Raw genomic sequence first — 60,948 nt, forward strand, 5'->3', positions numbered from 1 at the left:
CTTTACCAAGTTAATATTATCATACACCAGTAGCAAAGTGTTCGTCAAATATATCTACTATAATGTTCAGAGAAGCCTGTTTAGAACACCCAAAGAATTAGAAACTACCCAGTGCCCCTGATGGTTTTCTAGAGAAAATGACACCAGATCTGAGATGTCATAGATGAAGAGTATGTTGAAGTATGAGGCAGAGAGATTAGAAAGGGGATTTTGTCATTGGGAGCTGAATGGGGTCGGCATGATGTTGGTGGCAGGAGGATATCCAAGAATTTGAAGCAGGGGATGGAAATAAATGAGATTAAATGGGAATATGTGGGCCAAATCGGAGCAAATACAGGATGTGCCTTCCGAAGAGGGAAAGGTATATTTTAATCTGAATATGAGGAGAGAATTTGGAGCCTAACCATTAATTCTTGGAGTACAGATGTCATCAGTGAAGCCTTCTTTAAAAAAAAAAATCAAAGTGTAATCTACATAATTAAAATGCACTAATCTTAAGGACACATCTCAATGGGAAAAAAAGTCACATCAACTTATTGATTCAATAAACTCAGCAAAGGACACCCAGGATAACCATAAAGAAAATTGCAGCTACCCAAATTATACTGAAATGCTTGAAAATCAAAATTTAAAAAATCTTAAAAGGAGCTGGAGGGGAATGACCTACATTTTAGGCCACAGGTTAAATGGAATAATAAATAAGTAAATCAAAGAGAGGCAGGGAAAAAAAACCCCAAAACAAAAAACAAGTGGGACAAATGGAAAACAATTAACTTGATGATGGGCTTAAATCCAAATATAAATAATTGCATTTAATGTAATGAGATAAACACATAATTAAAAGGCAGTGAATGGCATGTTAAATAGTGAAATAAAACAAAGAAAAACAGGAGCCAACTGTACCCTGGTTACAAGAGACACATAAGATGAATAAAGATGACAGGCTGAAAGAGTGGTGAGGGAAGATATACCTTGAAAACACAAAACGTTATATCAATATCAGATATATACCAATATCAGACAGAGTAGACTCCAAGGTAAAAAGTAAGATCAAACATAAAGAGATACATCCAATAACAATAAAATGATCAATTCACCAAGAAGATTTATCCTTAAATGAAGCAAAACTGAGAAAATGAAAACAAGAAATAGAACAACCACAACTATGATTGGTGACTTTAAGGACTCCTTTGAGTAGCTGATGAGAAGCTGAAAGAAAAGCGGAAATAACTAAGATATAGAGGATTTGAACCATAGCTAGTAACTGATCAACTTGACCTAGTCAGCACTTATAAGATACTACTCCTAACTATTGTAGAATACATGTGTCGAGAATGGCTTTGATGACCAATCTTGAAGACAGGGCAAGAGGAGGCTATTATAGCTTATGGTCAAGAAGAGATATTGAAGACCCAAATAGGGACCAACAGAAGGAAAAGAAGGGAAAGACATCTTACACATGTTGAAGGCAAAGTCAGCAGGACTTTGTGATGACTGGATGGTGGGAGGAATCAAGGTTAACCACAGGTTTCCAATGGGATTGATGTCAGTTGAGTTTATGGTGCCCTGTGCCGGTAGTACCTATATGAAATCCAAGTGGAGATGGAAATATGACTTTGAAGCTAGGGAGAGATCTGTCTTAGATGTGGATATTTGGGGAGATCCACTCCAGGCAGGCAGCCAAGATTTACAGTTGATAAAGAAATTCTGAAGGAGAAAAGATCAACTCCAGAAATTCTGCAATGAGTCAAGATGTGGACATCAGCACTGGAAAGCACCAAATGCTTGAGATTCTTCCAGCTGCAGTCACGGCGTAGGTACAAGACTCAAGAACTTAAAACTTAACCATCTAAGAGTGCTTGGCAGTCCTAAGTTTGATGTGCTGTGTATGTGGAATTGTAGACATAGACTCAGCATTAAACAATCCCAACACAGAGAAGAAAGCGTGACAACAGGTAACAGGGACAGACGAATTCAGAAGATTTCAGCTGAGTCTGAAGAGTCATGATTTCTGGAAGTGGTGATCCCCAGTATGGTCATCACCACATTTGTTTCACACCTAAAATTTCCTGGTTAGACACCGAGTGGACATACTTCCCAACCATTTCTCCTTCTCTGCCATTTCTCATCATGACCATGCTTTATCTTTCATCTTTTAATGGACATTTCATTCAAGTGAATTCACCAAACTATCCAGTGCCCAACGTTACCAATGAATAGCTAGACACGAAGAAGAAAGAACCACATAGCTGACCTAAAACAGTAGCATGTCTACTTTAATAGCACAAAAGAGGAGAGCTGTCTGCCTGAGGATCCCAAGCCAGGGAACATTTAATAGGGGAGGTGGTTTGAATAAAGAATAACTTATGTAGGAAAGAAATAGTATTTCCATGAGAGAGAACTCCCTTCAGCAAAGACACAGTTGTGAATGTCCAGGATATGGTTAAAACTGTCTTCCAGAGTAGCTACCTTTTATCATTTAGTACTCTTGGCCACTCAGTCCTTCCCGAGTTACATGATGTCATCCATTAGATTCAAATCCACTTTAAGGAACTTTACAAATAGTCTTCTAACATCTATGCATTTCCAGATGCTCAGCAATCCTCAAGAAAGTAATCCTTTCTTAGTAGTCAGTAATTTCTTAGTAATACAAAAAATGTCTGAAAGGGCATGTTTTTAAAGTGGTTGAGTCTCTGTCACTTGATCTCAAATGGTAGGACAAAAGAGGGAAACCTCAGCTAGGCTACTCACCTCCTGCAAATATCATGACTAGCACAAATATTCTGAGTCCTTTAATAACTCTTGGTACAGGTATTGGGAATTCTTCTCCAACCCTGAGTATTACAAGAGTCATCCTGTGTAAATTCAAGTTCGTTCCTACTCACCTGCCGAAAACATAGGAGGATAAATCATAAAAACCAGGAATAAAGCAACATAGCAGGCCCTGCTGGGATTTGAACCCAGGATCTCCTGTTTACTAGACAGGCGCTTTAACCAGCTAAGCCACAGAGCCAGGTGTGCCACCCTTTTCACTTACATCTTATTTAAGTATGATTTCACACACCTTAACTATAACAAAATTTGTAGCTAGTCTACCAGATGTTTCAGAAACAGAGAAAGAATAGACATTGTTTCAGTCAAAACCAAAGAAGAATGAACATAGGGACTGGACTGAGATGACTGTCTCTTCTTGGATCATTGTTTCAGTGTGGAAACCACTAGTCTCACTAGACTCTAAACTCTGGCGGCAAAGACAGGCCTTGGTTGAATTCAAAAGGAAAAATGAATTGACTTTCTGCTAACCACCATTTTGTTTTAACCACACCTGCGCTCTCCTCTATTGGTGTTGAAAAGGACATGTTACTGTTCAAAGACCAGCACGTGTCCGACTCCCGGTTGTCAAAAGAACTGTGAGGACACGTTTGCACCTGTGAGGTTGTGCTCAAGGATGGTGGTACTCTTTTCTCAACTTCAGAAATGTTGACAGCCGGTGGCTCACCACTGGGTTGGTCTCTGGGAACTGTCCTCAACAGAAGAGGCACCTTGCTCAAATTTACACCCACCATTGGGGGTGCTCAAATCCAAGACTGGTTGATGGAAGAGTATAAAGCCCTCCCCTCCTCCTATGGACATTTCTGAAGGGCCGTTCCAGGCTCAAATATCCCTGAGAGACCCGCTGGTGGCCTCTGTTAAACTACACCATGCTCCTCTTCTGCCTGTTCCCAATCCCACTTCCCTTACCCTCCCTTATTTGCTGATTCTTATGAGCATTCCCAATAAAACTGCACACAACCTCCATCTTCGCCTCTGTTTCCCAGGGAACCGACCACGACCAAAGGCAAGTGACTGATGCCTACTTCAATCTCTAGAGGTCAAAGTAAGTCTGAACGTGGCCCGGACTCAGAAATCATTTACCACAGCAAGTACCCTAGTAAAATAAAAGTGATCGTAATATTAATATTCTACCCTACAAACTTACAGACTTGTCGCCACAGAACAACAATAACAACAAAAATAGGAAGATAACTACCAGTTGGTTCAAACGATGTATATAGTTAAAACGTGCTCAAGGACCAGAGGAATAATTTACGACAGCAAAAGCAAGTACCTGAAATGGGAGGTTAGAAACTAAATGGGTCATGTAGCTAGTCAAAGAACATGATTCTCATTTCTAGGGAAATTTCTAGGGAAATCCGGAAGACCATACAGACGGGCACGTACGTACTTACAAATGGAGCGTGAGGGCCTTTAGACTGCGCGTAGACCGATCAGCTTCTGAAAATGCCAGTAGCCAGCTCAGAAGGAGCCGTGGTGGGAAGAGGAGACGCCGCAGGAGAGCAGGGGACCAGAGGACCCGGCGGCTCCCGCGGCCCCCGTGGACGCGCACCTGGCGGCAGGTGGGTCCGGCGCCGGCCGGGGAGGGCGCCCCTCCTCGGACCTTTCCCGCGGTGCTCCTCAGCCTCGCGACCCGGTCAGTCCCGGCGTTTCTCCCGGGCCGGGTGACGGCCCTGACGCTGGACACGCCCTGCCTCCCACAGACCCCGCCCGGGTTTGCGGGGTCCTGGCTCTGCGCTCCGGGTCCCGGCGGGGTCAGAAGCTCCCGGAGACCACCGCGGCTCCGGTGCCCGCGCCGACGCCAGCCCCGCACTCGGGCGCCACCGCGCGTCCGGTGCGCCGCACTGCAGCTCCACGTCGGCGACGCTCCCGGGCGGACTCGGGGTGGGCGGCCGGACCTGCGGGGTCCCGGGTCCCCAGGGTCCGGGCGGAGCTGAGCTGCCGAGAACAGGCCCCGGGAGCGGGGAGGCACCGGGGCCCGCTGCCGAGCGTTGGCCTGAATCTTCTCAGGTTTTCCTGGAAGAAGCATGATCCGTTGAGCCCGAATCTGGGACTTTCCCCCTCCCTTCTCCCCCATCTGCCCCTCCAGAGAGGAAGAACGCAGGGAACCAGAACGATCCTTTTTCCCAAGAGAAACCTCAGGATAAGAATGTTGTTTCTGTGTCCTTTCGGAAAAACGACGCTCGCGGTGGCCGGTTAGCTCAGTTGGTTAGAGCGTGGTGCTAATAACGCCAAGGTCGCGGGTTCGATCCCCGTACGGGCCAAGCTGCGGGCGTTTTTTGCACTACACCGGGAGCAACGGCAGACCTCGGGCTTTGCGGAGGAACCAATCTCTGAGCCCGTTTGCTGGGAGTCCGGGCCCCCAGACGGACAGAGTCGAGGGCCAGCCTGGGTTCCTAGCCGGACCCGCTCGGCCCCAGAGACGAGGGACAACATACAGCGCTTGTCTTGCTTGCTTTTCCCGTGAAGAGATGGTTTTTGGGAGGGGGAAATTGTCTTATTTGACAGTTACCTCTGAAAACCAGTTGTGGAATCACCCTTTATATCACTCCTTCTGGGGCATTCCGCATTTCCCAGTTCAGTCTAAAAAAAAAAAAAAAAAAAAGACTAAAAAACGAGAAAAAAAACTTGCAAAACTTTAATTGTAAGAACGGCCAAGATCTTTGTTTTATACGCTCTCACACTTTATCTGAAGTAAAAGGGTTAAGTAACTCGAAACACAATTTTGTTTATTTTTTGCATAAGTAATGCCTCCATTGTTGTGTTTCAAAAAGAAACTTTAAAAAGATAAATGGAGATGTTTCCCTTTCACCTTTATTCTTCATCAGCCCACTTTTCACCATCACGTCCCAGGTAAGCTCTGTCCATAATTTCTCATTTAGCCTTACTGGTGTTCCTTAGGCGTGGATACATAAGTATTTATATTGATTGTTTTTTCTTATTTCTCACACAAAAGATTTACGCATTGTTTTGCATTTGCACTTTTTTCTTAGTATATCTTGAGTATTGGTGATTGCACTTTGTACCTGGTACACTGTGAAAGTTAAAGCTTATTTTCGAATGACTTGGTCCCGCCCCTGGTGGAGCACGGATGTCGCGAACCACAGAGGCGCAGAAGCCTCCAGGGTCCTAGAGCGGACCGGAAATGACGCCCGCGGTGGGCAGCCGAGCGTCGGGTTGGGGACCCGAGCGGTCCGTGTGCTCGCCGGCTTTCTGCGGCTGTGGGCTCCCGCGGAGTGGGAAACCGGCTCCCCGAGGCCGGAGGCGCCGCAGGACCGCCAGGGGCTTTGAGGCGGCTCGAGAAGGGCCAGGCTTTGGAGCCTGCCACCGGACGAAGGCGGGACGTGGGGAGACGCGTCCAGAACGTAGGTCTGCGGCGAGAGCTGCCCCCGCGGCGCTAAGGCTGGCTCAGGAGGCGCCCGGCTGCGGGGGAAGCGGTAGTCGCTTCTCCTGGCCTTCGGGAGGGAACGGAGGGGATGACTGTGCGGAGACAGCCCTCGGGCCCGGCTGCAGATGGCCCTGGCCTGGCCGCTCCCCACCCGGCGAGGTCCACCCGGAGCAGCCTGGCCTTGCGGACGGCAGGACGTCCCTATTGGTGCGTGTGGTTGGGGGCGGAGGGAGCACCGAGGGGTTCAGGTGCTGGCGCGGCGGGTGCTGGAGTTCACTGCTCAGGAGGACAGCATCTTCTGCAGAACCATCCTCTGGAAGGCAGACGCGATGTGACTGTGTGGAGTGCACTGATGATTCTGGGCATCCGAAGTGTGAGATGTGTATTGTCACAGGGCGAGCCGGGGGACAGCTGTCCTCAGATGGTAGCAGTCCCTCGACCAAAACAGCCTGCCTCTACCCTGAGGTCATTAGAGATGAAAGTTCTTGAGCAGTGTTGCTGTGCAGAGAGTGCTCCTGCCAGTTCCCGGGTCCGTCTGGCTCTTCCTTCTGGGCGGGCGCTGTTCTGGGACCCTACCTTGTTCCTGATCTTAAAGGGAAAGCTCTCATTTCTTCACCTTCCAGAACGATGTTAGCTGTGGGCTCGTATTCGATCTTAAATTATGTTTAGGTACATCCTAGTAAATCTAGTTTGTCAAGAGTTTTGTTTTTTTTTTTTAACCATAAAAGGTGGTTGAAACTTGTCAGATGCTTTTTCTGCATCTATTAAGATGGTCATGTGATTTTTCCCCTTTGTTCAGTTGATGTGGTGTATCCCATTAATCCAGTCATCTCTGAGGTGTGTTGATGATGATGAATATCCCAGCAAACCTGGCAAGACTATGTCCCAGATCTACCAGTTACGGTGAGTCAAATTTTGTGTTCAAGTAGGCTGCAGAAGCTTTTCAGTTTTTGATTTCTCAAAAAGGGAGTCTGTCCACGAATTGATGCTAAATTGGTGTTTTTGTGGGAATAAGGAGGTCCTCCGCTTCCTACACCACGTCTTGCTCTAGAAATAGCACTGGTCCGTTGTTCTTAGCGCCCCTCAGCCAATCCACCCACTCTTGGACTACGGCCTGAGCGCTCGTGGTGGGCTCTCACACCCGCTAGCACCATAGTTCCAGTGACTGCTCCCTGAGAGTGTGGAGACCATCCTGGAAGTTTAACTAGTTCTGTGGTAAAGGAGCTCGAGCTCTTGACCATTCCAGTGTTGGAATGATTTATCATTTTCTGAGCACTGGGGCCATCATTCTGTGATGCGTTCGTCGTTCAACAAATAGCATGGCGATGACATGCCAGGCTGTCCTAGGCAGCGGGGAGACAGACCAAGTCGTCAGGCCATTCCTGACTCCTGTTTCTCTCCTCCCACACGCCTCACCTCATCACTAAGTCCAATGGCTCTACCTGCAAAGTAAGCCCAGTTTGAGACTTCTGATGCCCTCCTCAACCACGAACTGCCCCAGACCACCATCATCTCATATGGCCTCACTATCCCAGTAACTCCTGAGTTCCTTGCTTTAACTCGGGCCCCATAGTCTAATCATAACACAGCAACTGAGCGAATGCATAGAATTGTGAGTCCGATCTCCCGTTCCTCTGCTCCAGTGGCTTCTCAGAATAAACACCAGATTCTTTAATGTTACCTGATGGATCTTACACAATCTGGCCTCCATCTCTTTTCTGACACCTAGTGCTCTCCCCTCTCACTCCACCATGCTGGCCTCCTCGCTTGAAGCGATACATGATTGACTATGAAGTAGGGAAGTCAGTCATTGTCATATGTATCCACACAAGGTGAATACGGTTTGGACAGTGCACTTGGCTAAGCTTGCAACCCAAGCTTGGGCCTTGAAGGAGAGATTTATACTGGCTGATGAGAAGAGGGAAGCAAGAGGACCTAGTATAGATGGGATCGAGCAAAGGCAGAGGGTTGTAGCACTCTAGGGATATCTCCGTATGGTAGCCATGTTTGTTTGCAAACCATATTAGGCACCTGGAACAGTACAGGCACCACAGTAGGGGTTGAGACTTATTTACTGAATGAACGAGAGATATTTGGATGGTACTTAGTGGGCAATGGGACAGAAGGTTGAGGGCGCCCATTCAAGGAACACTTGCCTGTATAGGATTTGAGAAACAATATGGCGAATTTTTTTGGCAGAGGGGTTGAATTTTTGGAGGGAGTAGACAGAAATAAAGCTGGAAAGATAGGTTGAAGTGAGATTAAGGAAGGGCTTGGATGTCATTCAGAGGTTTACATTAGGTGTGCTCAGGTAGATGTTGGGGGGCTTCCAAGCAGGGGGAAACCAGATGAAGTGACTGTCAGTCTGGAGTCTGGAATGATGGCAATAATGGCTGGAGCCCGGGAGAGACGTGTTCCAGAACCTCCGGCTTAACACACTGTGGGCCACAGTACTGGGTGAATAAGGAATTGAATTGCAGAGGGGATATTGGGGCTAGAACGGGAGATTTAAGAAAGTTTCAGGAATAAGGGATCATTAAGAATTGTCTTTGAAGGATGAGGAGGAAATTTGGAGGGTCTGGAGACACACCTCTTCCCTTTCCATCGGGGCTTTAGGATGAAGAACCTGAACAGAGACGTGACCCTCCCCTGTCATGTCCTGGCCACCATCCTGGTGTAGCTCTTCCTTTGTCTCCTCCCGGGTGGAAAGAGAACTGCCTGGAGAGGCCAGCATCCTTGTCAGTGCGCCCTTCAAAGCCCACAGTAGTCACACGTGCTGGGAGCCCAAACACAAGCCCAGTGAGTCCCGGGGTAAGCTGCAGCCTCGGGTACCTGCCGCCCCGGCCACTCTTCCCGCTCCCTGGACACCTGGGCACCGGGAAAACAGGGGAGTGGACCCCTAAAAAGGACGAACTTCTCAGACTCTCTTGTCCTTCTTCCCTGATTCTAGCCTACTTCCTCCTGGGTAGAGCTTTCGCGATCTGCGCCCTTCTCCTCTCACTCGGCTTCACGTTTGTGTTGCTGACCTTCCCGCAGTTACTCCCTGACACCCAGAAACACTATGTTTCCTGTGCTGGTATCTTTATCGTCACAGGCAAGGAGAGGTAGGAATGAACTCGGAAGGTCTTGGCTTTGGGTTAGGGTGGGATTTTCGCTTGATCCGCTTTTTAATCACTGTTCAGGAAAGTAGAGAGGAAGAGGAAAGTCTAGGAGAAGCACAACGTCTCAGAGGAGGCAGAAGGAAAGTGAGGGGCAGTCACAGTGGCACGATTCTGGTTCATCCATCACGACCCTGCTGTGAAACCTTGGAGGACTGGCGGAGGCTAATCAGGAGACCCGCATCTCCCCTTCCTTGAGTCCACAGGTAATTTTGTGTTCCTCTCATTATTAATGCACTACATGCAAATTTTGGAAGTGTCTCAGGGACCCAGTCCACCAAAAGTCCCCTGTAAGTTTCCTTGCTTCATGAACGTGTCCAGTTCTGCCCTGTTTCTAGTGTCTGGTCAGTGATCACTGGATTCTGCTGGAGGAAGGTGAGTTAACCTCCCAGGCAGTGGGTAAAGCTCATTTCTTTGATCTCCCTTTTCTTTTGTCTTAGAGCCTCAGACATGTGGAAGTTACATCTGCAGCCGATTATCTAACTTTCTCCAATTCCTCTGTGGTTTCTGGGCATTGGTGGCCCATACGATGTCTGTTACGACTTCTTATTGTCCAGTGATCTGTATTAGAAACTTTGTTCCTTCGTGATTTCTTCCCACAATTCAGTTTTGCAATATAAATCCTCAAATTGGGATTGAGAAGCAATCTCTCTGCACCAACTTGAACAAGGGGTCGAATGCAGAATATGGGAAAGAATTGTTTCCCTTTCTTGACAACGGGAAACGGAAGACCACATGTAGGACTGGATACATAATTTGGGAGGCCCGGTGCGAAATGAAGGTGTGCAGTCTCTTGGCCGAAAATTATTAGCAATTTCAAGATGCTGACAGCAGAGCTTTAAAGCAAGCGCGAGCTCCGAGTGCAGGGCCCCGTGTGTCTGCCCAAGTCACCCGTCCGGGAAGTGAGCTCGGACAGTGTGTTATGTGGTGATAACAACAACGTGTGCGGGTAACCCACGCTGTAGTCTCTGGGCCCATTACACTCTTTAAAATGAGAGATTGTCCTAGAATCATGAGTGTAGTTATTTTGTGAGGAGCCCTCTGCCTTCGCAGTTCCCAGCGTTTGGAAGCTGTTGGCGTTTTAAAATCTCGACCTCGCCACGTGGATGCCGTCTCCTCAGAAGACACAGAGCTGGGCCTGAAACGACGCAGAAGGCGTGAGTGTGGTGCGGCAGACTCGGCGCCCCTAACTGGGGGTTTCTCGGCCATTCACCCCAAAGACAGCGTCACTGATTCAAGAAAGCCCTGACTTCTTCCCCTTGTTCTGTTCATTTCTCTTTCTGGAGCCTCGGGCCACAGGTCTGTTTCCAGGCAGAGGAAGGGAAGGGGTAGCGTTGTGTGCGCGGGGCGCGGGGAGGCGGCCTTGCCTTTCAGCTCCTGGATTACACAAGTGCCTGTAAGCTGTTATCTCGCTTCTCTGAGCTCCCTGGGGGCCTGCCTCACGGGGGTGTCTCCTTGTCCTAAACAAAGCCCTTTCCCCATCCGTGAAGTTTAGGTTTTAATAAAAACTCTTCCCTCTGGAAGTGTGACAGGTCGTTTATTCCCACGGTGTCATTTCCACAACTGTTGCTGGCGGGCACAGTGTTTGTGTTTGGGGGCGGGCCTGCCTCACTCTGGGAGCTGGTCATCTGGTGTCACCAGAAGGGCGGCATCTGGGGGGACCTACTGCTAGCAAACCGCTGCTGTGGGAGGGGACAGCAGAGGGGGCCTCGAGAGCAAAGGGACACTGCCAAGCTGGAGACGGTCTTGGGAGACACGTTGCCTGTTGCACGGAGCATATCCCACACAGGTGTTTGACTGATAAAGGTGTTGATGAGATGATACAGTTTTTAGAGAAGTGAGGAATGAATTCTAGACTATTTTAAAAGCTACAGAAATGAATCAGAAGCATTTTCACTAAGGTCAGCTTATAAAGGAAAAGAATGGTTTTCTTTCAAGGGGCAAAGGACGAATATTTACTGAGTACTTACCACTTACCAGGTGCTACGCTACACACAGTGTGTGTGCGTTGTCTGTGCATGTACATGTCTGTGTGCGTGGATGTGTGTGTGCATCTGTGTCCTTGTGTGCGTGTGTAATAAAGTTTTAAGTATTTCATCTTTTCTCTGTTGTTCGCATGTATCTTCAGTGTAAAGAGCCAGAGGATTGAGATCTTGCCATTTGCAATGGTGTGGATGGAACTAGAGGGTGTTATACTAAGTGAAATAAGTCAGTCGGAGCAAGACAGTTATCATTTAATCTCACTCATACGTGGAATTTAAGAAACAAAACAGGGTCATGGGGGAAGGGAGGGGAAAATAAAATAAGATGGAATCAGGGAGACAAACCATAAGAGACTCTTAATCATAGGAAACAAACAGGGTTGCTGGAGGGGATGGCAGTGGGGGGATGGGGTAACTGGGTGGTGGGCATTAAGGAGGGCACGTGATGTGATTATGTGATGAGCACTGGGTGTTATATGAGACCGATGAATCACTGACCTCTGCCTCGGAAACTAATTTTAAAAAATCCAAAGGATTGGTTTTTTTCACTATTTCTGAATTTACTTTTCTCCTCTTTTTAATTATACAAGTATTATAAATGGTTGTTGTCAAAACACATAAAATACATCAATTTCCTGTTGAAAACAAAAGCAAACTGTCGGTCTCCCCCTCTATCCAGAAAGTCTTGGGGTAAGGGAGAAACTTAGTTTTTTTTTTTTTCCCTCAGTGTTGCATTCCCAATATCAAGATGTATGTTTAAAAAAAAAGTTTAAGGGATAAATTGGTAGCTATTGTTAATTATATATTAGATGAAAAATTAATATCTGTAAAGGATTTTACAGGGCTTATACACCATGGGAAGGCATCTTGGGGGCCGTCAGAGAATTCTGCCTACCTCAAGATACAACAACAGAGGTTGGAGTTGAGTGGAAATTGCCAGTATCACTGACGATTGGAGGAATTTAATAAAATCAAGTGCCTCATACAATAGGTTCAGATCTTCCCGGTGGCAGAGATAGGTGTGGGATCATGGTTTTAGATCAGTTGGCTCTCTGGTGAGGAAAAGGGACATAAGGAAACTTCTATAGGGATGGAACCTGGACATGGGTGCCTTTGGCATGACAGTCTGAACAATGTCACTTACTGACCACCAGGAGACTGCTGTATTTTCTCATTAGCAAGTGTCAATTTGGTAAAATCTTTGCCACCTGGAGTCTCATTTCAGAAAAAAATAAGCCCTCCACTTCCACTCATCCTCTCTCTCTCCTTAATCCACGAGAAAGAAAAAAGACGACAACACCCACCTTTGGTAGGGATGAGTCTTACCTCTCTGTGGAGCTTGCATCTCTCTCAAACCAACTTATTTCTGACTGTGAAGACACAGATGGACTCCTTGGGAGGAGCTCCCTTCCTTCTGCCCAGGAAATCCCGGAAGGCGGGAGCAAACATGAAGCTGAAATTCGAGACAGCTCATGAAAACGACCCACTGAGCTGCCCCCAGGATCAGAGAACTTTCAAATGTGGAATCCCCATGTTTGATCTCAAAATATAGATGCAATTTAACTATCGGGACAAATTTTATCTAATTTTTAATCTGATTTTGGAGTTTCTGTTAAGGACTGCTATAAAAGAAATGTGGGAGTTTCTTCTAAGGGCCAAGGGGACTAATCTATACGGTGGCCAAGAGACTTCTTAATTCACCAGGCACTACTGCTGTTCATGACATAAGGATTATTACCTCCACTTAACAAAGATATCGAGGCTCAGAGAGTCAATGGGAAAGCCAGGATTAGAACATTGGTTGTCGAGTTCCAAACTTCATAGTCTTTCAAATCATCTTGCCCCATACATTTTAGAGAGAACAGGATTTAGCCGTCTGGCTTTTCAATCAATGGGGAGAATACGGATATTCAATAATACGGTGCTGGCATGCAGAAGAATGAAACTGGACCACTTTCTAACACCATACACAGAAACAGACTCCAGACAGATGGAAGACCTAAGTGTGAAACAGGAACCCGTCAAAATCCTAGAGGAGGACACAGACAGTGAGCCCTTTGACCTTGGCTGTAACAACTTGCTAGCACGTCTCCAACGGCAAGGGAAACAAAGGCAAAAATGAACTACTGGGACATCATCAAGATAAAAGGCTTCTGCACAACAAAGGAAACCGTTGACAAAACTAAAAGGTTACCTATGCAATGGGAGAAGATATTTGCAAATGACATATTAGATGAAGGGCTAGTATCCAGAATCTGTAAAGAACTTACCAAACTCAACATCCCAAAAAACAAAATGTCCAGTTAAGAAATGGGCAGAAGACATGAACAGACATTTCTCCAAAGGAGACATCCAAATAGCTAACAGATGTGAAAAAAATGCTCAGTATCAGTCCTCACCAGGGACATACAAATCAAAACCACAATGAGATACCACCTCACACCAGTCAGAATGGCCAAAATTAACAACTCAGGAAACAGAGGTTGGCAAGGATGTGGAGAAAGGGTAACCCTTTTATGCTGTTGGTGGGAATGCAAGCTGGTGCAGCCGCTCTGGAAAACATATGGGTATTGCTCAAAAAGTCAAAAACTACCCTATCACCCAGCAATTGCACAACTAGGTATTTATCCAGAGGATACAAAGGGGCACATGCAGCCCAGTGTTTATAGTAACAATTTCCACAATAGCCGAACTGTGGACAGAGCCCAGATGTCCATTGACAGATAAATGGAGAGAGAAGCTGTGGTCCATATAGGCTATGAACTACTACTCAGCCATCACAAAGAATAAAATCTTGCCATTTGCAAAATGCAACTAGAGGGTAAGTAATAAGTAAGTGAGTAAGTTAGTCAGAGAAAGACAAATACCATATGATTTCACTCATATGTGGGATTTAAGAAACAAAATAGATGAACATAAGGGAAGGGAGGGAAAAATAAAATAAGAATCAAGAGGGAGGCAAACCATAAGAGATGCTGAACTCTAGGAAAAAAACGGTTGCTGGAGAGGAAGAGGGTGGGAGGATGCGATAACTGGGTGATGGGCGTTAAGGAGGACGCACGATGTAACAATAACCAGTACTGGGTGTTATATACAACTGATGAATCACCGAACTCTATCTCTGAAATGAATACTGTGTATGTTAATTAAATTGAATTTAAGTGAAAAAAATGTGTTGGGATCACTGGCAGTTCTCTGGAAATAAGGTGGAGTTGGATCTGTATCTCACATATTAAAACACAGGAAAAATTTGGATAAATCAAAGACCTAAATACAAAAAAGAAATCCTGTACGTTCTAGAAGAAAGCGCAGCATTACTCTGTCACTCTTTTTGATCTCCTGGGGGGGGTGGGGGGGGGAAGGCACATCTAAGTCAGGCATTGAACCAGAATACCCCTCACTTTGGCCGCAGACCCAAATCACTGCAAAGTTCTAAGGCCAATAACAAACTGGATCATTGGGGATATATCAGAACACATTGGCTTGATTGATTCATATTTAAAGAGCCCCTATAAATCCTAAGAGAAAGACATAACAACCGATAGACAATGGGTACGCAGAAAAGAAAATGCAGGTGGCTCATGAACTTAAACCTGAGAAAGGCAAAATCCAGTCCACTGAGGGGCCGACTTCAGGTTTCAAAGCCCTCCCGCTCTGTGGGTGAGGTTCACCTCTGCTCTCCGGGGCGAGCTGGAGGGGCAGCGCCCGCAGAGCTCTGACGCCCTTTGGAAACGGTAAGACCCCCGCGGCAGGCGGTTCTCGCCTCGCAGGGGCGGCAGAGAAGAGGGCTTCCTCCCGGCGGCCTCAAGGGCAAAGCCCCCAGGCTGCCCCCCCCTGCAACCGCGGGGCCCGGAGGAAAGTCTCACCGGGAGGACCGGGGACGCGCGAGGGTTCTCCTCAGGTTGGCGGTTCGACGCGGTCGGGGCAGAAAACAGTTGGCGCAGGTACCACCTCCTGGTCCTCCTTACCGCCCGGAGGCGGCGCAGGGTGACGTTTTCTCCCGCGTTCGCGGGGCGGGGGACGGAAAAGCAGACGCGGGATCCGACCCCTCCGGGAAGGGCTGCAGAGACGGAAACCTGCTCTACCGGGAGTGGGGTTCGAACCCACGCGGGCACACGCCCATTGGATCTTAAGTCCAACGCCTTAACCACTCGGCCATCCCGGTGGCTGGGCTCCTGCCCTCAGCAATTATTTTTTTATCGGAACCAGCGCAGCCGCGCGGCGCCCGGAGGAAACCCTTTCTCTGCCGCCGGAGAACCGCACGAGGCGGCTGTGACAGAGACGACGGCGCGCTGTCCCCTGAGCTCCGCTCGCGAGGTCACCGCCTGTGTCGCGGGGAAGTTGCTGTCTTTTGTGTCTTCTGATACGAAAAGAAAAACGCGTGGGGGAGGGGCGGAGAGTGAGGAAGGTGCACCTGCTCCCTCTGTCTCCTGCGGACGCCGCCCGGATTTGGGGATTTTGCCGGAAGAGACCAGGCCTCCTGCTCTCGTCCACCCCCCGGAAGACGCCCCCCAGCGCTGGAGGCTGCAGGGCTGGGCCTCAGGGGACAGAAGGTGAACACGAGCTCGCCCTGGGGAGACATTTGGAAATCCCTAGCGGACACAGACACAGCTGGATTTCCTGACTTTGATTTTAACGCCAAGACACTTTCAGCGACACCCAGTATGTCCACAAAGGAGCACACTGAGCTCAGTGTGGGCTGCAAAGACAGTAAACCCCCCTACCCCCAACTCTGATATGCGGGGGACCCCAAGAATCTGAATTCCATTCAGCACCCTCAACTAACCAACGTCATCTGTCTGCTGACTACCTTCAGTCAAGGGTGCTCAAAGTGGTCATGGGGAATTTAAGGACACGAAAGCAGCTCCCAGATGGGACATTTGGGGTCGCTGGAATGCTATCCTGGCGCACAGGCTGCAAGATCATTAATTTATATAATAATACGGAACACCTCGTGTGTTGACAGGGGCTCTCCAGTCGCCGAGGGAAGGCACCCCGGTATGAGGGGGTTATGTCAGGGGTACAAGACAAGCAGAGGGTCTGAAGATAGCTCTTCCCAGAATGTCGGTTGATGCAGAAGCCCATCTCCTTCATGCTGCATGTTCCGACCGACTGGGTCCCCATCCAGATCTTTCTCTCTGCCTCATAAATTCCCGGGCAAGGAATGGCCTGAGCCAGGGCTGCGGTGATCCCGCTCTGGGTTCTGTCTCTGGCCAGATGAAGGTTCAACTCCTAGAAAGGAGACATCGCCTAAAAGAGTCCTGTACCTCCCAAGCCCTGAAGGAAACCCAGATCCCTCAGTGCTGGGGTGAGAACTGGGCTGGGGACGGGGCTGGATGTGACTGCAGGCTTCCACACGAGACGGATCAGAGATAGACTCCAGCAGGTATGGACACACACAGAGCTGTCCGAAATAGCCCAATCCTGCTGTTCCACACATGGGCTACACAGCAGAATCAGCGATTCGGTCTAATTCTTAGGTGTGAGAGTAAAAAATAAAGCTACTTGAAGTATATGTGGGAGAATATCATCATGTGCTGTGAGCAGAGAAGAACTTTTATTTTTTATTATTTATTTATTTGAGGAGAACCTTTAAAAACCTCAAAAGCACAAACAACAAAGAAATATATTCTAGCATTTGCTTCCATTAAAATGAAGAATATGTAAAATAAAGGATATAATAGAAACATAAATAGATAAATGTGATCATGGGAGAGTATATTTAAATTGTCCCCAAATAGGTGGGGCGAGATGGAGAGAGAGAAGATATAGCAAGAAGCCATGACAAGCATCGAGATCAAAAGGACACGGGCCAAGGATAGGACAAGTAATTTAGGGGAGAGAGATCTAGGAAGACTAACAAATATTGTGCAAAAAATCTCCCAAATCATTTATCACCACAGAAATAATAGGTAAAAAGAGATGATACTCTACCACCATTTGATTGGCAAGAGTAAAAAGCTGAGTAAAACCCATTGTCGTAGGACTGGGAAGGAAAGAACGCCCATAGCCTACTGGAGGGGTTTGACATTGAGGATGTCGTCCTGGAGAACTTACACAAGCGAAAGATGTCCCCGTGAAGCACGGAGCCATTCTGCTCCTGCTTCTGGAACTTTTCCCGCCAAGCACTGGGTGCGGCCTTACGAAATTGGAGGAAACTTTGATTGTCGTTATTGGGCAGGGGACGCGCGCACTTTAGAAGAGCATGCACATTTATGCTGTGGTGATAGTTTGCGACCTCGGAGCAACACGGACGGAACTGAAAATCCTAGCGCCGTTGCAGGGCAGCTCCGCATGCAGACGACACCTCCTTCCACCTGTGAAGCACCGGCCGGGGTCAGAGCTGCCCTGCCCGGGACACAACAAGGATGGTAGACACCCATCTGTGAATAACCGTTTTCCGACCCTCGCTGTCACCACAGGACCTTGGTGCCTGACAGAAAGGAAAGAGAAGTGATGGGCCTGACAGGTTTTAGCTTGGTGCCCAGTGGCAGTTTTTAGGCTCCGGTCCCCCCTCCTTGTGATTTAGGGCACATGGTGGGGTTGGGGGCTTCTGAACAAATGCAGAACCTTAGGTTTGGACCCATCCTAACCAGGTCTGTGGGTCAGCCACAGATGGGACACAGGGCCCCCAGGGAAAATGTTACCTGAACTTGGAAGAAAAAGGCTTCTTAATGGAGCAGCAGAGAAGTCACCGACACCGTTGCCTGCGCTGTCGTGGAACCGACACCTCTGCGCGGGTTCGTGTCGCTAAAGAGATTTCCGGCCAGAGTGGTGACGGCCGGCTCAGCCTTTCTCGCCGTTTATAGTAAAATGTGAGATGGGAGCTTTAAGCTAAGGGAAGAACAGTTAAATACCAATGAGCCCGAGCTGACAGGGCTTGAAAGAAAGTTGTTCCTTATTCCCCGCCGCCGCAGGTGAAAACCAACACCGAAACTGAGAGATGCCTTCCAGGAAAATATTAAGCCCAGAGCCCCGCCGGCAGCCAAAGGTGTGACTGAAAAATCTTTTGTTGGCACTGCCAGGTGAGCTAAGGTGGTCTCTCAGCAGAAAAGCAAACCTCTAAGGGTCTTCAGGACGTGTCCTACGTGTCCCATTCACAAACCCACAAATCTGGGCGTGCAGCCGGCCAGCAGCTGTATTGGAAGTCAAGGTAAACAAGGGCTTCTGTTCCCAGGTTTGCGAACGCAGTTTTTGTTTAATACGGAGGTTGGAACACTTTTTCTTCAGAGGGCCGGACAGTAAATATTTTAGGCTTGTCTGTCGACATGACTCACATCTGCTGTTGCATCAGGAAAGCAGACACAGATAATATGAGGAAAGTAAGTGTAGCTGTGTTCCCAGAAAACTTTATAAAAACAGGCGACTGGCCAGATGTGGCCTGCGGGTCCTCGACTGCCGAGTCCAGGTCTAAAGGAATCCACTCCAGCAATGTTCGTGACATCGCAGGGGTGTCAGGAGCATGGTGGCTGAACACCGATGGCGGGGACTCAAAGAGCCAGAGGACAGCACGAAATGAACAAAGTCTGGAACAGAGACTCAGTAAGAGAAATGTCGTATGAACAGGATGGATGAGTGGGACGGAGCAGCCAGGGGTCCAGGAGGACAATTCCCAGCCACCACGACTGAGTCCCAGTCAAGTGGCATCCTGTGCCCACTAGCCTCTGGAGCTGCTGGGCTCGGTGTGTCCCCTGGTTTGTTCTCTTTGCACGGGAGTGTCGATGGCGTTTAGCCTCTGCCTCCGATGCCGGTCTGTGAAGACGGGGGACTTGTACCTTCCGTCCACAGATGTTCCACTTACGAAGAATCTGGCTTGAACTTTCCCACCCGAGGAACTTCACCTGAGCCTTCCCCTGATTTGGATGACGCCATCCTGGATTTCACCATGACGTCACAAAGGAATCCGACTGGGAGGGAGGGAGTATATTTTCACATGTGGGAGAGACAGCATCATCGGAGGTCAAAAGTTAGGGGGACATAGGGGTCAAATCTAGGGCCTTGTTTCTAACATCAGTCACCCACAGAGTTGGAAGGGCAGGCTCCTTGCTGGTCCTAAGGGACCTGACGGGTCTCAGCACCAAGCAAGTTGGGCTTCTCAGTGCGGTTCTTGTTCCACAGAGGGAGTGTTCTTCTTTGGTTCTGACTGGAGTCCAGGTTCACTTTCTTGATAAATCCTAAAGAAATTGCAGAAATAAGGACACAGATGAAAGTGTAAAATTTTTAAAACAGTAAGTGAGATGAAGGGACAGACTGTGAGGCTCCGTGGCTTAGTTGGTTAAAGCGCCTGTCTAGTAAACAGGAGATCCTGGGTTCAAATCCCAGCGGGGCCTTTCCCTTTGTGGTTTTATGCAAACTTGGGTTTACAGCTTACTGAAGCCTCAGACCGCCAGTCTACCTGTCTGAGGCACTTTGTAGAGGAGCTGGAGAATTAGTCCCATGAATTAGCAAAGTCTATGCTAAGAACTAGACTTGAGCTATAGTTTCCTAATTTTAAACTTTTGTAGCTACTCTCCACATTTCCTAAGAAACGTGCAGTCTCCCTTCACATTTTGTTTTGAATATAATTCAAAGAGAAGGCAAAAAAGAGAGAAAATGTGCATATTGTATAAATTGAGTGCGGTGATAACAATCCCTCCTTCTCCCATGATTCTGCATTCTCTAAGACGTCGTTGAATATTTTGAAAAATAGAGCAACATGTTGGAATCTAGAAAGAGTAAGAACGGTTAGTGCTGAAACATCGGGAAAGGAAACTCAGGGGAAAACAAGCTGTAACAAGAGACGGGAGGCAAGTGAGTCCCGAAGGACTCAGACAAAGAGAAAAGGCTGGGAAAAAATCGTCAAACCCTAGAATAAAGTGTTACTGCTTTAGTGGATCTTTATCTTTTGATATTCTAGGGTGTGTCTTAAGTGTTACCATAGTCCACAAACGCACCCCTCACCCTCAGCGACCTGCACGTTTCTTGGCAAGTAGAGGCTGGCCGCCTTCTCAGCTTCCCCCTCCTCCCTGTAAAAAACGCTGAACTTGGACGATTGTTCCTTTTGTGATCTTCTTGGAGAAGAACTTGTTACAGTACTTGTGGTCCCAGTGCAAAATGAGAACGCAGGACTTTTTGTTCATAAGTTCCGAGATTTCCAACCAGCCCTCGCAGAGCATTGAATCAAGGGTCTGGCCTGGGGCAAACGCCCAGGTTGGGAACCACGAAGCCAGTCGTCTCTGGGAGTGCAATATTTTTTTGCCCAAAGATTGGATTTTAAAGGACACCTGAAAGTGGAATGGAATCCCAGGCGATGGTCCATGATACCGAGTACTTTCAGAGAGAGCTTGAAGAAGGTACTGATGCGGGAATGTTACACTCTACAAACAAAACCTGTGAAAATAAACTTGGTTGAAGATTTTTCTTTCCAACAATATATTTCTGGCTCATGTTCTTTTCTCAAATAACTCCTCCTCCCAGGTCCCAGTAAATGTCACCCGGCCTTGGCTCTAGGGCACACACCTTGTCCCTGTTCCCGGGACTGTAACTTGGGCTGATTCCACACAGCAAGGCTGTGCGCTGGGAGCCATGGGGAGGTTTGACTGGGATGCTGGCTCTGGAAGGGTGCAAGGTGTCCAGGAAACGCGCGATCTAATTCTGAAAGGGAAGGAAAAACGAACCCGCCGCGGGGCGCGTGTGTTTCCGCCCGGTTTCGAACCGGGGACCTTTCGCGTGTGAGGCGAACGTGATGACCACTACACTACGGAAACCCCTCCGCGCGCCCGTGCGCCCTGGACGCGCGCTCCTTCCGCAGGCCCCGGCGCCGGTTCTACAGCCCCGGGGGCTCGTACCCACCCGACCGCGGCTGCGGCTGCAAACGGACCCCGGAGGAGCAGCGCGCCCGGGCTCGGAGCTCCCCGGCTGCCAGGTGTGTTAAGGGCGGACGCTCGGCGCGCCGTCTGCTCAAGCCGCGGCCGGCACCAGAAGGCTCGCAAACACCCGGCGCTCGCCACGCTTGCAGCGGCCGCCTGCATCCCCCGGAAGTCCTGCCCGGCCGCTCGCCCAGCGTGGAAATGCCGGCCGCGCTCCGCGGGGTTTGCCTTCGGACTCCGGCGTGGCCTCCGCTCTCCAGCCCTCCCGGCGCGCTAGTCAAGGCCCCCTCTCTCCGCCCGTCTCCCAGGCCTGCCTCTCATCTCTTCCCTGCCCAGCCGGAAATTCGAAACGGCCCGCTCCTTTCTCAAAATCCCACAAACAGACACCACTTTCTTTCCTAACATAGGTATTTATTATGTTTTAATAGAGTTTTGTTTTGAAGAGCTGCTTCCGATTCACAGCAAAACGGCGCACAAAGTACAGACATTTGCTGGGAGTTCTTATCACGAAAGGCAGTTGCATTTTGCCGAATGCTTTTTCTACATCTTTTGCTCTGGTCATGTACTTTTTCTCGCTTAGCCTGTTGGTTTGATTTTCGGTGTTGAACCAGCCTTGCACACCTGGAATCAATTCCACTGGGCCATGGGATATTTTTTTATACGCGGTTGGATTAGATTTGCTCTTATATTGCTGAGGATTTTTACATCTGTGTTCGTAAGAGATGATGGTCTGTAGTCATCTTTTCCTGTAATGTCTTTGCTTGATATCGGCATTGGGGTAACGCTGGCCCCATAGAGTGAGGTTTGAAGCATCCCCTCTGCTTCTGCCTTTTGAAAGAGATCATAGAGAATTGGTGTAATTTCTTCCTTAAATGTTTGGCAGAATTCACCGTGGACTTATCTGCACCTGAAATTTCTGTTTTGGAATGTTATTAATTTTTGATTCAATTATTTAAATACACATAGGCCTGTTCAGATTATTTCTTTCTTCTTGTGTGAGTTTCGGCAAATTTTGTCTTCACAACGTCAGCTGGTCCATCTCATCTAGGTTATCCATAATGTGGGCATAAAGGTTGTTCATAACAGTCATTAATTATCCTTTTAATATGCATGGGATCTGTAGTGCTGTCCCCTCTTCCAATTCTGATATCACTAATTCGTGTCCTCTCCTTTTTTTTCCTTAGTTAGCCTGGTGAGAGGTTGATTGATTTTATTGATCTTTTCAAAGAACCGACTTTTGGTTTCAATGATTTCCTGTTTCTAATTTCTGCTCTGATTTTTCTTTTCTTTTCTGCTTACTTTGGATATCTAGGTCTTCTTTTTCAACTTTCCTAGGATGGAAGCTTAGATTATTCATTTCAGATCTTTCTTCTTTTCAAATATATGCATTCAGTGCTCTATATTTCCCTGTAAGCATTTCTTTCACTGTATCAGAAAAGTTTTGATAAGTTGTATTTTCAATGTCACTTAATTCAAAATATTTTAAAATTTCTCCTGAGAATTTTTCTTTGATCCATGTGTTACTTACAAGTACGTTTTTTCAGTCTCCAGGCATTTGGGGATTTTCCAGCTCTCTCCCTGGTATTGATAGCTACTAGAATTCCATTGCGGTCTGAGAGCAGACATTGTATGATCTTAATTCTTTTAAGTGTGTTAAGTTGTGTCTCATGGCCCAGCATGTGGTCTATCTTGGTGAATGTTCCACGTGAGTTTAAGAATGTGTGTTCTGCTGTTGTTGGATAAGCTATCTCGAGATGTCGATTTTGTCAAGCGAGAATCAAACCTCTTATCATTTTATAATGCTCTTTTCTTTCCCTGATAATTTTCCTTGGTCTGAAGTCCGTTGGTCTGAAATTAATATATTTTTAATTAACACATAATGTATTATTAGCCCCAGGAGTACAGGTCAGTGAATCGCCAGGTTTACACACTTCACAGCACTCACCATAGCACATACCTTCCCCAATGTCCATAACTCAACCACCCTCTCCTTACCCCCCGACCCCCAGGCCACCCTCAGTTTGTTTTGTGACATTAAGAGTCTCTTATGGTTTGTCTCCCTCCTGATCCCATCTTGTGTCATTTATTGTTTTCCTACCTCCCAACCCCCACTTTGCCTCTCAACTTCCTCATATCAGGAAGATCATATGATAGTTGTCTTTCTCTGATTGACTTATTTTGCTAAACCTAATACCCTCTAGTTCCATCCATGTCGTCGTAAATGGCAAGATTTCATTTCTTTTGATGGCTGCATAGTATTCCATTGTGTGTGTGTGTGTGTGTGTGTGTGTGTGTGTGTGTACACACACACCACATCTTCTTTATCCATTCATCTGTTGATGGACATCTAGTTCTTTCCATGAAATTAATATTGTTGCTCCTGCTTTCTTTTTACTGATGTTAGCATGGTGTACCTTTCTCCATTCTTTGACCTGGAGTCTATGTATGTCTTTACGTTTAAAGTGGGTTTCTTGTAGACAACATATACTTTAGTCTTGTTTCTTGGTCCTCTCTGACAATCTCTGTCTTTTAAATAGTGCATTTAGACCATTAATATTTAAACCGGTTTCTGATAGAGTTGGATTAATATTTCCTAAAGTTGTTACAGTTTTCTATTTGTTTGCTTCGTTTTTGGTTCATCTTTTTGTCTTCTACTCTTTTTCTGTCATTGTGGCTTTAGCTGAGCATTTTATATTGTTTCACTTTCTCTCCTTTCGTAGCATATCAGTTGCACTTCTTTTTTTTACTTTCTTTAGTGGTGGCCCTAGAGTTCGCAATATATATTGAGAACTAACCCAAGCCCATTTTGAATAACACTGCGCCACTTTGCAGGTAGAGTGAGTACCTTATAATAGCGAAATGATTATTATTTGAGCCACCTGTTATCAGTCAGATCAATTTAGAATAAGAATTATAAAAGTTTTTATTTTACCTTCATTTATTCCTTCTCTGATGTTCTTTCTAACATTGATCCAAGTTTCTAATCTATATCATTTCTTTCTTCTAAAGAATTTCTTTTATCATATGGTGTAAGACAGGTCCACTGACAACATATTCTCTCAATATTTTGGCTGGGAAAATCTTCCTTTCTTCTTCACTTTTTAGGGATAATTTCACAGGGTGCAGACGTCTGGATTGGTGGGTTCTCTCTCAACACTAAACACTTCACTTCCCTTGCTTGCCTGGTTTCTGAAAAGTTTACCTTTGATCCTCTATAGGTAATTTTTTTCCCTCTAGCAGCTCTCAGCAATTCTTTTTTTCTTCATCTTCCTTATTCTGTAGTTTGAAAATAATGCATCTGCGTGTAATTTTTTGGATTTTGCCCGGTTGGTGCTCTGTGGGCTTCCTGGGTCTGTAATTTGGTGTCTGACATTCATCTGGGAAATTTCTCAGTCATTGTTGTTTCAAATATTTTTTTCTGTTCTTTTCTGTTCAAATATCGTTTCTGTTCCATTATGCCTATGTAATGTCTTTTGTGTATCACTGTTCTTGGATATTCTGTTCTCTTTTCTTTGCTCTTTCCCCCTTTGCTTCTCAGTTTCAGGCGTTTCCATTGAGATGTTCTCGCGCTCAGACGTTCTTTGCTCGGCCGTGTCCGATCTGCCAATAAGCCCATCTGAGATGCTTCTCGTTTCTGTCACAGTGCTTTTGACCTCCAGCGTTCTTTTTGGGCCTTTCGTAGCATTTCCCTCTCTCTGCTTCTATTGCCTACCTGTTCTTGCCTGTTGTCTACTTTATCCATGAGCGCTCTTAGCACAGTTATCATAGTTGTTTTAAGTTCTGGGTCTCATAATTGCAACATCTCTGCCTTATCTGAGTATGGTCTGATGCTCACCCTGTCTCTTCAGACTGTGCTTTCACGTTCTCTGGCTCATGTTTGATTTCTGTCCTGGGTGAAGACCCTCTTGATTGTCCTGTGGGACTCCCAAGGGGTCCTCAGACCCAGCCTGCCTGCATCATTACTGGGAGGCCCAAAGTCTGCTTCTGGTGAAGGGGTCTTATAATGCGCTGTTCTCATAGGCACAGTCTAATTACTTGGCTGGTCTTGACCATCAACAGCCCCCCACCCCCATGCCCTTTCTCCTGAAAACTTACTGAATCCAGAAATCATAAATTAAATATTTATTACTAAACAACATAGATGGGCAGATACGTAGTGCTCAGAAACCACTGAGGGTCTCATGGTAACTCATCCATTTAATTAATGCACTCCATAGCTTTGCCAAGGGTCATTAATCTGGAGGTAAGAATGGCTGAGACTCACCCAAGCCATGCACACATCTTCGATAAAACCGAACTGGACGACTTCTTGTTTCCCATCCTGCACATCAACTCTTTAGAAGTTGTCGCTCATGTATGTCCTCGTAATGAGAAAAAAGCTAAACAAACTGAAAATTAACAACTTCTCTTAGCTCTGCCGAAGAACTGAGGTCAACAGGGCCAACCGCACTGGGAGGCGTCCCAGCTCGCTGTCGCGGAAGCCACCCCTAGAACCAATATGAGGGAGGAACAGGTCAACCAGGAGTTGCTGGAGGCTCCCTGTGGACAAGCATGAGGTCAAAAACCAGAGGCGGCCCGTCCTACGGAAGCCCCCACACTTGTGTGACTTTTACCCTTCGGAGTCCTACCAGGTTCTCCCAGTGAAGATTTGAGAACAAAATCCCTTCCCACACTCTCCCCCCAACCCCTCCGGGGAGGGCAATAATGACCATTTAAAAATACCCTCAAAGTCTTCGTTCTCCCTAAGAAGGCCTGTGCTCGGGGGAGACTGTCCACCAGAGCCTAACAGACCTGAGGGGTGGGTACTCCCAGCCCCCTCTGTGCCCACCCATGAGGCCTGTTGACCTCAGCCCCTTTCACCAGCACTCGTGTTTGGCTCTCAAAAAAGTGACAAGTCATGCTGAAAGACAAAAACACAAGTTTTAGAGACAGAGAACGCCCAAGAATTAGATTCTTAGGGGAAATTTTTGGAGTCATCAGACCAGGAAATGGTTAATGTACCAAGAGCTTTCAGGGGAGGGAATGTTTTTCTTTCCCCTCTTAGGGTCCCTGGCTGGGTTCTCAGAGACAGATGTACGGGAGGAACACACACACATTCATGTAAGTTTTACAGGGCGTGGACCTTCCTGAGGAAGGCAGATAAAGAAGGGGCTAACGTCGAGAGTTTTTATGGCGGTTTGAGGAAGGAGGCGGGAAGGCCTTGCCTGGAGAGGAGCCGGGATAAGAATGCGGGCGGCCTTCTCCTCAGAAACCATCCAAGCACCAAGAGTGGAGTCAAACACTGAAGGCATCGAGAGAAACAGCTACGGGTGTGGGATCTGCTACAACGACGCTATCCTTCGAGGTGCAGGAGAAAAAGACTTTCTCAGAGGAACAAGAGTAGAAGGAGCACATTGTCATAGACGGGCCTTGCGAGATTAAACAGAAGTACCTCGCAGAGGAGGCAGAGGACGAAATCCTGCAGGACCGATGGAAGAACACGGCAGAAGGAATCCGGGAAGGAGACTGTGTCCAGGTACCTGGCGGGCAGCCTCCTTGGTCTCCCGAGGCCTCCAGGTCACGGAGAGAGGGGCAGGGGCTGGGTTACAAGATCAGCTGCTGAGGCTCATCCCTAGACGGCAAATGCCAGGCCCCCATATCTGGGGGTCCTGGGTCACCTCCGCGGGGGACCCTGCATCTGTGTTGCTGGGGATCCCTCTTGTGCACGCGAGTCCCTCAGCTTTCTCCTGTTCCCGCACACGTTCCTCTCTTCCTTAGGGGACGGAGGTCCCGGAGTTCCTTCCAGCCCACATCGGGGAGTGGCTCCTCCGTCCCCCCCCCCCACCCCCGCACCTAGGAGGTAGACGCGTTAATAAACGTGTGTTTGTCTTTTGCTGCTCTCTTGTGACAGAGGTCCCAGGCAAGGGCTTCCAAGGGTAGAGAGAAAATGATTTTCCCTCCCCTTCCTGAGTAACGGACGCCCCGGGTGCCCTGCGGCTCCGTCCACAGGTCCTCGGTGAAGGCGGAGAGACCTTTGCGAAGGCAGGTGCAGGAGCTGGTGACGGAGCAGACGGAGGCCGCGCAGGGTCCGCGGGCGCCGGAAGGCACTGGCCGTGGGCACCGGCCGCAGGCACGGCCTTGGCTCCAAGCCCAAGGCAGAGGCAGAAACCGCAGGAGCCGCGCCGTCCGCGGCCCGGACGCCTCTATCCCAGCCGCTCCCGGGGTAGGGAAGCCGGGCTTCTTCGCGCCTCCTAGCCCGCAGGGGTGCGGGGGCCGGGCCCAGAGCGGCTCCCCGAGGTCCCCGCCGGCTTCCTGGAGGAGGCGGTCCCGCGGAGGCCAAGGCTGGAGAGGGACGTGAAGGGGGAGTGAATCAAGCCGGCAAGGGGCTGATCCTTCCTATGATAAATAATAAGAGGAAACCCGCCATTAGCAAAGCAGAGTGGCGCAGCGGAAGCGTGCTGGGCCCATAACCCAGAGGTCGATGGATCGAAACCATCCTCTGCTAAGTGCTTTTGATTTCCCTGTGTCTGGGGGAGATGGCCTCAGAAAGGAAGTGCAGGCCATTTAATAAAATCCAACACTGACTTCGTATCTGATTTCTAGGAATGTGTGGTATTTTCCACCTTTCTCCCCAAATGATGGCATAGTTCCCTTTTTGCTCATTTCAAAGTGGAGGCAAATCTTATCCCTAGAAGAGAGAAAGGGAAGGTGACAAACTCCATTTTTGTTCCAACAGGTTAATCCACCTTCCAGTGAATAGACTCTACCTCAAGGTGGTGTAGGACTTTCCTTGCACATTTTCTTACACTTAAAGGAAAAACATTACTTTTGTCTGAGATCATTCGTTACCGTAAAGCTATATGGCCTTTTTTTACTTGGGTGGGGAGTTTTCGGCTTCTTTCACTCTTTTGTCTATTTCTATGCATGATTTTATTACATTCATTTCAAGTTTACAGTAATGGGCTGAAAATTCTTTTCTAAAGCAATTTATGTTCACTACCTGGGAAGATGTCTTTTATAGCCTCTCCTTGTCCCTATCCACAGAAACTGGATTCTTGGGAATGTTATGAGAAAGACAAGAAGAAGTTAAATGTGAAATGGAAGAAAAATTGGAATACGTTAAAATGAAACATTTTGTGCATCAAATTCCATGGACGAACAAGGAAGAAAAATAGTCTTTCTGATATATTTGCAGAAGAAATTGAGAGAGAATTACTAATCAAAATACTTTTAAGGAGTGCCTAGAGTGTGGCAGGAAAGTAGAAACTCTTCTAAACAATGGGAATTCACAGAGCAAGATATCAAAAGCAAAAATATTGACAAAAAGGTGCACGTGGTAGACCTGTCTTGTTCCCTTGAGTTTAGTGATGAAGATGTTCCTGTTTGGCAAGACCAACCACCTTCAATTTATTTTGCTTGTTTACCCCCTAAAAGCATTTTAACTAACTTTAAGTGTCCAGACATAGGAGATTGGTTGAATAAACAGCGGCATACAGACTCAAAGGAAAAGCACCGTGCAGCTACAAAAAAAGAAATAGACTAATTGTGGTATTGTTAAGTGGGGGGTGGAGTGGAGAAAACAGAGCAGATGAACATTACACTACGCTACCATTTTTTAAGAAAGAAAGGGAATTAGGATAACCTACACATACAGTATCATTCATAGATAACCAGTGAAGCTGGTTATTTTATGAGCTGAGCCTTTTTTTTTTTTTAAAGGAAGCTGGTTATATTAGAGGGTAGTAATCGTTGTGGGGGGAACTGAGTATAAAGGAATATGGGAAGAACATGTCTCTGAGTATACTTTTTGACAAACTTTTACCTTTTGAAAGCAGGTGAAAAATCTGCCTGAAAATTCGAAATGAGCCAGTCTGCCGGAGACAATGGAAGGGGCTCCTCTGGCCCATCACTTGATTGTTTTAACTAAGAACAGTGTCTTTAAGCAATTTTAATTCCTTGGAGTCTTTATGAATTGCCAAAGTATTTTTGTGTTCTCACACATTGCTTTCCAGTGGTCTTCTAAGGTTTCCTCATAAATTTAAATTACTCCAAAGAATGTAACTGCTAGCATATGGTAAAATTTGGACATGAAGAAAGAGTCCTGTTAGCGATTGGGTTTTGTCCATTGGAAACTACAAGCTCTAACGATTTGATATGCATTAGCATTCTCTAAAAATATATTTGGTGAAAAAAGTAGGACAGAGAAAGGCAAATACCATATGACTTCATTTGTATGTGGAATCTAGCAGAAAAACAAACAAAAGAACTCATAGATACAGAGAACCAGTTGGTGGCTGTGCAGGCAGAAGATGGCAAAAGGCAAGACCAGGGTCCAAAGGTACAAAGTTCCCGTTACAAGAGAAATAAGCCCCGGGGAGGTGATGCACATTATGGTGACTGTCATAAATAATACTGATTTGCATATTTGTAAGTTGATAAGGGAGGAGATCTGAAAAGTTCCCATCACAAGTAAAAAAAAAATTGTAACTATTATATTTGATGTTAACTGGATTTATTGTGGTGATCATTTTACAATACATATAAATATCAAATCATTATGTTGTACACCTGAAAATAACGTCATGTACTAATTATACCTCAATTTAAAAAATATGGCATGCTTTTATTTAACAGTTGAAAAACGTTTGTGAATTCTTCTTTCTCTTTTAAAAGTATTTCTATTCTGTAACTGTCACAGAATTATGTCCCCAAATGTTGCATTTTTATGCTTAAAGGCTGTGATTAATTACCCTATCATACTAGTCTAAAACAGAAAAACAAAAATTGAGATATGAGTTTTAGTTATTTCAAGTGTTTTAAATTCTATTTTAAGTGTTTTTCTTCTGGTTTGAGTTGTCTTTAATAGCATGCAATCAATAAAAAGTGATTGTATAATTTTTCATAAGTATACAGTATATGAAAAAGAAAACTGTACTGGAACTTAATAAAAGGGATGGGATTCCCCCATTTAAGTCACGGGTCTGTGGATGCCAATTTCTAGGGGCTGGAATGGAAAGGGTTTGGTAAAGGTAGTGAAATGATCAGGACGTACATAAAAGTCTCAGCCCAAGGTCCCACCGAGATTTGAACTCGGATCGCTGGATTCAGAGTCCAGAGTGCTGACCATTACACCATGGGGCCCACCTGCCGGGTGGCTTTTCTGGTTCCCAGAGACAGAGTTTTCCTCCCCAAGCCCCCGACCTTGCGGGTTGACAGGTGCTTAGACGCACGCCGCGTTTTCCTGCTCTGGGACGGGGCGGACCCGCACCTGTCGCGCACGAGTCTCACTGCGGAGCCCCGACTCCACACGTAGGCGACCCCCCCGCCGGCCCCGAATTCCCTCCCTCGCGGTGCGGGAACGGGTTGTCGCCGCAAAACAGGAGAGGCCGTGACGGAGACCGACCGTCCCCGAGGCGCGGGCCCCGGGACGGGTGTTTCGTCGTGTTCCGCACCTCAGGCTCACGGCCGCCCTGAGGTGGGACCATTGTCGCTCCTTTACTGGGGACACAACTGGGGCAGAGCCCTGGGGTCCTCACGCTGCTTTCTCAGACTCGGGTCCCTCCACCAACCACCGTCCCAACCGGCGGGAGCCCGCGGACCGCCCGCGGGAGGGTCTCGGCAAAGCCCCCGGCGGGGGTCTGTTCGCGCAAGGAGGGTCGCGGGGGCACCTGTGCGGGGGACACCCGTGCGTGGGGGGGGGCGCTGGGGGCCGGAGGGAGGAGGGTCCCCGCGGTCCCGGCGCACCTCGGGTCGCGGGGAGGGGCCCTCGGGAGCGCTCCCGCAGCAGCTCCGGGCCCTCGCGTCCTCCGCCGGGACGGAAAGCGCGCGCAGCGGAGGCCCCCGAACTCACATCAAGGCCCCGCGCCAACTGCCGCGCGCGTCGCCCGCACTCGCCCGGGCGCCCCCCGTCAAGCCCGCGCGGCCCGCGGGAACGCGTGTGTGTGCGGAGGGACACGTCTCGCAGAACGCGGGGTGCCGTCCGGCCCCGGCGCCCGACGGAGCTCCCTGGGGCGCCCGCGACAGCACTCGGCGTGCGAGCGAGGGCCGCGGCCACTTCCTCCGCTGCGCGGGGCTGCACGTGCCCTTCCGGGAATCGGAGCCTGTGGATGCGGGACCGCGGGGGGCGGGGGGGATGCAGTTTCCGGCCTGCGCGGGGGGGGCTGCTGCCCCCGGGTCTCCGGGCTCCGCGGGGGCGCGCTTCGAGGGCGGCGCGCCCCCTGGTGGACGTGCGGCGTAAGGCGCAGCCAAGCGAAACGAAACGAAACCGCCCCCAACGCCGCAGGCGCGGGCAGCCCAGCTCCGGGACGCGGACTCGCCCTGCACACGCCAGGCCTCGCGCGGGAGCCCCTGGCAGCGGGCGTTCTGCAGGGCGGCTGCTGCTGCACAACTCGGTCTGTTCTGGAAGGCTGGGCTCAAGCTCCAACAGGCGGAGGATGGTCAAGGTCGGTTGGTTGGTTGCAGAGAGGAGGTAGGAGATCCTCAGGAAAGAGCGTGAAAATCCTCCACAGGCGAGTCCAAACCGTCCAAGCCTGGCAGAGATAAGGAAAAGGTCCTCACAAAGGAAATACTCTTAAACCTGCGCTGAGAAACCCGCAGATTTCTCTTCCTTGGCAAAACTAGTCAGCGATGAATACAGTAGTTTGATCACATCTTGTAACGCCAAAGGGAAGAGCCGTTCCGACGGCCTTGACCTGCGGGGTTCCAAAGGCGGCCCCGACTTGAGCAGCGCGGCTCTCCGTTTAGCGAACGGGATTTCGGTGCTGCTCGTGGCCTCCTCCCGTGGGCCTTCTTCCCTCCCTCAGCTAACCGGGATGGGAGCCAAGGTGGGGCACGAGTAAGAACCCAGGAAGGGCCCGGTTCAGAAGCCGGTGTCTCCTTCCTGGGAAGGAAATAGGGCACCTTCAGCCCCAAACCCTGCTTCCTGGGGAGCACTCAAAAATCTTCAACTTACTCACAAACATGCAATTAGTGCTTTCTAGAGTCTGGGGCCCCAGTAGGCTGGGATCCTTACAGCCAACAGGAAATCAAAACTAGGCCCATGCAGACCTCAGGATGACTGGGCAGGAATGCAGTGAAAGCAGCCTTTCTTCCCTGGGGTGAATTTTCACCCCAAACATGCAAACTACAGTGGTCCAACCCCCCCACCCCTCCTGCGTTTAGCTACCGAGTGGTCTCATTAAGAGAAGCCATGGTTGGGGCCTTGGACTCCTGGGTTTGGATCAGGTCATGATCTCCCTGTCAAGGGACTGAGCCCCTGGTCTGGGCTCCCCGATCAGCCGGGAGTCTGCTTCCCCTTTGCTCTTCCACTCCCCACTCTCCCCTGCCCCTGCCTGCTAGCTCTTTCTCAAATAAATACATAAATAAATCTTTTTTAAAAAGTCACGGCTGATGTTCATCTCCAAGGAGACTGGTGCTCCAGTCTTGGGCCAAGCTCATTCTTAGTGTGGGCAGAGACTAGGGGTCACCAAAGGAAAAGGGGTCAGAGGAAATGTGGCAAGAAGCAGAGCAGGATGTTTGCGAACCCGGCACAGGCAAGGGCTCTTCTGGGTTTTGGGATGATCGGACCAGAACAGGCGAAGGGCTCTGGGCTCAGCACGTCTTTGGGAGCTCCTGTGTCAGCAGGGGGGTCTGCCGGACTGGGAACGGAAAGGCGAACAGGCCCCAGGACTGAGACCTCTCGCTGGAGAACATGAGGCCTTGAACATGGGGGAGGACCTATTAAACAAGCAATTAGGACAAGTATGAGAAGAGGGTTTTGGGGTCCTGAGGAGACACAGAAGAAGAACTTAAGCCCCGATAAAGGGAGCCAAGGATGGCCTCAGGGAGAAGGGCTGGGTTAGTAATGTTCTAAATTAATAAATGGTCTAAGTTAATAAATTAATAAAGTTGTAAGTTAATAAAGGAGGAGTGGGGAGAGAACCGAACCTCATAACAAGAGGGCAGAGAGGAGGGCAAAACCGCTCAGCAGATAAAAAATGAGAAGGGGAGAGGGATGGGAAAATAGAGACCAGTTCACCCGGGTGGGTGACTAGAAGCTGTGGGGGCGGGGGTGGGGGCGTGGCAGGAACAGTGACAGCGAGGCTGGGGGTGTGGGCAGGTAAAGGCGGCCGTCACCGACGGGAGCAAGGCGCCCCCCGAGAGCCGAAAGGCTTGTCCTGGGTGAGAATCCTCTACGGGGCCACCGGCGGCGGCCGCCCGCACCAGCGAGGGCACAGCCTCCCAGCGAGCCCCCTCGAGCGCAGCGGTCGCACGGAAAGGCGCGGGCAGCTCCGGCGGGACTGGGCGGCCCGAGGGCGAGGCCCGGCGGCGAGTGCACCTGCTCGGCCGTGGCTGGAAGGCCCGGAGCGCGGCGCGGAGGGAGGCCAGGCCGCCGGGAGAGCGCTCCCGGGCCAGGTCGCCAGCCCTTCCCAGGTCCCACGGCCCATACACTCCCCTACTCTCCCCCACTCGCTCCCCGCCCCCACTTCCCCCGACACCACCCCCGGGTCCCCGCGCAGTTTCCGGGATTGGCGGCGGCTTCTTCCCGCGCGGCTCTCTGCCCCTGGTCTGTGGGCTCAGACTTGCGGTTATATTACTGCTCGTTCTGGCTGCTGTACTGGCTGGATTACGCGGGGTTGGGGGGGTGGGGAGCGCGGAATGTTAGTTTTAAGACGGGAGATAGCAGGAAGAAAAATGAAAAAAAGAGTTGTGGAAGAAAAGCAACGAAGGTCCCACCGAGATTTGAACTCGGATCGCTGGATTCAAAGTCCAGAGTGCTAACCATTACACCATGGGGCCGGCGGGGGCCGTTTTCTAACAGGTACCTCTTGTGATAAATATGCATCACGGAGGCACTAAATCTCAATTACTAAAATTAAGACCTTTTTTGAATTTTTTCTCTCCCTTTTTCCAATCCAACTGTACCGCCCCTTGCAGGGGTATTTGGAAAACGTGTGAGTGCTGTAGTCGTCTCCGTGGATGGGCGCACAAATGGCTTTTACAGGTCAGGACCAGAGGGGCTGGAAGTCCTGAGATTCTCAGGAATCCTAGACAAAGAATTATCCCTAGGATCGCGCAGCTTTCCTAAACTGACCTTGTCTGTTTCATCTGGTTTTCAGCGGCCTTTTCTAACAGTGACATTCCTGCTCCCGCCTTTGTCCCCTTCCATCCCGAATAATCAGACATACAACTTGTAGGGCAGTGTAGGGCCTTGTTAGGACTCTGACTTTTATTCTGAGGTGGGACGTCACAGTTTTTGCTGGGGCGACCGGGGAGATGACCTTTGGAATGGTCTGCTACCGCATGAGAAGTCTGACCACGGTGAGGCCACCATCCTGTTAAGAAGCCCATACCCCGTAGCTGGCTCAGCTTGGCTGTCACATGACAGACAAGTGAGTGAAGATGCTGGCAGATGATTCCAGCCCTCAGCACCTATCCCCAAAACCACCCCAGGCCAGGAAAACTCGCATCTGAGGCTCCAGACATCCCAGAGGCATCCTGACCACAGAATCCATGACTATAACAAAATGTTTGTTTTGTGGCAACAAAGTTTGGGCTGGCTTACTATGCAGTCACAGTAACCCCCCCAAAACCCCCCTCTAAAAACAGCAGTTGTCCCAATCTACTCCCTCAGTGTTGCCCAAGAGGACTGTCCTCAATTTTTTTTGTCACCACAAATAATTTGTTAATGAATATCAGGGTTCATGTCTTTTTATGGGCCTGTTTAAGCTCTTGTTATATCCTTTCCAAAATGAGGACCGTTTACAAAATTGTTAGCCTTGGGGTCCCCAAGAGTGGGATGAAATGGGAAAAGATGAAAATATGAAGTAGATGACTAAGGATATGACAACTCCCCCAACACATCCTCTAACGTATGTAACATACATCTCTATGTGTTGTTATTCCACTAAGCAGTAAAAAGCCATCTGTTGGGACATCAGTCCCTCAGTGTCATTCCAGATGTCTTGGTGCTGGGGGTGTGTATGGCTGGAGCAAGAGTCTTGTTAGAATTCACCTCTTTAGGGAGAGTTTTACAAGAATGTCATTTACTTCCCCAGATCTAGATGCTGGTGGAGGTGGGGCTTCTTCTCTTACTGTGCAGAGCTTACCTGCGACTACGCAAAAACCTTCCGGGTTTTAAGGCTCAAGGCAGGCATTAAGTTGAACTCAAACAGGCAGACATGTGAAGCAAAACTTCTCACTCCATGACTCCCTTTGCTACAAGCACACGGGCCTCTCTTGCTGTTTCCAGAACATGCTAAGCAGGAGCTGCCTGGGGTACTTCACCCCCGTTCCTTCCACCTGGAGCAGCTTCCCCCAGATGGCCACTCTGTCAGCGCTCAGTGCAGGGATGACGCCCCAGCGAGACCCTGTGCAAGGGTCTCCCAGTTCAAGCTGGGACTCTCAGTTCCTTACCCACTTCCTTGCTTTATTTTATACAAACCACTTCACCAAGGGGCTGATATAGTTTAGATTTTATTAATTTATTTCTGATTGTCTGGCTCCCTCCTCCCCTCGATGTGCCGCAAGAACAAGAAATCTCACAGGCTTTTTTTCACTGGGTCTCCTCAGTGCTAGACTAGTGTCTGCCGTATAACAGACGGTCCTATTTTATGATTAGAGCCATTAATTTTCTTTACACACAGAGGTAAAGTTATGGGCTCTTCAATGATTTGCCTGACTAATAACTGGGATTTGCAATAATGTGTGTATTCTGCTTCCCTTCATGCATGATGCTGAATTATATTCCTGTTACACACATGGTCGCAAGCTCTGTGGATTATTCCGGCCTTTGTCACAGTTTCTGTCTTGCTCGCATGTTCTGAGACGGACTGAAGAGTAAGTTCAGAGACGAAAACGGGAGGTTAAAGGTAAATGTAGGGGGAAAAAAAAGACCCTTTTTACTGACAATAAGCCAATAAACACATTCGAAAGGACCTCCCGGATAATAGACGATAAAGCCCTGTCAAAGGATGCTAGGTGCCCCAACTGTCTTGTCTGAAAGGAAATCTTCTTCAACCTCTTTTCTATTTCTTCACGTAAAATATGAACTCGAGGCTGCCCTGTGGGGCCCTGCCCTGTTGCCTGGCCAATATGGAGTTCTGGGCCAGGGTTCGAAGCTGCCACTGGATTGTTTTCAGTTAATAAAAACACAGGAGTGTGATTTGATTTGTAAGGGGTTTCCTGGGACTTTGTAGACATTGTTGCACAGATCTTGACCTGTATCTGCCCACAGTGTGCCATTCTGATCCCTTGGCTTATCTGATCATAAACTACAAAAGTAACAAAGTTGCATTATGAAGTCTTCCCTTCAACCTGTAATAGACATTTGTAAGTTTCCTCCACTGCTTTCTAAACAGAGGGGTGATGCTTTCTGTCTCTCCTTCATGCTCATGGAGCAAAGAAATCCTACAGATGCTGGATTGATTTAGTAAATAATTTGAGAGTCTGCTTCACTTAAAAACCAAACACTTAAATTGGCATCTAGAATTTGGCATATTTCAGAATCTTACTTGATAAGCTCTTCACAGTTCCTACCTGATTGTTTTATTGTGAGGTCCTCTCAACATTTTAAGGACCCCACACCTAGTACTGAATGAAGCCCCAGGTATAAAATTCTGCCGGACTCTTTGGTCAGCCCCTTGGGCTGCTCCCTTCTGCCTACCCTTGCAGACTCTAGTCCCGCCAACTATTACGAACCCCTGGAATGTAACACCCACTTTCTTACTTCACCTGCCTAGAACAGTTTTGTATTACCCCCCCCCCCAAACACACACACTGGGAATATTATCTCTCCTGTGCTCCTGAGGCTTTCCACACACATCTTTACTGAAGTATTTATTTATTAATATTATTTTCTCAATATTTGAGCAGGGGGATTCTCAGATTTATTTATTTATTTTTTTATCCATTCATTCATTCATTTATTGGCAATGCATACACGATTTAAGAGCATAAAAGGGTTACAATTGAAAAGATCCTCCCTTCACCCATGACAGCTTACCTAGTAACCCTCTAGAGATATTTTGCAATCGTGTAAACATACATACAGAAAATTCTACTGCACACTATCCTGTATTTTTTGCACTTGCCAATAGATCTTGGAAATCATCCCATATCAATACCCAGAGAAGGCAGATAATACACAGTGGTCGCAAATATGGCTTCAGAAGCCAGATTTTTTTTAAAAATTATGTTTTCACTATTTATTAGCTGTGCAACCTCAGGGAATTTACTCAACCTCTCGGAATCCCCATTTTATAATCTATAAAACAGGCAAGTAGTAATTTAACTCATCAGGTTGTTACTAAGATTGGGTAATTGGGTGTATGTAAGGAAACTTATAGGACATTATCTGGTAAGCAATAAACACTAGCTACTGTTATTGTGAAGAAGAACATTCTCAATTGTTCTTACCATCAGACAGAATAATGCCCTGTAATTCATTCCTTCGTTTTTGATCACTCAGATTGCTCCTCATCATCTGTACTACTAACCAGGCTGTTGCAAAAGCCTGTAATATGCCATTTTGTACAATTTCAAGAACGGTGACACCGCAGAGGTGTTGTTTCTGGTTGCAAAAATATTTGCATTGCTTTGAGAGATATTGCCAAATTTCCCTCCATGAACGTTTTACCTATTTATAGGGACACCAGTGGTGACTGAGAATTAAGATCACAGAGTCTTGTTCAGGAATTTCCATCCCTAACCCAACACACAAAGAGCGGCCTGTAATGAATAGTAAATGTTAAATAAAATGTTAGTTAATTGGATGGAAGAATGGTTTAGGAGGTACAGTTGGATTTTGAGGAGTAGCAAGAAAAGCATTTTAAAATCCACTGTGGTATTCATTTGCTGGTGAAGCCACTGAAGGTTATTGGAAGGCAAAGTAGAGATAGTTAACTTTTATTGATCACTTTGAGTTGGTCTACTATTACAGAGACTTATTTTAAAATCTGGAAAGAGTAATAAATATTACTGCCATGTTGTCAATACCTTGATGCAATAGGGTGGCAGAGGATCATACACAGAATTTGGGGCAGAGTATAACGGGTTTACTGCTTTCCTGTAGCAAAATGTTTTCCTATTGTAATGTGTCTTCACTTTTATAATTTCATGTGATTCTAATACATATGAAAAGATACAAGGGCAGAAAACAAATGAACAACAAGGGACTAAAAGCTGCAAGCTCCCTTTACATTTATCCAAGTAATCTTGAACTTATTCCCATTTTAGAGGAAAGATACAGAGATCCATGCCTTATGTAATGTGCTGCAAGACACAGAGCCTAGAAATGGCCCTCGTGGCCCTAAAACCTAGTTGGGCTCTGGGTTCAGAGTTAATGCCCGATAGACTTGAATCAGTTAATCGCTGTGTGAGAATGACTGGTAAGAGCCAAGGCCTGTTCTGGGGTTTCATTCGCGCTTTCCAGCCTCCCAGACGTGGGGATTAAGACCTAAAACGGGCAGTAGATCCTACAAGCACGGACTCAAAGTTTGGAAGCTTAAATTCAATTCACTCCATTTTTTTGCTGTGTGACCTCAGGTAAGCTACTTCTGCTTTGCCTAATTTGAGAGTCAGAGATGACTGTACCGTAGCAAGCGGAGACCCATATCCACTAACTTCTTTGTCTTCCCTCAAATATTCATACCGGAGTCCACAGAACACTCCTCCCCCTGCAAGGGCACCACAAAGTCCGCCTCGCCTTCCTCCAAGACAGCCTCAGCGACCCACGAGAAGCTCCGCACACGTACCTCCCTCCACCTTTGCTTGCAAGGAGGGAGGGGGCGGAACCCAGCGGTGAGGCTTTCCCGCCCGCGCTGCTCTCGTTTTCAATTTGGTCTGAAGGCTTCAAGACGCCTCTTGCCTCTTGAGTGCGCCGGTGTTTGTTTTGTTTTTAGTGTTCCCGTCTGTACCGTCAACATCAGGTCTAGCTGTGGCAAAGTAGGAGGGGCTGTGACTGGATCTGGGTGATGGCAAGCGCCACTATAACGCGGTGCACAACATGCACGAACTGCCAAGCCCGCCATCTGGCCTCATTTACAGGATACCCGCGGGGTGCTCAAAGTGCTCCTGGGGAACATGATCCGGGATCCAGTCACCTAGACTTTTCAATAGGCAAAGCGCAACAGCTCTTTCTTAGTAAAAGTTAAGTGGCTCTGAAAAGAGCCTTTGGGTTTGATTGACAGGACGCTTACTTGGCGAGCTCACTTGGAGCTGGTGTACTTGGTGACGGCCTTGGTGCCCTCGGACACGGCGTGCTTGGCCAGCTCCCCGGGCAGCAGCAGGCGCACGGCCGTCTGGATCTCCCTGGACGTGATGGTCGAGCGCTTGTTGTAGTGCGCCAGGCGGGACGCCTCGCCCGCGATGCGCTCGAAGATGTCGTTGACGAACGAGTTCATGATGCCCATGGCCTTGGACGAGATGCCCGTGTCGGGGTGCACCTGCTTCAGCACCTTGTACACGTACACCGAGTAGCTCTCCTTGCGGCTGCGTTTGCGCTTCTTGCCGTCCTTCTTCTGCGCCTTGGTCACCGCCTTCTTGGAGCCCTTCTTCGGGGCCGGCGCCGACTTGGCGGGCTCGGGCATGCTGGAGACACTGCGACCGCGCTCAGGGGAAAACAGAAAGTAACACGACCCGCAAAGCGCCACTTGCCCGTCTTATATAGAAGCCCTTATGCAAATACGGCGTGAGCTACACTCCTGTGTCTGATTGGTGACAATCCCACCGAATTCGGGCGCTAGTGCTGCCCAATCAGAACGCAAGGATCCCAGCGTCGCGTTTCCATTGGTTAAGTTGAAAGTGCCTCCTTAAGGAACGCCAAACCTTGTTTTTCGCGCCCTAGAGCGGTTATAAAAGCTACTGTCCTTGCCCCTCCTTTGCAGCATTTGGTAGAAGCGCATTTGATCTCGGCATGTCCGGACGCGGGAAGCAGGGCGGCAAGGCGCGCGCCAAGGCCAAGACGCGCTCGTCGCGGGCGGGTCTGCAGTTCCCGGTGGGCCGCGTGCACCGGCTGCTGCGCAAGGGCAACTACTCGGAGCGGGTCGGGGCCGGCGCGCCGGTGTACCTGGCGGCCGTGCTCGAGTACCTGACGGCCGAGATCCTGGAGCTGGCGGGCAACGCGGCGCGCGACAACAAGAAGACGCGCATCATCCCGCGCCACCTGCAGCTGGCCATCCGCAACGACGAGGAGCTCAACAAGCTGCTGGGCCGCGTCACCATCGCGCAGGGCGGCGTGCTGCCCAACATCCAGGCCGTGCTGCTGCCCAAGAAGACCGAGAGCCACCACAAGGCCAAGGGCAAGTGAATCGTGGTTCAACTTGCCACACCCAGCTCTTCCCACTCTAACCAAAGGCTCTTTTAAGAGCCACCTACGACTCTAAAGAACTGAGCACTTTGAAAAACCTTCATTCTTTGTATTTTTAAAAGCCATTTAACAGCAGTTAACATCAATCTCACAACTTGGGCCAAAGAGGGAAATTTAAAGTTCGCTTTTATAAGGCCTGAAACTAAAAATCCTATGCCTTCATCCCATTTTAGTGTATGGAACATTCTGAAGGCTGGTTTGGGCTCTTCAGCATTTGGAATACGGACTATGTATTGTCTCCTTCACTCATTAGAAACAGGCATTCCTAACCTCCCATATTATAAGCCTCTTAAAGGGATAAATTCTGGTGATGTATTTCTTTGAGGCAGCAGTTTTAAACCCCACTGTCCTGGCTCTTGGCAATTAAAGACATTCTGAAGATAGAGGGATCAACCCAAACCTCCATACGGAGCCAAAGCTATTTGTAAAGACTAGAATTCTGACAGACCTAACGCGCTCTATTTTCCATTAGAAAAGTCAATAGGTAGCTGATTTACTGATGATCATTACTCTTTTTAAAATGTGTTTGTCTTAGTATTTTTATTGTGACTTAAAAGTCCTGATGCTCGAATAGAATTAGATTCTATAATCACCGGCCTTGGTGGCTTCTAGCCCAGGGTCCTCAAGATCCACCATGCCTTGCAAGGAGCCTATCCTATGGTTTTGCCGGTTGCTAATGAGAAATGCTGGATGTAGATGCAAAGGGGTGGCTTAGTTTATCCCTACGTAGATTATTGGTGGTGGGGAATGAGATTCTTTAAGACAAAGGGATTATGAGTCATTATGGTAAGTCACAGACACACAATGCTTTATGCCCATGGTAGAGCCAGCCTCTCCACCTCCAAATTAATAGAACAAGACAGTAGTTTTCTGTTATCATTTTGAATTTCCAAGATAGAAAAATAAAGCTCCCATGCTGCAGTGGGACTGCCTGGTATTATCTGCAACTGAAAAATTTATGTAAGGATGTGTTTCTCTGTGAAGTTTCCTGCCTTGGATCCCTCACATGCCAATTTGATTTTTATAGCCGAAAAATTAAAACATTAAATTTAAGTATTCAAAGAATAAGAAATAGAGAGGAGAGAGTATAGAGTTGAACTGTCCTGTGTGGTAACCACTAGCCAATTGTGGCCGGCAGTCACTGGGCACGTGGCTAGTCTGACTTAAGGGGTGCCGAATCCACGGAATATATTGTACTCTGCGGGGTCGTACAAACAAAAAGGAAAGTAAAATATCTAACAATTGCTGGCTACATTTAATATTTTGGATATATTGGGTTAAACAAAATGCTATTTAAAATAATTTTTCGCGGTGTTACTTTGTTCTGATGTGGATCCTAGAAAAATTGCTATTTCTTATGTAGCTGGCATTTATTGCTACTGGAAATCGCCGGTAGGAAGCGGACAGAAAACATACATACATATTGAGGTCATGGGCAAGTCACATCAGGGCATTTGGGGCACACGTAAAAGCTCGAGTCCTTAACCAATCCGGTTCGCGGTTGTGTAGTCTCCCTTTTGTCCAATCAGCTTCTGGCTCTCGCTATAAATACTCTGACCAGCTCGCGCTTTTCGCTGCAACTGAGCGTTGGAGTCATGGCCCGCACGAAGCAGACGGCGCGCAAGTCGACCGGCGGCAAGGCCCCGCGCAAGCAGCTGGCCACCAAGGCGGCCCGCAAGAGCGCGCCGGCCACGGGCGGCGTGAAGAAGCCGCACCGCTACCGGCCCGGCACGGTGGCCCTGCGCGAGATCCGGCGCTACCAGAAGTCCACCGAGCTGCTGATCCGCAAGCTGCCGTTCCAGCGGCTGGTGCGCGAGATCGCGCAGGACTTCAAGACCGACCTGCGCTTCCAGAGCTCGGCCGTCATGGCGCTGCAGGAGGCGTGCGAGGCCTACCTCGTGGGGCTCTTCGAGGACACCAACCTCTGCGCCATCCACGCCAAGCGCGTCACCATCATGCCCAAGGACATCCAGCTGGCGCGCCGCATCCGCGGCGAGAGGGCCTGAGCCACAAGGTCTCCCAGTCCTTCCCAAAGGCTCTTCTCAGAGCCACCACGTGTGCTGAAAAGGTCTGTTTCCCTGCGATCTGTTACGGATGCGCCCCATTTCCGGGCATTTCACAGTTGCGGTTTCTAAGTATCTACAAGATTCTTTATAGGTTTGTTTTTCTCCTTTACCTTGATAGGTGGCCCGGTTTGTATTTTACTTAGCTTTACCTGTTCTTGTCTGGTTTCATCTCCCAGAACAGTAAAGAACTTCTGTTTGGCACACAGTGAGACTACCTCCAAAATGTATCCTTCTCCACTTTGTGAAACATGGAAAGAAATTTCTAAATTACACGGTACTTTATAAATTGCATAGTAGGGTCACAGCTGCTAATTTTTAAAACCATCGACCGCAGTCAGGCTATCTGCCTTCCTGTAAGTGACTTTATGGTGAGAAGAATTGGGATGTCCACAGCTGGAATTTAGGATGATGCCATGATTTTACCAGTTAGAAATGCCCTAATACTTTCCAAGAAAAAACATGTGTACTGTCAGTAATCTAGGGAAGGTGGATTGTTTGGAGGAAAGCAAGTGCCCTCCCTTGCAACTCATTTTCCTCAACGCGTACACACTTGAGGCTGTAGTGTTCCAATCTAAGGCCCAATTTCTAACCAGATTGATGTTCTTGAGCGCAAACAGTGCCTTCCTTCCATATGGGCTGGGAAACAGCTATTAAGGGCTCACACATTCTGAAGTCCCTGTCTGCACTCATCAGTACTCTTGCTGGCTGGGCAGAGCCCCCTCTCCTGGAGATACACAGTCAATATAAATATAATTTTCCAAATTAGTCTTTCGGTTCTGATTATGTGAAGATTGAGTCAGGAGCAACACGTGGTTCTAGTTCTGTGGACATTTTTAGTTCTGTGGACACGGATACTCCATGCTTCTCAAAACACTCCTTGTGCAAAACTGATCATCTCGTGGCTGTCCACCTAAGCTCTTTCAGGGCTTTCAAGGTTCTCTCATAACCATGTACCAGGACTTTAGTTTTTCTGTAGGAATGACACACAAACAAATATTTAGGGACACCAGATCATTTGGGCTCGTGCTACCGTGTAGATGGTGGGAGCATCTACTAACAAGGCTCACTGGAGGAGTAGTGATCGTGGTGATCAGTCCGAGATGCATTTAGGGTTTCCTGGAAATCTACAAGGATGAATACTCACATCTGAGCTCAGGAGATACAGTCTGGGATGGACATAAAGATTTGGGAGTCATTAGTCTATAAATAGTATTTTAAACCAAGGGAGTGGTGGGCAGATCCCCTCCGGTTCCGTCCTGTCTCTTGCAATCTCCACTTTATCGCCAGTATCAAACTTCATGACATTTGCCTGAACATTTCACAAGCCAGGAGTCTTGCTCATTCTCCGCTGTGATCCCCGTACTTTCCTCTAATTCCTAATTTCCTTTAACCGTTAGGTCAGATGTTCCTTCATACAGATCTTACTCCTTTTTGCCCTCCTAATACCCTGTGCTTATGTCTCTTGCTACATTGTGTTTTCATTATTTGCTTTTGTCTGATTATTCCCATTAGACTGAATTTCTTTTGGACAGGCCATGGTTTATTGGTGTGTCCTTAATGCATTGTACGTGATCATGAAATAAAAATTTAAGGAAAGTCTAAGTACATTAAGATTCAATAAAAAAGGAAACAGAAGACAGTCTTTGTGCCTCCATTTCCTCCCGAGGGCAAAACTAGTAAGTGGAGTAAATATTCCAATCCTTCCTGAGGCCTAGAATAAAAGGATCCAGCTTTGCCGATATAGAAACATGAACAACATACTGGAATATTTGACCTCACTCTTCTCAAAACAGCATTTGGCTTTTCTGAAGTGTTCCTATTGTTTTTTCAAACTGTGGTTCTCCATCATCAAAATCTGGAATCAAACTGATAGTATTCAGTGTTGTCCTTGTTACCACCAAGCTTGTTACTGCCGTATTCAAGATCTTATTTGGCAGTGTGGTAATCTATATGCTGTCAGGTAGAAAATATGGATAATCAGAATACTACACATCGTATTTGAATACTTTTAGTAAGCATCGTTTAAAATGTATTCCCTAAAGGCAAATTCTTTAAGATACAAGATTTACCACCTTCCTGCTGATAACCCCAATGGGTTTCTGTATACCATTTAGGGAAACCATTCCCACATTCCTCCTAAATCTGCTTTGACTTGATGGTAAAATTTGTTACCCATAAGCCACCCCGAAAGAATTTCCAGACACAGACTTAGGTAATCATCAAAAGTCAATTTATTGTTCTTGTATATTCATATAAATGACTTAAAAAAAATAGTCAAGCTCACAAATGTCAATGTCAACTTGTTGGCATTGGCAATGTATCCTAAATACTGTAGGGATGGAAAATAATTTTTTCTTCTTAAACCTTCCCCCGCCCCCCACCCTCCCACCCTACCTGGCTAAAGGAGAAATGGACATGGGACAGATTGAACAGGAGGAAAAGCACGTTTGATTACAAGCAGAGGCCCACTTAAACTTTCTATGCCACAAAGCCTTCCAAACCACAGAGCCAGTTTTTATATTTTTTAGAGAAATGTGTGAGGACTTGACAGAATACAGAAAACCGATATTTGGGAGCATGATTTAGTGAAGAAATAGAAGCAGAATTTGAGCTGCAGTAGATTTAGTAAAAATGTTAACCAGGTTTGTTTCTACAACTCCTTAGCCTTTAGAGTTCTTTTATCTCCCATGACAAGACTGCATTTTTACCTTAGTATCAGGAGGGCGTTTTTCATATACATTTAATCCCTGCTTTCCAGGAAAAGAGTAAGGTCTTGTGTCTTTAATCTGGCTGTTTCCAAGTAGCCTCGACTCACAGTAATCAATATACCATTGTGGTAACTTTGCCTGCACTTGGCCACTGCAATACCAATTCTGAGTGTAGACAAGGATTGAGGATTAGCTAGGACTAAAGCCTAACTGGAAAATCATTCCACCGTTAAGGCTGATTTGAGACACAAAGTGAAAAAGTGTCACCTTTTTTAGGATTATGGAAGTGGCTCTGAAAAGAGCCTTTTGTTCTTTCGTTGTTTTTAATCTTCCTCCTCACTTGGCCTTGTGGTGGCTCTCGGTCTTCTTGGGCAGCAGCACGGCCTGGATGTTGGGCAGCACGCCGCCCTGCGCGATGGTGACGCGGCCCAGCAGCTTGTTGAGCTCCTCGTCGTTGCGGATGGCCAGCTGCAGGTGGCGCGGGATGATGCGCGTCTTCTTGTTGTCGCGCGCCGCGTTGCCCGCCAGCTCCAGGATCTCGGCCGTCAGGTACTCGAGCACGGCCGCCAGGTACACCGGCGCGCCGGCCCCGACCCGCTCCGAGTAGTTGCCCTTGCGCAGCAGCCGGTGCACGCGGCCCACCGGGAACTGCAGACCCGCCCGCGACGAGCGCGTCTTGGCCTTGGCGCGCGCCTTGCCGCCCTGCTTCCCGCGTCCGGACATCCCGAGATCAAATGCGCTTCTAGCAAATGCTGCAAGGGACGGGCAAGGACAGTAGCTTTTATAACCGCTCTAGGGCGCGAAAAACAAGGTTTGGCGTTCCTTAAGGAGGCACTTTCAACTTAACCAATGGAAACGCGACGCTGGGATCCTTGCGTTCTGATTGGGCAGCACTAACGCCCGAATTCGGTGGGATTGCCACCAATCAGACACAGGAGTGTAGCTCACGCCGTATTTGCATAAGGGCTTCTATATAAGACGGGCAAGTGGCGCTTTGCGGGTCGTGTTACTTTCTGTTTTCCCCTGAGCGCGGTCGCAGTGTCTCCAGCATGCCCGAGCCCGCCAAGTCGGCGCCGGCCCCGAAGAAGGGCTCCAAGAAGGCGGTGACCAAGGCGCAGAAGAAGGACGGCAAGAAGCGCAAACGCAGCCGCAAGGAGAGCTACTCGGTGTACGTGTACAAGGTGCTGAAGCAGGTGCACCCCGACACGGGCATCTCGTCCAAGGCCATGGGCATCATGAACTCGTTCGTCAACGACATCTTCGAGCGCATCGCGGGCGAGGCGTCCCGCCTGGCGCACTACAACAAGCGCTCGACCATCACGTCCAGGGAGATCCAGACGGCCGTGCGCCTGCTGCTGCCCGGGGAGCTGGCCAAGCACGCCGTGTCCGAGGGCACCAAGGCCGTCACCAAGTACACCAGCTCCAAGTGAGCTCGCCAAGTAAGCGTCCTGTCAATCAAACCCAAAGGCTCTTTTCAGAGCCACCCACACTTTCTAAGAAAGAGCTTGTTCGCTGATTAGCTTTGATTAAAAGTAAAAAGTGGACATTAACTTTTAAAATGTAAGTAGCTTGAAGTTAACCTGTAGAATTGTAGCTGGCTTTGGGGATTTGCCCAGTGCATTTCAGCGTTTAGTTTCCAGTTGCTTATTAGTGTTACATTTTACCTATTAAGTCACCAATGCAAAGAACACCTCGTATCTTTGTGATGCAAAACTATTTGGAAGTCCAGTGGAGGAACCCTAATAGTTCCCATCTCCTTCCACTGATCTCTGTAGGCCCGTTTCATTGCCTCCAGATGTAAAGCATTAGGCAGGCTCCTGGATGGTCCGTCTCCGTTGATGAGACTAGAATTACTCAGCTGGTTTATCTAGTTGTTTCCCAGGCTGAAGGAGGCCCATGTTCTGTTTAACACTTTCTCACCTACTTAACTCGGGCTGGTTACCCCGGGATGTGGCCAAGCCTGGCCCACCGTCTCCCATTAACATTACAAGCATTGTTAAAGGCCGATTAGCAGTGCAACCATTTTGGTTCAAAAGTTCTTTCTCATGGAGTTGAGCGAAGAGCCAGAAGCGTATCTTCTCCACCTCTTCAATTCTCTAAAATAATATTCCCAGGAATGCAGCCTGTCTCTTCATTTCTGTCGGCAGGAAGTCCGGTGCCTCTGAGGATGGGCGGAAGCCGTTTTTAAAGGGACGCCTGGTCTGGGGGCTGTGTTGGGACTAGTGGCTGCCGTAAGTCCAGGAAGACCTAGTATCTTTGCTCAAGAGTAAGGACTCGCGGAGTGGATTGCAAGAACAAAACACGTGTGGCCAGTTTGCCTCTTAAAGCTGACTTGGAGATTTGCTTCCTTGAAGCACCCACCATTCTTCACCCTTGCCTATACCCCGCACACTGGTCTCATAGGTGCTAAGAAATGTACCTGCAGTGCCAGCATCTTCAGAAGACACAGTTCAGAAAATACAAACTCTAAAAAGAAGCTTGGAGGGAAGCAAAATGGGGGCTGCTGAATGGGGCAGATCGTGTAGTGGGGAGGGGAAGGTGCTCCAGGACTTTGAAATCCTCTGGCTGGGCTGGAGGCTGGAATGGCGGGAAATGAATGTGGAAATGAATGTGGAACGATAAGTAGAAGGTGGGGCAAAGCACTTCCCTGTACTGAGGAGCTCTGTACACCTTGAAAATAAATATAAAGTTTATCTGCTAGGGGAAGGCAGGCTCTGCCGCATTTTACAATCTTGTAAAATACATGATTCAGAACCATTATTCTGGGGAACCAGTTGAGAATGGATGGAAAGGGGGGTGAGATCCAGGTCAAAGGGTTGGAAATACCAGCCAGAGGTGAGGGTCTGAACGAGGAGGAGGGGAAGAAAGGGGGACAAAGGGGAAAGGGCAGCAGCAGGGTTAGGCCTGGCCGCAGAATGACTTATGCGGGGGCAGGTGAAGGGGAGCCTGGACTGTCTCGCTTTCAGCTTGTGCGACATCAACACTCAAGAAAGGGGCTTCGGAAAGTGGGCTTGGGAGGAAAGGAGACTTGCCACGTTCATTCCAACTCACGGCCTCAAAGCACCCAGGCATGTATGGAATATCTAAAGCTTAAAAGAGTTCGAGAAAACTGCGGGAGCAGGAAGGTCACTGGGACCTCCCCACCCACCCCACCCCTCCCCTGAAAGCGGGAGATAAAAGTCCCCTGGGACGGCACCGGCCCTGTACCCTAAGGGGAGGAGGCCTTCTTATCACCAGAGGGACTGTAGGGCTGAAAGGCCACAAGTAAAAACCCGGTTATTTCTTCAAGCCCAAACCTCTTTGTCTTGTCAATTCTTCACAAACTTGTCTAAAAATATGAAATCTCCCTGACTAGGGATTTCCTTCTCTTGTGAAGGCTGCCATGTAACATGTAAAAATTCAGTAGAACATGTATGCTTTATGCTTTTCCCCCCTGTCAACCTGTCTTAGGTCAGTTTAATTCTTGGGCAGAGATCCAAAGGGACAGAGAATTTTTCTTTCCCTACATTTCATTCAACAAATACTCATTGCCTCTCTACTGTGAGCGGGCACAGCTTTAACCCAGCAATACGACAGTGAAGGGGTTCAGAGCGAGTCTTCCCCAAATGCCACTGACCCGTGGACTGTTTGAACTAAAGGCAGCTGAGAACATCACGGGTCAAGAGAAACTTTTGCCCTCCCCCTAACGGCCTTGAAGAATTTAGGTAAGCGGTTGATAACAGAGACAGTTATTATCGGACATAGCTTTTTAACATGAAAGGCTCAGCTTGTCGAGACAGATCGGTGATTACCAAACTCGACTCTTATCTTGCTTTGCATTCTCCTCCTCCCCTCTGTGGCCCCAGGCCCCTCTCCCATGCCTTAGCTGGGGATGGCGTATCAGCCTTAAGTGCCTGACTGCCTTTAAGTCTTATTTTTTACAGGGCTTCTGTACTTAGGAAATTAAATGTTTTTCTCCTGTTAGTCTGGTTTTGTTTTGTTTGTTAAAGATTTTATTTATTTATTTGACAAAGAAAGAGAGCGCAAGTAGGTGGAACCACAGGCTGAAGGAGAGAAGCAGGCTGTCGCTAAACAGGGAGCCCAACATGGGGCTCGATCCCAGGACCCCGAGATCATGACCTGAGCCAAAGGCAGATGCTTAACAACTGAGCCACCCAGGTGCCCCCTGTTAATTTGTTTTGTGTCATTTTAATTAGTAGATCAGCCAAAGAACCTAGAAGGAAGTAAGGGAAAATTTTCTAGCTCCTACACTATACAAGAATGAAGAACTCATTCTTTTAAAGATGTCCATTGTTCTGCCCAAATTAATCAGGGCGATGCAATGATGACAAAAATTCCAAAAGGGTTAATTTTTCCTTTAAACCTGAAACAAGTTACAATATTTTGAAGAGGAGTAGAATATATCATCTCAAAATATGCCTCTTTGGTATTGTATGGTAAACTTATATGCACAACACTTAACTGCTGGCAGAGGTGAATGTGGTAAGAATTTGTGGAAATTGTAGTAATATTAATAAAATACCACAAAAATCTACACCGTCTCTGTCAAAGCATTTTAATTCTAGGTTATCCTCAGGAAATAAGTTATGTACAGATCTCCTTTAAAATAGAAAAAAAAATAGAAAGCATATTATGTTAAATGCTAGAGATTTTGCTTAAAATGTATCATAGAAAATGCTTACGATGGAGTATCATGCAGACATAATCACTTTTTTCACTTTCCCTAGTGTAAAATTTCCAAGATTCAACTGAAGGTAGATTTCCTTTGGCAAAGGACATTGCTTAAACTATAGTAGTATAGTTCTGTAGAACAGAATAGAATTTTTAGGAATAGTTCTGTCAGGGAGCAGGAATATTCTGTCCTTCCAGCCGGCTAAGAATCAAATAGACATGAGCCAGATTCACAGGAGAAAATAAAATGCAGATACTGCAGGTATCTATACAGACGTGAAATTTCAAAGACAGTCAAGCAAAATGAAGTATATATGTCTTTCCGAACTAGAGAGAAGGGGCCAGGGGCCTGGGACTTCCAAGGGAAGGAATGTAATTCACAGAAGAGCAAATGCCTGGTAAAGAAAATGTTTGCTGGGCCACTTGGAAACAAGGGACATAAAGGGCTTTGATCCAACAGGCCTTGCTGGTCCCCAGCGTCTACACCTAGCTCACAGTAGAGCACAGTTCTCTACTGTGGTAACTCTCTTTCTGGAGCAGGTCCTCGATCTAATTTCCTTTTATGCAGTTGTGGAGGAGGTAAAAAGCTTTTACAAAATGTGCTGGATTTTAATAACCTTCGCGTCAAAGTGACCCATTCTAGGGTGACCTGCCCTTGACCCCTACAGTTCCTAGTGTTGAAAGTGGGACGTCAATCAGTAGGGAAAAGAATTATTTTATACATGTGGCTTATTAAGGAATTACTAGGGAATTGGCTCAAGTGTACTATAGAGAATTTTTAAGAAGGAATAACAAGTAGATATTAAAAACACTTTTTTTTTTGGTCTTTAGAGAAGGGAAAGTGATTAAAATGTAATCTGTGTAAAGAAGTTCCAAAACTCCATACGTGGACCTGCGTGAATTTTCTTCGGGGGTGGGGGGGGGGGAGATGTGCACTTCCCTATTTCACCCAAGTTGCAAACTGGCCAGCAGTACTGTGTTCTCCGTGTGGGGGGGATAAAATATTGCTATTTCATTACTTGCTCTTTTCTGTATTTCTCACAACAATCGCGCTTGGCGTTCCCATCGAAAAGCAATTTTTTAAGTTTCCCAGCAGAGTAACAAAATAGTTACCGGGTATAAACAAGACACAGTACAAGGAAACCTACGACTTCTTCTTTTTTTTTTTTTTTTTTTTTTTGGTCTTGTCACACTTCCCTCCCCCCGCGGGGTGGCACTTCGCGGCTGTGTGAGGTTCTCAGTTCGGTCCGCTGGCAGCAGGATAAAAGCCTGCAGCGCGGGCGACGTGACAACACGCTGTGCAGTCGCTTCTCAGCCATGTCTGGTCGCGGCAAGGGCGGGAAGGGCCTGGGCAAGGGGGGCGCCAAGCGCCACCGCAAGGTGCTGCGCGACAACATCCAGGGCATCACCAAGCCCGCCATCCGGCGGCTGGCCCGGCGCGGCGGCGTCAAGCGCATCTCCGGCCTCATCTACGAGGAGACCCGCGGGGTGCTCAAGGTGTTCCTGGAGAACGTGATCCGCGACGCCGTCACCTACACGGAGCACGCCAAGCGCAAGACGGTCACGGCCATGGACGTGGTCTACGCGCTCAAGCGCCAGGGCCGCACCCTCTACGGCTTCGGGGGCTGAGCCTCTGCCCTCGCGTTTGGTTTCTGTGAAAATCCTAAAGGCTCTTTTCAGGGCCCCCACGTCTTTCATCTCAGGAGCCGTGACGCTGGTTTGTCTTGAACTTGTGTTGGGTTAGGGCGGGGAAAGTACATCCATTCTCGTCCGCGTAGAAGCGTCCTCAGTTTCCCCGTGTGCAACTAGAGAATGCACGAGCCCTTTCATTTCCCACGTTCTCACGCAGGTTTTTGGAGAGTTGTATTAAGTTACTGTTGCCACTTTATATTTAACACTTGACGTGTACATTTCGTTTTTTTAAAACATTTTACTTGACGGAATACAAGCAAGGGTTTGGGGAGAGAAAGAAGCAGGTTCCCCACTGAGGAGGGAGCCCGATGCAGGACTCGTTCGGGTCTCGTTCGGGTCCAGATCGCAGGACCCTGGGATCATCACCTGGGCCGATGGCAGGCGCTTAACCCACTGAGCCACCCAAGTGCCCCGGACAGGTACATTTCAAAGCGGAATTTTAATGCTGTAATAGGAAAGCTGGCATGACAGTTGGAAGGAAACGGGTTTAGGACCTGAGCAGAGCGGCTTTCTCGGGATGGCGGAGTGCGGGTTTGGGGGTTGCAAGGAGCAAGAGCCGCAGGTGCCTCAGCGCCGGATTCCAGAGAAGGTGCCTCTCGTGTTCGTGAGGCCGTGCCATGTGATCACGTTTAGTGATCTGCATTCTGGTGCCACATGTCCTCTGCTCAAGAAACAGATGAGTGTTACGTAGACTTAATTGGAGGGCAACAGTTGGGACAGTCGGTGAGACCAAGCATGTGACCGGACCTGGCTCCAGTGCTGGGGTCTGCTGGGAGTGGAGACCCAAGCTCCTAGAGGACGGACAGGTCAGTACCCCACAGACCAGGTGGTGAGGGTGGGATGCAGTTAAAAGGCATTCCAGCTAAATGATAAGGGAAACAACAGACATGTTGCCATGAAAATAGGCAGCCCTGGCCCAGGAGAGATCTTTGGTACGGAGTGGAAAAGGAATCAAACACAGGATTAGGCCATAAATCTAGAATCTAGGATTCTCCTAGAGGAGGTTTTAAAAAGTAGAGAAAGAAACCCAAAGTCAAAGGGGAAGACTTGGGTGTTGGTAGGAAGCTTGGCTAATGCACACACGCAGACGGAAGTAGTAATTGCCCAAATGTATAGAAAAACAGTAAGCGAAGATGAGATGTATACATTTTAAAGCCGAAGTTAAAACCGTCAATATCTCGTCTCACCAAGATTTAACCCTTGTTAAGGTCAAATGCTAAATGTGCATCCAGCCCATCTACCGGCTCAGGAATGTTTCCTCAAGGATCCCAGAGGCATCTCTGAAATACAGTGCTGTCTTAATCATGGTGATCTCCCATTTTCCTGGGAAGACTTGGGCCAAACTTCAGCTAAGGTATGACTCCAAATTGTAACACTACTGTGTTCCAGATGAGTTGTGTCCATTTAGCTATCCAACAGAGTGAGATTTCTTTTTGTCTCTGCTATCCCCATAGCAGATTGCCTGTGATAGTCATTCTGGTTTAACGCTTACTCAATAATAAAACTTCTGGTTCTACGACCTTTGTGCAGCGGTTTTCTAGGCTGGGAGATTTTGTTTTTAATTGTATTTCCCAACAGCTTCTGAGGGTCGATTATGTATTTATGGCTTCCCATTAATTTTTTTCTTCTTTTTTAAAAAATTTATTTATTTATTTAACAGCGAGAGAGAGAGAGAGAGAGAGAGAGAGAGAGAGAGAGCGCACACACAAGCAGGGGGAGTGGCACACAGAGGGAGAAGTGGGCTTTTGGCAGAGCAGGGATCCCAATTGTGGGGCTCTGATCCCAGGACCTGGGATCATGACCTGATCCGAAGGCAGATGCTTAACCGACTGAGCCACCCAGGCACCCTGCTTTCCATTGATTTCTTGCATAATTTTGATAGTAGTCTCTTGGTTATTAACCCCCCAAAAATTCCCTACATATATTCCCTACATATTCCATATATTATTTAAATATTTCTATAGCTAATATTCTAGTACTTGTCTTTAGATGTCTGACTTACATTCATAACCTGATTTAATGAAACTTAACACTTCTTGATAATACTTTTCCTAAATGCAGGCCCTACATTTTGTATAATGAAACCTTTAAGGTATCACTTATATCTCAACTCCTCTGTAGTTTCCCAAGTGGCCACTGGGCCACACATAGTTTCTCATTTCATGAGAAGAGACATAGTTTGTATTTGTGATTAATCATATACAATTGTGAGTTTTGTTATATATCATGCAGTAGGGGAAAAAAGAGCAAACCAAAAATAAACTATACATCCTTGCTAACCAGATAAAAATATAAATGTTAATTATACTTTTAAAATTGGATAGAACATACTTACATTTGCTTAATGTTACATTAACTGTAACTGAGTGTTTATTGGCAATCACCAATAACACATTCGTCATTTGTCCATCGTAAATGCTGAAGGAGTGCTATTATGATCATTGTCCTTAAAGATGAAAATACTTTCACTAAGTTCTCTACTTTTTGTGGTAAGTGATGGAGGCCAGCAATATGCCACTAATTGTCCCTCCAGGTTGATAGTGACCTCCTGAGTTGACAAGCCGGGCCCCATTTAGGAGCTGAGGCCAATTATAGTCAGACTTAAAAATTGCCTTTTTCTGAAAGAACACTTTTTGAGTTTTGGTCTGGACATTTTTCCAGCTCTCCTAAAACAACTCTCCATTAGGACATTTCTGGCAAAGATACTACTGGGGTAGAAGGGTTTTCCTTCCTCTGTGTCCATAAAACAGCAACACAACACGCCCCCAAAGCTCTCACAGGACCTACATCTTCAAGCAAGTTCTGCAGTAACTTGTGACACCAAACCAACGTGGGACAAGGCTCCTGGCTATAGGGTGGATGGGCAGGACTAGCAACCAGGCCGGGTAACGGCGACATGACCCGCAGGGCAACACGGCCGCGCGGACCAGTGGGATCCACAAGTCAGAGTTTCAGCCCCTCTCGTGAAAGGGGGGGTAGCCCTGAAAAGGGCCTTTTGTTTTTTGGGTGGGAGCATTGCGGAGGCTCAGCCCCCGAAGCCGTAGAGGGTGCGGCCCTGGCGCTTGAGCGCGTAGACCACGTCCATGGCCGTGACCGTCTTGCGCTTGGCGTGCTCCGTGTAGGTGACGGCGTCGCGGATCACGTTCTCCAGGAACACCTTGAGCACCCCGCGGGTCTCCTCGTAGATGAGGCCGGAGATGCGCTTGACGCCGCCGCGCCGGGCCAGCCGCCGGATGGCGGGCTTGGTGATGCCCTGGATGTTGTCGCGCAGCACCTTGCGGTGGCGCTTGGCGCCCCCCTTGCCCAGGCCCTTCCCGCCCTTGCCGCGACCAGACATGTCTCTCCGAACGCTTTGTGCGAGTTCCACACAGCGATGGCCCTTTTCGGCCCTCAGCGCTATTTATAAGCAGAAGTCGGACCTCGTTGAAGACAGACAGCGCTGGCGGCCCCCGAGGCCCCGCCCCCAGCCCGGCTCCCCGGCTCCTCCCACCTCCGGGCGGAGCTCCGAGGCCTGTGCGGGAGGGAGCGAGGTCGCGTGGAAGGTCTGGCTTCTCCTGAGCCGGTTCGGACCGGGGTCTGCAGGAATCTCCCCCGTGAGAACGTTACTAGGGGCTTCTCGTTTACAGCAAAGTACTGTCCTCTCTCGTTCAGAAGGGGAATCATTGTTGGCTGGGAAGGGAACCCTAACATGTCACCCCAAAACAGGAGTGTAGGGGTTCAGGACGTACCGTCTCAAAACAGGCCTCTTTGGTATGGAGGGCAGCAGAAGACGCCCCCCTCCCCCAACCAGATGCGCCTCTTTGGCATAAGGACTACATGCGAGCAGATGATTTTTAAGAAACACCGACACGGGAGAATCTCTAAAATCTCCCTAACGGGACATTTTAACATTTATGAAGGAGATCTCAAGCTCTAAGTGTCTCCCACTCTGTACCAGGAAGAGAAGGATGACTAAACCACCAGACTTTCCCGACCTCGGGAAAGCCCCGGCTTAATTCGGCATCACAACCTTGTTTCCCATCCTTTTCCCGCCAACCCCAGACTGGCTCCCTGTGCACTCCCTTCCCACACCAACATCTGTTCGCGGAAGGTGGTCTTTCCGGGGGTGGCTGGGGCCTCTTCGGGGAGTTCCCCTCAGGTCTTCAGAGCATCTCCCATGTACGCACGAGGGGTCCATGTCATTAAAGTGCTCTTTGTTCTCCTCCTTAATCTGTCTTTTATTATAGGGGGAGGTTCATAGCACCTAGAAGGGTAGAGGGGAAATTATTTTTCCTCCCCTACACTGTTCTGTATACTACATCAAAATTTTAAATTGTAGTTGTCTTACAGGTTCATAATTTGGCACTGTGGGTTCCATTATTTCTTTTCAAAAGTTTTTGATCTAGTTTCACAAGACTCGTTTTATGTGTGTGTGTACGTTTAGAATCACTGTAGCAGTTTTGAAAAATTAATCTCTTTGAGCTTCTGATCATGATTGCATTAACTATAAATTAATTAGGATACAATGAAAGCCCTACAAAAATCAAATACTTAAATTCAGAAACTGTGCTTCTACTTGCTTTTAAGCTTTTTAATTTTTAATGACAAAACAGTCTATTTTTTGTTTTTTTTTTAATTTTGGTTTTCATAAGGTATTTAATATGGAATTATTTTTTGCTTACATTGAATTTTATTTTAAAAAGAAAACAAATACAGAATCATACTCCAAAATTCTTGAAACTAACATAATTTCATAAACTCCCGTAACTAACGTCACCCATTATTCAATTATTTTAGAAAGTGCTTAATAGCTGAAACTCCAGTTAGAAAATTTTGATTTTAAATTGTATCTCTTCTACCAATCGGCTTTTGGGCACTTGCTTATGTCTTCTAAACCTCTGTTCATCAAGAGTGGGAATAATATAATAACAATACTTAACTCATAAAGCTATTTTAAGAGCTAATGCAGGGGCACCTGGGTGGCTCAGTCTGTTAAGCGTCTGACTGGTGATTTCAGCTCAGGTCATCTCAGGGTAGTGAGTTCAATACTTACATCATACTCCATGCTGAACTGGAGCCTGTTTGGGATTCTCTGTCTCCCTCTACCTCTTCCCCATGCATGTCTCTTTCAAAAAATAAATAATGGAGATACTTTATATAATATACTGAGTCTACAGAGCACATACCTCCTGTCTGTGATTGCTGCGGTCACTTACGCTGTCTGTCTTGGCAAGTGACTGCAATTCAGATTTAACTGTAGGACATACAAAGATTTCAAGAGATGGAAAATAAATTTATTCCAACAGACTAGGAATGCCATAGAAGCTGATTTTCATTAAGACATCCATGAGTAAGAAGTGAACATTGGCCGCTGTGTACAGGGGTGGAGAGGAACAAAAGGCCCTCTCTAGCGAGTGACTTGGCGATGAGAAGGGTATGATGAAGGGAGTGAAAGGGACAGCGTCACCACTGACTGGGTCCCCATAGACTTCAGGTCCAAGAACACCCATGAGGCCGGCCGAGCAGGGGCGATACTGATCCTACCCCTGCGGGCTCTGATCCTACTGTATGGCTCTTTGCCTGTCCGTCTCCTATCCATCCCTGCACTATTCCCCCCCACCCCCCAGCCCCCACCCGAACAGGTAACTCCGAACCGCCGTCAGGAACAGGGGCGATGACCGATCTGTGGCTACTTCCTGCTGGGGAGGGGCGCCGATGGGTTCAGAGGTCTGTCCTGAGGCCCCTACAGTAGGCAGGGTCTCCATCTGTGGCTGCCTAGACAGGACCATCGCTGTTCTGATGGACTCTAAAGGAGAAGAAACAAGTTGGACAAGGGCATTTAGAATACAAGTTCAGAAGGGAAGCAGGAGGAGGAGGACGAATACTGGGGCCATTAATGGCCATAGTCAGTGTCTCCGCTGGGCCCTAAGGGAGGTCCACCAGAAGGAGGGGTCCTCTATTTGGGCCACCAGGCTACCTGACGAATCTGAACGAGGCATCCCCCGACCCGTGTTGTTAATATAAAAGCGGCTTCCTGGAGGAGGCTGCAGGTGTCCCCTGCATGGGAGCAGGGGAGGGCAGGAGGTCCCGAGGTCCAGGGCCTGGGGATTCTGGAGGGCCAGGCCCTCCAAACAGAGGGAGTCCTCGGGTCTCTATATCCCAGGCTCGGACTGGTTTCCGACCTGCGGCGTGTGGCCGGCCCCGGGGCCGTGGTGCCTGAGCGGAGCTAGGTAGGCGAGGGAGCAGCGCCCTGTCCACCGCGCGGGCAAGAACGCGTGCGCCCTCCTCCCGCAGTAGAAGAACAGACCGTCCTCTGCTCGGAGGCTTAGGTGGAAGCCGTACTTAAAGAGGAGCTTGGGCGGGGAGGTAGACGCCGCGCCGGACAACTTCCTCCATATCAGCGAAGCATCGACCCAGAGCCGCTCGGCCGCCGTGACGGCAAGTGAGCTGGAAGGATAGATTTTCAGGAAGAATTCTTGGGACGAGAGGAGTAAACCTCTGGCCAACCCTAGTGTAGAGGAATTGCAGGATACCGGGGACCACCCTGCTGAGCAGGAGTTGTTAGCGGGGGTCCAAAAAGATGTCTTTTCCTTTAGGGGATCCTGGGCCCGGAGAAAGAGGTGAGGCTGATCAGGGTCTTTGTAGGCGCTGAGCGAGTTGAAAAGGGAGCTATTCCAGGGCTCCTCTGCGGCTCTCGAAGGGACCCGGAAGGTGAAGTTGCACTGGGACGTGGAAAGGTTTCCGACAAAAACCCCTGAGTTCGGAGTGTAGGTGTTTTCGCAGCAAATAGGGAATGTCGTTGAGGTACCGAGCCGGAGCCGAGCCAGCCAGGCAAGGTCTGGGGTGTTGTCGGACCGGGGGACACTGGCTACTTTGGTTTCCATGTCCTTCTTCCAAGCTTTAAAAAATAGTTGCTCTATATTTTGATTGGGGAATGAATTAATATAGGAGACGAAAGGAGTGACAGAGTAATTAGCCCGCAGCCAGACCTCGATAGGGGCGGGCACAGCGGTCCCTACTGAGTCTTTCCCACATACCCAACAATCAGTCAAATTGAAGGGAGTGGCACTGGGTTGAACCCATCCCAGGGTCCCTGCAGATGAGTGGCAATGTAGAAGTTTGGGAAGAGAAAGAAGGAGAAAGAGAACAAATGCATTCAAGGGCATCTTTGATCAGGGGTTGAAATACTTAGTTTGGTGTCGTTGGCTTTTCTGTTTTTTAAAGACGCGTTTGAGCCCTTCCTTGCTCGCAGTGGTATCTTGGTTTCCTGTTGTCTTCTTCCGCTGGAAACCAGGGCTTGACCCTAGAATAGTGGATCCAGGCCTTGACCTTGAGTACCTTGATGGCCGTTGGGGAGGCTAAGATGACTGTGTGTGCCTTCTTAGACAGGCTCTAGAGACAAAGATAAAGAGGAAAGAGTTTTAACAAGCACTTGGTCCCTGGGATGATCAGGGAAGATTGGTTGTCTTGGAGCTGAGGGTTAGGATGCGCCCAAGGAGCTCAAGGAGACCTTGCCAGAGGGATGACGTGATTTGCTGAGTCAAAGACTCCCTTGTCTACCAGCAGGTCATTTACACAGATGGGTCTCCATACAGTACCTGGAAGGGGCTCAAGCCCGTTTCCATGGGGGCGTTTCTAATCCAGAGTAAGGCAATGAGGAGTACAGACCAGGGGAGTCCCAGCCGAGGGATGGTTTCATTTACTAGTGCCTTCACCCGCACTGAGGCCTTCTGGGTCTGCCGGGAAGACCTCCGCCCAGCATGTGAAGGTTATCTACCCAAACCCGGAGGCTTTGGGACCCTTGTGCCTCGGGCATACCTGTGAAATCCGTTCGCCAATTGCCGGCCTTCCCCGGGCCAGTCCCCCACTCACTGTCTGCCTCTGGGGATTTGGGGAAGAGAGTACGGGTTATTTCTGTGGCAGACTTCACAAGTCTTTAAAAGGTATTTAAAGGTTTTGTCCAGGTTTTTTCCTGTAGAAATGTGTGGGTCATCTGCAAGGTTTAATCCCATCTCAAATGGAGGGTTTGATGTGGGCTTTTCCCAACCTTCCATTGGTTCGCTGCCCGGGGCCGAAGCCTACGATCTCACCCCGGAGTCGGCCTGTAGGCTGAGGGCTGTTGCCTCCTTCTGATGCCCATTGTTTTTTCTCTGTGCGGGGGCAAGGTTTCCCCGGGTTTGGAGCCAGCCAGACTAGGGAGGCAACCACAGGGGCAGCTGAAGACTTGGCGGCAGATTTCACTGCCTCCGCCAGGCTGTTCCCTTCCAGCACCTCACCTGTTCCTCTCTGGTGTCTCTTGCTGCCACCTCTCGGGGGTGGGGTATGGCCTGTAGGGGCGGGTGATTTCTGGGTGATATTTAGTGGAGGAACCTGAAGCAGTTAGACGCCGTCTCTCTTTCCACCTTGTGCCGCGGGCATGCAAAGGCAGGAAGGCGTGTTTGGAGTCCGTATAGACATTGCCACTTTAGTTTCTACTGAGTTCCATCGCCCGGCTGAGTGAGGGCTGTGGATGGAGCGGGTGCTCGATCCAGACAGCACGGGATCGCTTTTTCTCGTTTTGGGTGACGTGGTGAAGTGACCACGGCGCACCCAGCCGTTCGGGTGCTTTGCTCAGCAAGTGGGCTTCCTTTAGTGACTAGGGTCCCCTCCGATTCTCTGTTGGCGTCCCCGTTAGGTTCTCCCAACAGCATAGGTTTGAGCTATGATGTGTTGACAGTCATGTGCTGGCTCTGTACCCTCTTCTGGAAGGAAGGGGTCGGGGTTTAAAGTGGAGCAAGTTTGTATTTGCACGACTGGACCTTCCAGCAAGAGTGCTGGGTGCGGCAGAGGCGGCCCTCCGTGAGCCCGCGGTCACCATCCGTGGAGAGGAGGCCTTGACTGTTATGGGGGAGGGGTGTGTGCAGTAAGATCCCATCCTAGAGTTAATTCGTAGCTTCGGGGACTAAAGGGGCTGAGGCGGCCACGGCCCTAAAGGACGCCGGCAGCCCACAGGCCACCAGGTCAAGGTCTTTGCTTAAAGATCCCACTGGCTACGGAGTGGGCTCCCGGGCCTGGGTTAGAATACCCAAGATCATTCCCTTCTTCTTGGTCACATCTAAGTTGTAAGACCTCCCTGTAGGGAGGCTTAAAGCTGGGGCACTGAGCTTTTTACTTTTTTTTAAATATTTTATTTATTTATTTGACAGAGAGGGAGAGAACACAAGTAGGGGGAGTGACAGGCAAAGGGAGAAGCAGGCCCCTTGCTGAGCGGGGAGCCCAGGGCAGGGCTCGATCCCTGGAATTGACCTGAGCCAAAGG

General features: G+C 48.3%; 7 protein-coding genes and 1 long non-coding RNA gene across 9 annotated transcripts; 5 read left to right on the forward strand and 3 right to left on the reverse strand.

Moving 5' to 3' along the window:
- Positions 1-5,982: 5,982 nt before the first annotated feature.
- On the forward strand, positions 5,983-10,920 carry LOC308344587. Of its 2 annotated transcripts, none has more exons than XR_013966997.1 (6): positions 5,983-6,430; positions 7,023-7,126; positions 8,840-9,034; positions 9,174-9,327; positions 9,406-9,587; positions 9,822-10,920. It is a non-coding gene; the product is annotated as an uncharacterized lncRNA (long non-coding RNA). The 2 variants fall into 2 exon arrangements; XR_013966998.1 differs by having other exon boundaries at positions 5,983-6,200.
- A 28,447-nt stretch (positions 10,921-39,367) lies between these two features.
- Positions 39,368-39,756, reverse strand: LOC308344713 (histone H2B type 1-C/E/F/G/I; the record flags this gene model as incomplete). Its single annotated transcript, XM_080806461.1, has 1 exon — positions 39,368-39,756. The coding sequence occupies one exon, from the start codon at positions 39,754-39,756 to the stop codon at positions 39,376-39,378; it is 381 nt and encodes a 126-aa protein (XP_080662587.1). The 3' UTR covers positions 39,368-39,375.
- A 326-nt stretch (positions 39,757-40,082) lies between these two features.
- On the forward strand, positions 40,083-40,475 carry LOC308344772 (histone H2A type 1-B; the record flags this gene model as incomplete). The annotated part of the gene is made up of 1 exon (XM_080806539.1): positions 40,083-40,475. One exon carries the CDS (start codon positions 40,083-40,085, stop codon positions 40,473-40,475), a length of 393 nt encoding a protein of 130 aa, XP_080662665.1.
- A 1,639-nt stretch (positions 40,476-42,114) lies between these two features.
- Positions 42,115-44,211, forward strand: H3C10 (H3 clustered histone 10). Its single transcript, XM_080806605.1, has one exon. The coding sequence runs from the start codon at positions 42,131-42,133 to the stop codon at positions 42,539-42,541; it is 411 nt and encodes a 136-aa protein (XP_080662731.1). The 5' UTR covers positions 42,115-42,130; the 3' UTR covers positions 42,542-44,211.
- Positions 44,212-45,645: 1,434 nt separating this feature from the next.
- On the reverse strand, positions 45,646-46,059 carry LOC308344842 (histone H2A type 1-H; the record flags this gene model as incomplete). Its single annotated transcript, XM_080806659.1, has 1 exon — positions 45,646-46,059. Exon 1 carries the CDS (start codon positions 46,030-46,032, stop codon positions 45,646-45,648), a length of 387 nt encoding a protein of 128 aa, XP_080662785.1. The 5' UTR covers positions 46,033-46,059.
- A 299-nt stretch (positions 46,060-46,358) lies between these two features.
- On the forward strand, positions 46,359-46,747 carry LOC308344977 (histone H2B type 1-C/E/F/G/I; the record flags this gene model as incomplete). Its single annotated transcript, XM_080806871.1, has 1 exon — positions 46,359-46,747. The coding sequence occupies one exon, from the start codon at positions 46,359-46,361 to the stop codon at positions 46,737-46,739; it is 381 nt and encodes a 126-aa protein (XP_080662997.1). The 3' UTR covers positions 46,740-46,747.
- Positions 46,748-51,297: 4,550 nt separating this feature from the next.
- Positions 51,298-51,609, forward strand: LOC308345094 (histone H4; the record flags this gene model as incomplete). The annotated part of the gene is made up of 1 exon (XM_080807058.1): positions 51,298-51,609. The coding sequence occupies one exon, from the start codon at positions 51,298-51,300 to the stop codon at positions 51,607-51,609; it is 312 nt and encodes a 103-aa protein (XP_080663184.1).
- Positions 51,610-54,697: 3,088 nt separating this feature from the next.
- LOC308344759 (histone H4) lies at positions 54,698-55,009 on the reverse strand (the record flags this gene model as incomplete). The annotated part of the gene is made up of 1 exon (XM_080806518.1): positions 54,698-55,009. One exon carries the CDS (start codon positions 55,007-55,009, stop codon positions 54,698-54,700), a length of 312 nt encoding a protein of 103 aa, XP_080662644.1.
- Positions 55,010-60,948: the final 5,939 nt, after the last annotated feature.

This window comes from Martes martes, assembly GCF_963455335.1.
Source record: "Martes martes genome assembly, chromosome: 6".
Classification (NCBI taxonomy): Eukaryota; Metazoa; Chordata; class Mammalia; order Carnivora; family Mustelidae; genus Martes; species Martes martes.

Coding starts and splice junctions, on each gene's coding strand:
- H3C10 (XM_080806605.1), top strand. CDS start 42,131: ATGGCCCGCACGAAGCAGACGGCGCGCAAGTCGACCGGCGGCAAGGCC.